At 43.8% G+C, this 72,089-nt stretch overlaps 1 protein-coding gene across 1 annotated transcript; it reads left to right on the top strand.

Annotated features, from left to right (window-relative positions):
- Positions 1-23,871: 23,871 nt before the first annotated feature.
- On the top strand, positions 23,872-54,180 carry ltc4s (leukotriene C4 synthase). The gene is made up of 5 exons (XM_060836945.1): positions 23,872-24,049; positions 40,570-40,669; positions 45,502-45,572; positions 47,455-47,536; positions 53,116-54,180. Exons 1-5 carry the CDS (start codon positions 23,992-23,994, stop codon positions 53,252-53,254), a joined length of 450 nt encoding a protein of 149 aa, XP_060692928.1. The 5' UTR covers positions 23,872-23,991; the 3' UTR covers positions 53,255-54,180.
- Positions 54,181-72,089: the final 17,909 nt, after the last annotated feature.

Below are 72,089 nucleotides of genomic sequence, written 5' to 3' on the forward strand. Positions count from 1 at the left end.
TCGACTGAGACAAGGTGGGGGGAGGGGAAATGAGGAAACTGGAGAACTCAGATTTCTCCAGTTTCCTCATTTCCCCTCCCCCCACCTTGTCTCAGTCGATTCCCTTGAACTCAGCACCGCCCTCCTAACCTGCAATCCTCTTCCTGACCTCTCCGCCCCCACCCCACTCCGGCCTATCACCCTCACCTTGACCTCCTTCCACCTATCACATCTCCATCGCCCCTCCCCACAAGTCCCTCCTCCCTACCTTTTATCTCAGCCTGCCTGGCACCCTCTCCTCATTCCTGATGAAGGGCTCTGGCCCGAAACGTCGAATTTCCTGTTCCTTGGATGCTGCCTGACCTGCTGTGCTTTAACCAGCAACACATTTTCAGTTCTGATCTCCAGTATCTGCAGACCTCACTTTTTAGTCAATAATTGGTAGACAATCCTCGCAGCCTTTCGCAGGGCTACACTGTCATCCTCTCATTTACAATGCATCTAAGTTTTGTATCATCATCAAACTTTGAAATTCTCTTCAAACCAACAGCTAAATCGTTAATATACATCAGGAAGAGCAAGAATCCCACTACCAATCCCTGGTGAACTTTGTCCAGTGTGAAATATAGGAAACGGATGGTAATTATCCATAGCTATCACTCAGCCAATTTTGTATCCATGTTATTGCTGCCCCTTATATTCCACGTGCTACAACTTTTCTCATCTATTCAGTAACACTGTACCAAGCACCTCTGGAAGGACATGTACACTACATCGATAGCATTAGCCTCATTGACCCTTTGTGTTGCCTCTTTAGAAATTCTCTAGCAAGTTAGCTAAGCAAGCTTTCACCTTTGGATTCTAATTCTCTCTGATCGATTCCCCCCTTTTCCCCATCTGGCTGCTAAGTGTGTCCTGATTGTTTCTAGAAGCTTCCCCACCACTGAATTTAAATCGACTGGTCAATAACTGCTGGGCTATCCTTACAAACGTTTTGAACAAGGATATGATGTTTACAATTCCTCCAGTCTTCTGAGTCTAAGGAAATCTGAGGATTATGATCAGTGCCTCTGCAATTTCTACTGTTACTTCCTTCAATACCCTTGGAAGTATCTCACCTGGTCCCAGGACGTTGTCAATTTTAACTACCAATAGTCTATCCAACACTTTTTAAATTAGTAAATTCTGAACCCATCTGATGGCAGGTTTTCTTCCTGTCACTCTAATCTTATTAGCACCTCAAACTATCTAAATTAATTTGCTTATGTAAATAAGGTTCATTTACTTATTATAATCTCAATATAGACAAAAGAATGTACAGTACATTGTGCCAGAAACAGTGTGCCATATTTCAAGATTCTGCAGATTTCATTTTACCATTGTCGATCTTTTGGATACAATTGGGTAAATTCCTTCTGATTTTCAGCATCCTTTTCCAATTTCATTGCCAACATAAAATCTCCAACTGAGAAAGCAAGACTTGGATTTCTATGACATTTTTTATGACTACTGGGCATCTCAAAGCATTTTACAGCTAATGGTATGCTTTCTGAAATGTTGATACTGTTGTAAAGTAGGAAAAATGGCAATTGAGTTTCACACAGCAAGATCATACAAACAGATCCATAACACGGTCAAGAACGCATGAGGGATACTTGTTAGCTGACTTGAGGCCAAGAGTATAAGACCAGGGAGATTATGCCAGAACTGAATAAAACATGTGTTAAGCCACAGTTAAGAGTATTGCAAGTCATTGCATCACAGGAAGGATGTGATCACATTGGAGCATCTGCAGATGAAATTTGCAAGGAAGTTGCCAGGAATGGAGAATTTTAGCTGTGAGGAAACTTTGAATAGTGTGATTAAAGTTGTGTGTGTGTATATGTTAGAGTTGTGAATTCAAAATATTGGCTTTTATGAATGGCTTTCTTTCAAAGTGAACAAGATCAGAATTCTTATAGAACTCTCTCATTGTGTCAGAGAGCAGGTGACTGAAGATCCCTGTGGTGTCAATGGAAATGTGTTTATGCTGTGGTGTTTACAACAGGTGGGGTGAACAGATGAGACCATTAGCCTTGCTTACAATCAGAGGAATCCAGGACGAGCAAGATTTTTGTTTTAGTTCGGTTCAGTGGAAAGCTGTACAGGGGTGAGTACAGAAGCAAGTTTGGATTTCTCTCCTATAAGAAGGATCCAGAGCATTTCAGGAAATAAGTTATCAGTTAGAACAGATTAGTTTGTGAAACCTCTGAGCTGGGAGAATTTGGTGAGAAATTTTCAACTTATTAGAGCTGAATGTGTTTAGGCTTTCAGATTTAAGGAAGAGTTCATGTTGACAAACTTGGAAAGGATTCATTGAATTGTCGTCTTACTACAGTCCTACAGAAACTCTTGAGTTAGTTAAGTCAAACCCCAAAAGAATATGATGTGGGGTATAATTTCTCTGGACATAGTGGGTAGTGTCAGAAAACAAGGTGAATCATGGTTTTGATATATATTTTAGATCTTGCTAACCGTCATTTTATTTCAATACCTTTTTATTTTAATTGCTTTTGTTTAACTAATGTTGTTGAAGGAAATCTGCAGTCTCTGTGGTGATTTTCAGTGCTGGGGCCACTGTTGTTTGTGATATACATATAAGTGGTCTGGAAGAGGGCACTGTTGGTATAATTAGCAAGTTTGCAGATGACAAAGATGGTGGAGTAGCAGAAAGCATAGTGGACTAAAAGAATACGGGAGAATATAGATAGGCTGGAGAGTTGGATGGAGAAGTGGCAAATGGAGTTCAATCCAGGCAAATGTGAGATGCTGCATTTTGGGAAGTCTAATTATAGAGGGAATTAAACAGTGAACGGAAGAGCTTTGGAAGAAGTTGATGAGCAGAGAGATCTGGGAATTCAGGTCCATTGTACCCTGAAGGTTGCTGCACAGGTGGATAGAGTAGTCAGAAAGGCAAATGGTATGCTTGCCGTCATTGGATGGAGTATTGAGTACAAAAGCTGGCAGATCATGTTAAAATTGTATAAGACTTTGGTTCAGCCGCATTTAGAATAATGTGTACAGTTCTGGTTGCCACATTACCAAAAGGATGTGGACGCTTAGGTGAGGGTGCAGAGAAGGTTTGCAAGGATGTTGCCTGGTATGGAAGGTGCGAGCTATGAAGAGAGTTGAGTAGGTTAGGATTGTTTTCATTAGTAAAAAGGAGATGGGGGAGGGGACCTGATTGAGGTTTACAAAATCATGAAGGGTATAGACAGGGTAGATAGAGATAAGCTTTTTCCCAGGGTGAAGGATTCAATAACGAGAGGTCACGCTCTCAAGGTGAGAGGTGAAATGTTTAAGGTGAATACACGCAGGAAGAACTTTACACAGAAGGTGGTGGGCATTTGGAACGCGTTGCTAGGAGAGTTGGTACAGGCAGGCACGATAGATTCATTTAAGATGCGTTTGGACAGATGCATGTGTAGGTGGAGAGCAGAGGGATACAGATGCTTAGGAATTGGGTGACAGGTTTAGAAAGTACATTTGGATCGGCTCAGGCTTGGAGGGCCGAAGGACCTGTTTCTGGGCTGTAAATTTTCTTTGATCTCTGTATTGCTGAGCTGGCTGATTATTAAACTTCAGGATTCGACTCAAACCATTAATTCCTTGGGCCAGAAATTAAGGTTTTTTCTCACAAAATACTCTGTCTAGAGTAGGGACTTACAGCCACTTATAGTTTTAATTTCTTACATCTTTTGAATGAGGCTCTGGTCAATAAATGTGAGGAGTGAAACTCTTGATTGTGAACAGTATGCAAGTTCGCCAGTATTTGATGTGTCCAATGTTGAAGAATTGCTGGTTCTGTACTTTTAATGTTAAGTGCAAAGTCCTGGGCCATGAACTTTTGTCAGCTATAAGTAGTGTTTCGTGAATCCAGGCTTGCTATCTGATATTTGCTTCTGAGATTGCCATCAAAGTACATATCTGCATAACAAAATGTTTGCAAACCACTCATGCAGTCGTCCTTTCAGAGTAAATGTCAGTGATGATTCTCTAGTAAAAAGCAAGAAATAGAGGAAACCAAACAAGAAGCTGCAAGTGTAAGAAGTTCAGGATTCCAAGAAAATAAACTCAAAAGAAAAGTTAAAACAGCTGAAGAGTTATTAGAATGGGTCATGAAGGAGGAAGATATATTGGACTAACCAATGAAGGTTAAAGCATTGATGGAATACAAACAATCCAATGTGTAAAACCAGAAGTTGGAATCTCTTAAGGAAGATAACAGTGAATGTCAAGAAGATTTGAACAGTTCAAAACAGTGGGGAGAACAAGATCAATCAGTGGCTAATCTGGAACAAAACTTGATTATAGTGTCAGGAAAAGCAAATTCTGGAACTGCAACTGCAGTCCATGAAAGAAAAACTTGACAACATAAACAGGAATAACAGACAATATCCCTGACCGCTGGAGCAAGCATTAGCACTTGCAGAGGCTGAAATCAGGAGGTCTGGACCCATCAACAAATTTCCTTTACCTTTTCGAGATGAATGGGCTCACTTGCTCTTGTAAATAGTTAAAATTTATTTTGGGAAGGAAGGCAGTGTTGTATGTGCACCATGCCTTTTAGAGAATTCACCTTTTAAGGCCCCCACATGCCACACGTATACAATGGTGTGGCTTTTCCTGACAGCTATTCAGCAATGGGATTTACAAGCTGAACGCAGAGATCGGTTTGCTGTAATGAGTTGCAAAACTAGTCATGTGTTTACTTGTTTTTAATAAACTAACCCATAGAACTATTCATTCCCTGACGTGCAATTGATCATTAGAACTTATGTTAACTTGTCATGTTTAACTCTCAACTAGCCCATACATCATTGATGAAATCGCTGGATTCACTTTTATGCTGTACTCTTAATGAAACTTGCCCTTTCAAAAATTCTAAGGAACAGGAAATTCAAACGTCGAATTTCCTGTTCCTTGGATGCTGCCTGACCTGCTGTGCTTTAACCAGCAACACATTTTCAGTTCTGATCTCCAGCATCTGCAGACCTCACTTTTTACTTTCAAAAATTCTGTTTGTTCTGAGGTTGAAATAATTGTTCAAAATCTTTGAATTTGTCTAATGTTTCATGCACCCCTTGCTGAGAAATAATATATACCATTGCTATACCACAATTGTATACATTTTGTGCACAGAATTGCATTTACTTGTTCAGCTGCTGTCTTCATGTCCAGTTTGGAAGCTATCCACCACCTCAAGAATTGTTGTTTCTGGGTTGTTCAATTTGACCCATTTCTGAAAGTAAATCTTTGTGGCAATTCTATTTCTGATGCCAGAGCTTCCTAATATGATCAAGTCTTTTCTCTTTGAAGATCTTTATTCTGTTGTCACAGCATCTCTCTCATGCTTCACTGCTACAGTGGAGGGTTATCCAATGCTTTGCAGATTAAATGGTGGTTTGTTCGTCTCTTACAGTTGTAACAGAGCTGCAGTCTTCCATGCTGCAACACACCATCTCCTATCCATGAAGCTAACTTACAGGATAGGAGACTGCTCTACTTGGGTTGAATCCAGTCCATAACTTAGACCACACAGTCTGTCGAACTGCAATATGCAGACAATGCATGTGTGATCACATGCTTAGAAACTAAGCTCCAAACTATCATGTGTTCGCAGAGGCCTATGAGATAGTGAACCTTAGGCTAAATGCTTGAAAGTCAAGGGACCTGTACTGTCGTGCTCCTGCTGCACAGGACCGCCCCTGATTATCAGCCCTGTGTTTTTTTTCTCTCTGGTCTCCACACCGCTGCTCTCTACACCGTTACTCTCTCTATGTTGCATGTGTGAGTTCCTTCAAATTTGATGTAGATGAGAATAGCCACATTTTGGGTCTACCTAGTAGAGTGTAGTTAAGCAGACAATATCAAGTTTATTGCATTACTGCAACTATTTACAGATTATATGAACATGACCTACATTTCTACAGAGACTTCTATCAGCATACTACTTCCTGTCTTGTCACGTACCATCTACTCCTTTTCCCTGACCGTGTCCAGATGACATCATCTTAATGGGAGATGCTGACTGCACAAGGTCAAGCATTAGACCCATATGTAGCCAGAACCACTCGAACTGCCCCCTTCACTGCTGGTTTCTGTGTTTCAATTCTGATCCACATCCCTGTAGACCATATTTGCAGCTGCAATATATCAACTTATGTTTTGAAACAGTGCATTCCTACAGTGCCTTTGAGCAAGTTGCTTCTATTGCTTTTATAATGAACAGTTCCTGCATCATTTTCTCATTCTCACCTTCCTTCACTACATCAGTGAATGGTACTTCAAATACCCTCATTAGGTCAGGGTCCCTGTAAGTTTGTTTCTCTCACTGTTTAACTTTCATTGGCACTAATTTTTCATTGTCTCTTCAATCAACAGTCTGCACACCTCGCTGTCCTCTCATTCCACTAGCATTCTCTCCATAGTCTCACAAGTAACAGTGATGGAACTTACAACTTGGACAGCATAAATCTTGACTGCAACATGCTCCTGGCTCAATTTCCTTATCTGCCTTTAATGTCTTGTTTTCAGTTTAGATTTTACTTTTGGTGCTTCCAAATTGCGAATTGGAATAGGTCTGTTTTCTGACTCTTATCATTTTTTTTCTGCTACTTGAATCAGGCATATTTTCTGCCTGCTTTTTTTTTTGTTTCTTCACACATGCATTCTCATGTGCCTGCTTAATTTATTCCTGTTTCTTGATCAAAACCATAAGGATCCCCCCCCCCCCCCCCCCCCACCCCATCACTTTATTTGTCAGAAATTTCAAATGTATCCAAATGGGCAAGAAACCAACACCCGTTTTGACTGATTCCACTCTTTTCCCCTAGATTGCACCTCCCAGGAAATAGCTATCTTGTGCGTGTATATGTGTGTGTGTTCTCCTGTTTTGTAAATCAACATCAAGGGACCAACCAATTGTAAGGGATTGATTAACCAGGGGAGCAAAATAGAAATGTTGCTGTACAAGTAATCCAGAGATCCAGAGGCAGGGGTTCAAATCCCACCACAAAGGATGTGGACTAAAACTCAGTCTCAGTAATGGTGATCATGGCAACTGCTATTCATTTTCAGGAAATATTCAGTTGGTCCCAAATGCCCTTTAGGGAAGGATATCTGCAGATTTTACCCAGTTTGGCCTACACAGACTCCACATTCTTAGCTGAACTGTAGTGTCTGTAATGAGGTCAGCTGCCTGGACTCACAATATGTGTTCCCTGATTGGGGCTGTTAACCTAGTCTAATCAGGGATCCATGTCTGACATATAAAAGGGGTGAGATACTGACACTCTAGTACTGTCTTATACAGAGTTAGGTAAAAAGTGAGGTCTGCAGATGCTGGAGATCAGAGCTGAAAATGTGTTGCTGGTTAAAGCACAGCAGGTTAGGCAGCATCCAAGGAACAGGAAATTCGACGTTTCGGGCAAAAGCCCTTCATCAGGAATGAGGAAAATGTGTCCAGCAGGCTAAGAAAAAAGGTAGGGAGGAGGGACTTGGAGGGGCGATGGAGATGTGACAGGTGGAAGGAGGTCAAGGTGAGGGTGATAGGCCGGAGTGGGGTGGGGGCGGGGAGGTCAGGAAGAAAATTGCAGGTCAGGAGGGCGATCCAGGATGATCCAGGTAATGATCACAGTCGCTCACAACCGACTGCACAAATACAAACAAGAAATTGCGCACCAAAAGTCGTTAATTTCAAAAACCACTAATCCTGAATGGACCCGGACCATAGAACAGGCTGTCACTATAGGACAGGACGGGACTACACACCGCAAAAAAACGGCACTAAAAGAAAAAATGGCCAAACTAACACACAAAAAAGAGGACACTACAACACACACCTGGGTTAAAAACCTCTCCCACAGACAGCTCACAGACATGGAAAGAACTATACTGGCCAAGGGACTCAACTACAACCACAGGGACGCCAAGACAGCAGACTTCCTAGCAGCACTAGAATGCACACTCAGGAACAATGGACTGACAGAAGAGACACAACAAACAGTGAGACAAACGGTCTTACCTATGATGATAAGAAAAAGACAAACACATAACCTCAACACCAAGGAGAGGGAAGCACTGAAAGCACTAAGAAATGATAAGAACATAATCATACTACCAGCAGATAAAGGCAGAATGACGGTCATCCTAGATAAATCAGATTACATCAAGAAAGCACAACACCAACACCTTACAAATGAAGGATTCTGACCCCACACCACAACTCACCAATAGAATAAATAACACACTAAGGAATCTACAAAGAAACGGACAGATAACCAAAGCTGACCTACAAAGAATGAAACCGGAAAACAACAACACCCCCAGATTCTATGGACTACCCAAAGTACACAAACCAGACATCCCACTCAGACCCATAGCATCACTACCAGGGACACCAGCATACAAACTGGCCAAAGAACTACAACAGAAACTGAAACACCTGGTCAGCGGATCCAAACACTCCATACAATCAACACAGGAATTCTTGGACGCCATCAGGAATACACACATAGACAAAGAAGAAACCATGATCTCATTCGACGTGACGGCACTGTTCACTTCGATTGACAAAACCCTAGCCAGAGAAACAATAGCCAACCTACTGGACATACAGAACAGCAAACAGGAGGCAGAACCTATCAACAAAGACGGCATACTTAAACTACTGGACTTGTGCCTCACTACACACTTTACATTCAACGATCAGATATACGAACAAATCAACGGAACACCCATGGGATCACCAATTTCGGGACTCATAGCAGAGGCAGTTATGCAAAGGTTAGAACAAACAGCCCTACCACAAATTCAACCCAAACTCTGGGTCAGATATGTCGATGACACGTTTGTAATCATCAGAAACACGGAAATAGAAAAAACACCGGATCATCAACGCCACACTCACAGGAATCCGATTCACGAGAGAAGAAGAAAAGGACAGCCAACTCCCATTCCTAGACGTGATAGTACAGAGAACACCGAACGGAGAATTCACCACAAGGGTACACAGGAAAACAACACACCAAGTCCTAAACTATGAAAGTAACCACCCCAACACACACAAACGAAGCTGCATCAGGACACTATTCAAAAGAGCCACAACACACTGCAGTACACCAGAACTGCGAAAAGAGGAAGAGGAACACCTATACAAGGTATCCGCCAAAAACGGATACCCGCGCAACTTTATCAACAGATGCCTAAGAGATAGACCACGGAACGAGGACGTGCCACAACCAAAAGGACTAGCCACACTACCATACATCAGGAGCGTTTCAGAACTGACAGCCAGACTACTGCGACCCTTAGGACTCATAACGGCATACAAACCAACAGCCACGCTCAGACAACAACTTACTAGAACAAAGGAGCCGATACCCAACATGAGCAAAATTAATGTAGTTTACAAAATACCATGCAAGGACTGCACAAAACACTATATAGGACAAACAGGAAGACAGCTAACAATCCGCATACGTGAACATCAACTAGCCACGAAACGACGCGACCAGCTATCCCTAGTAGCCACACACTCAGACAACAAGCAACATGAATTCGACTGGGAAAACACTACTATCATAGGGCAAGCCAGACAGAGAACAGCCAGGGAATTCCTAGAGGCATGGCATTCATCCACAAACTCCATCAACTAAACACATTGACCTGGACCCAATATACCAACCACTACAGCGGACAGCTGAAACTGACACCCGGAAGCGGCAAGGACAGACCACTATAAATACCGGAAGAAACATCAAAGGAGCGCTTCGCAGGAGGCTCCAGAGCACTGATGATGTCTCCTAGCCAGGGGACGAAACGTTTGCAACAAAAACTTCCAGCTCGGCGAACAGAACCACAACAACAAGCACCCGAGCTACAAACCTCGCACAAACCTTGAATCTGTTTGTATCTGATCCACAAGATTTCACTGTACTCTATGATCCCCCTCTTAATCATCCCCCTTTGTCCTACTTGCCTGAAATTTAAACTGCTCCCAAACCTCAAGCTATTTTTGCCAGTTTGCACATCCTTTCTCTGAACAATGTCCATCTTACAGAGGAGGAGGTACTGGATGTCTTAAAATGCATAAAAGGTGGATAATTCCCAGGACCTGACCAGGTGTACCCTAGAACTTTGTGGGAAGCTAGGGAAGAGATTGTTGGACCCCTTGCTGAGATATTTGCATCATCAATAACCAGAGATGAGGTGCCAGAAAACTGGAAGTTGGCTAATGTGGTGCCACTATTTAAGGTCGTAAGGACAAGCCAGGGAACTATAGACCAGTGAGCCTGACGTCGGTGATGGGCAAGGTGTTTGAGGGAATCCTGAGGGACAGGATTTACATGTATTTGGGAAGGCAAGGACAGATTAACGATAGTTAATATGGCTTTGTGCATAGGAAATTGAGTCTCATTAACTTGATTGAGTTTTTTGAAGAAGTAACAAAGAGGATGAGGGCAGAACAGTGGACAGGATCTATATGGACTTCAGTAAGGAATTCAACAGGTTCTTCATGGTAGACTGGTTGGCAAGGTTGGACCACATGGAATACAGGGCAAACTAGCCACTTGGATGCATAACTGGCTCAAAAGTAGAATATAGAGAATAGTGGTGGAGAGTTGCTTTTCAGACCGGAGGCCTGTGACTAGCAGTGTACTACAAAGAACGGTGCTGGGTCCACTGCTTTTTGTCATTTGTATAAATGGTTTAGATGTGAACTTAGGAGGTATAGTTAGTAAGCTTGCAGATGACATCAAAATTGGAGGTGTAATGGACAGCGAGGAAGATTACCTCAGAGTACTACAGGATCCTGATCAGGTGGGCAAATGGGCTGAGGAGTGGTAGATAGAGTTTAATTGGTCAGGCCACTATTGGAATACTGTGTGCAATTCTCATCTCGCTGGTATAGGAAGAATGTTGTGAAACTTCAAAGGGTTAAGAAAAGATTTACAAGGATTTTGCCAGAATTTGATCGATAAGAAGAGGCTGAACAGTCTGAGGCTAATTTTCCTGGAGCATTGGAGGCTGAGGGGGTGACCTTAGAAATTTATAACATCATGAGGGGCATGGATAAGGTAAATAGACAGGATCTTTTCCTTTGGTGGGGGAGTCCAAAATTAGAGGGCAGAGGTTTAAGGTGAGAGGGGAAAGATTTCAGTTTCCGTACTGTATGTCTATGACTCTGACTCTAATATCAGCCCAAACTTCACTTGTCAGCCGTTATCAATCCACCTTTCCTGTTATATATTTGTGCCAGTCAGGAGTAAACAATCATTGCAGTTCCTCCATGTGTTCTTTAAATATTTATAATCGCCCAACCTCAGTCATTCCTTTTAAATACATTCCCCAATTATTCATAGCCAACTCAGTCCTCATACCACTGTAGTTTCATTTTATTCAGATTCAAGATCCCAGTCTCAAAATTAACTGCATCACTCTCCATATTAGGGAAGAATTATTTCATATTATGATCACGTTTCCCCAGAGGGCTTTGCACAGCAAGATTGTCAAGGATTTATGGAAGACCTACCAAGTTCGTAGCAGTATTACATAGTTGGAGAATTAAGTGGTTGTGGGAAAAGGTGCGGATGCTGGAGATCAGAGTCAAGAGTGTGATGCTGTAAAAGCAGTGGATGTGCCTAAGTTGTTCCTTCCCCAGCTAATGAGTGTTTCCAATTAGTTCCTCTTTCTCTATTGTTCTCTGATACTATCAGAATTTCCACAGAGTTCCAAATCCCAACTTCTCCACTGACATTGTTTGGTTTGGCCCAATGTCCCAGCTTCCAGTTCTATGTGCTGACTTAATTGTTTCCAAACTGGTCAGTACATCACTCATTTATATGAGCAGTTCTGAAATAGTATCTAGAGCAAAATAGACCCATGACAGAGCAAAGCTAAATGTGAAATGCCTTCCAGCAGTACACTGCTGTGGTAGGAGTTGTTCCTCTAAATTTATGTTTAAAGTATATCTCAATATGAAAGAAGACTAGAGTTTTTATACTGCTTTTTTTTTTCACAAATTCAAGGATGCCCTAAACCACTTCACAGACAATAAAGTTAATTCTGTATATAGTCACTGTTCAATTGTTAGCTACCTTTTCTGCAAGATGTTGTAAAATTGGCTGTTATATTATGGCTGAAAATGTGTTGCTGGTTAAAGCACAGCAGGTTAGGCAGCATCCAAGGAACAGGAAATTCGACATTTCGAGCCAGAGCCCTTCATCAGGAATGAGGAGAGTGTGCCAGGCAGGCTGAGATAAAAGGTAGGGAGGAGGGACTTGGGGGAGGGGCGATGGAGATGTGATAGGTGGAAGGAGGTCAAGGTGAGGGTGATAGGCCGGAGTGGGGTGGGGGCGGAGAGGTCAGGAAGAAGATTGCAGGTTAGGAGGGCGGTGCTGAGTTGAGGGAACCGACTGAGACAAGGTGGGGGAAGGGGAAATGAGGAAACTGGAGAAATCTGAGTTCATTCCTTGTGGTTGGAGGGTTCCCAGGCGGAAGATGAGGCGCTCCTCCTCCAGTCGTCGTGTTGTTATGTTCTGCCGATGGAGGAGTCCAAGGACCTGCATGTCCTCGGTGGAGTGGGAAGGAGAGTTAAAGTGTTGAGCCACGGGGTGGTTGGGTTGGTTGGTCCGGGCGTCCCAGAGGTGTTCTCTGAAACGTTCCGCAAGTAAGCGGCCCGTCTCCCCAATATAGAGGAGGCCACATCGGGTGCAGCGGATGCAATAGATGTGTGTGGAGGTGCAGGTGAACTTGTGGCGGATATGGAAGGATCCCTTGGGGCCTTGGAGGGAAGTGAGGGAGGAGGTGTGGGCGCAAGTTTTACATTTCCTGCGGTTGCAGGGGAAGGTGCTGGGAGTGGAGGTTGGGTTGGTGGGGGGTGTGGACCTGACGAGGGAGTCACGAAGGGAGTGGTCTTTGCGGAACGCTGGTAGGGGAGGGGAGGGAAATATATCCCTGGTGGTGGGGTCTGTTTGGAGGTGGCGGAAATGACGGCGGATGATACGTTGTATACGGAGGTTGGTGGGGTGGTAGGTGAGAACCAGTGGGGTTCTGTCTTGGTGGCGGTTGGAGGAGCGGGGCTCAAGGGCGGAGGAGCGGGAAGTGGAGGAGATGCGGTGGAGGGCATCGTCGATCACGTCGGGGGGGAATCTGCGGTCCTTGAAGAAGGAGGCCATCTGGGCTGTGCGGTATTGGAACTGGTCCTCCTGGGAGCAGATGCGGCGGAGACGAAGGAATTGGGAATATGGGATGGAGTTTTTACAGTGGGCAGGGTGGGAGGAGGTGTAGTCCAGGTAGCTGTGGGAGACAGTCGGTTTATAGTAGATGTCTGTGTTAGAAATGGAAAGGTCTAGGAAGGGGAGGGAGGAGTCTGAGACAGTCCAGGTGAATTTGAGGTCGGGATGGAAGGTGTTGGTAAAGTTGATGAACTGTTCAACCTCCTCGTGGGAGCATGAGGCAGCGCCGATACAGTCATCGATGTAGTGGAGGAAAAGGTGGGGGGTGGTGCCAGTGTAGTTGCGGAAGATGGACTGTTCCACATATCCTACGAAGAGACAGGCATAGCTGGGGCCCATGCGGGTGCCCATGGCAACTCCTTTAGTTTGGAGGAAGTGGGAGGATTGAAAAGAGAAGTTATTCAGGGTGAGGACCAGTTCAGTCAGTCGAAGGAGGGTGTCAGTGGAAGGGTACTGGTTGGTGCGGCGGGAAAGGAAGAAGCGGAGGGCTTTGAGTCCTTCGTGATGGGGGCTGGAGGTGTGCAGGGACTGGATGTCCATCGTGAAGATAAGGCGTTGGGGACCGGGGAAGCGAAAATCCTGGAGGAGGTGGAGGGCGTGGGTGGTGTCCCGAACGTAGGTGGGGAGTTCTTGGACTAAAGGGGACAGAACCGTGTCGAGGTACGCGGAGATGAGTTCGGTGGGGCAGGAGCAGGCTGAGACAATGGGTCGGCCGGGGCAGTCAGGTTTGTGGATTTTGGGCAGGAGGTAGAAATGGCCGATGCGGGGTTGTGGGACTATGAGGTTGGAGGCGGTGGATGGGAGATCCCCTGAGGTGATGAGGTTATGGATGGTCTGGGAGATGATGGTTTGGTGGTGGGAGGTGGGGTCATGGTCAAGGGGGCGATAAGAGGAGGCGTCCGCGAGCTGGCGTTTGGCCTCAGCGGTATAAAGGTCGGTGCGCCAAACTACTACCGCGCCTCCCTTGTCTGCCGGTTCGATGGTGAGGTTGGGATTGGAGCGGAGGGAGTGGAGGGCTGCACGTTCTGAGGGTGAGAGGTTGAGTCAGTTAATGTCGCGGCGGCAGTTGGCTATAAATAGATCGAGGGCGGTAGACATATTTAATGTTTAAGGTTTGTGCAGTACCTTAAGAGTTGAGGAGATGGCGCCATAGTCAGAATGTCACTGGACTAGCAATCCAGAGATCCAGGCTAATGTTTTTGTGACTTGGGATCAAATCCCACATGGCAGCTGATGGAACTTATATTCCAATCATAAGTTTGGAATTAAAAGCTAGTCGCAGTCACGGTGACCATCAAATTATTAGCAATTGTCTGAAAAAATCTCATCTGGTTCACTAATGTCCGGGAGAAGGGAATCTGCCATCTGCACCTGGTCTGGGCAACATGTAACTGCAGACTGTCAGCCATGTAGTTGAATCTTAACTGCTTGCTGAAGTGGTGAAGGAATCAGGTTGAAGGAACCCATGGATGGCCAAATGCTGATCTTGCCAGTGACACTAAAATTGCACAAAAAAAGACAACCAAAAATAATCAGACATGATATAAATGCCTCACTTTGTTATTCATGAAACCAAAACCAAAATTGCTGGAGATGCTTTCAGTATTTGTGGAAAGAAAACAGAGGCAGTTTTTCAGGTCCAGTGATCTTTCATCAGAAATGAACATTTTTGGGAACATGATTCATTTGAAGTCATTCCATGCAAAACTCCCTCATTACTATACTGGAGTATCAGCTAAGACTTTTGCGCTGCTGTACTGGAATGAGAAGAACTGCAACATTCAGAAACAACAGTGCTGCCAACTGAATCACAGTTCATCATAGCTGTCATTGCTTTTCCTAAAGCTTGAAAGATAAAGAAGTTGAAAGCCAACATCTTTGTTGAGTTGATTATTCAAATTAGATATCAGTAATACCTGTCCCATATTCTGGAATTGAAAATAGCTGATGTCAATCATGGTGACCATGAAGCTACTAATCAACATGAACCTAGCTGGTTTATTGGTCATGACTATTGAGTACTGGAGTTGAGAGGTCATGTTGCGGCTGTACAGGACATTGGTTCGGCCACTGTTGAAATATTGCGTGCAATTCTGGTCTCCTTCCTGTTGGAAAGATGTTGTGAAACTTGAAAGGGTTCAGAAAAGATTTACAAAGATGTTGCCAAGATTGGAGGATTTGAGCTACAGGGAGATGTTGAATAGGCTAGGGCTGTTTTTCCCTGGAGCATCAGAGGCTGAGGGGTGATCTTAGAGGTTTATAAAATCATGAGGGGCATGGATAGGGTAAATAGGCAAAGTCTTTTCCCTGGAGTGGGGGAGTCCAGAACTAGAGGGCATAGGTTTAGTGTGAGAGCGGAAAGATATAAAATGGAACTAAGGTGCAACTTTTTCACACAGAGGGTGGTATGTGTGTGGAATGAGCTGCCAGAGGAAGTGATGGAGGCTGGTGCAATTGCGACATTTAAAAGGCATTTGGATGGGTATATGAGTAGGAAGGGTTTGGAGGGATATGGGCCAGATGCTAGCAGGTGGGACAAGATTGGGTTGGGATATCTGGTCAGCATGGACGGGTTGGACCGAAGGGTCTGTTTCAGTGTTGTACATCTCTATGACTCTATGAAATCTGCCATTCCTCCCAGGCCACAGAAATGTGGATGACTCATCGTTGCCCTCTGCAAGTAATTCAGTCAAAGGGCAATTAAGGATGGGAAACAAATACTGGACTTACCAGCAATATCCATATCCTATGAAAAAAAGGTATCTTTGTTTAATTCATACTCCAGAATTCTTCTTAATGGCTAGCTTTTAAAGACATGAATATGGTATATTAATCTCCCAAATTACTATTGGTGTGCTGTTTTAGATTAGATTAAATCAAATATGTTTCTGTGCTCTGTATGTAGATTGAACTTTATGATATAGAAGCTTTAGTAGGAAAGGAAATCTATAACAGGATGTTTCACAAGTAAAACATGGTTAACCAAACTGTATGCCTCAGTAAAGCAATTTTGCTGATGTTGTTTGACTTGAGAGATAACAGTTTGCAAAAGCTTGAAATACAAGAAGGTCTTTCGGTCCAACAGATTTATATCTTCCGTTGTCCATCCACTTTTACCCTCTTTGATATGCTGCTCAATTGTTTTCATTTCCAACCATAATCTGTAAGAGAAGCATTGGCTATGTGTATGTTGGGTCTCCATAGTCTCTAAGTTTGAATGTTGTGGGTTCAAGTCTTGCTTTGCTGCAGAAACTTCAATGCAAGGCAAAATCAAAGGTGACTTCATGTGCAATATTGAGGGAGTGCTACATTGTCATAGAATCCCTACAGTGTGGAAACAGGCCATTTGGCCCAACAAGTGATGACTAGAGAAATTGAGGGTTTGGTTAAGAAAAAGAAGGAAGCATATGTCAGGTATAGACAGGAGAGATCAAGTGAATCCTTTAAGTATAAAGACAGTAAGACTATATTTAAGAGGGAAATCAGGAGGACACGAAGGAGATAGGAGATAGCTTTGCCAAATAGGATTAAGGAGAATCCAAAGGGCTTTTACAATACATTAAGGACAAAAGGGTAACTAGGGAGTGAATAGGGTCCCTCAAAGATTAGCAAGGCAGCCTTTGTGTGGAGTCGCAGGAGATGGGTGAGATACTAAATGAGTATTTTGCATCAGTCTTTACTGTGGAGAAGGACATGGAAGATATTGAATGTGGGGGAAATAGATGGTGATGTCTTGAAAAATGTCCATACTACAGAGGAGGAAGTGCTGGATGTCTTGAAATGCACAAAGTGGATAAATTCCTAGGACCTGATCAGGTGTACCCTAAACTTCTGTGGGAAGCTAGGGAAGTGATTGCTGGGTCCCTTGCTGAGATGTTTGTATCATCAATAGTCACAGCTCAGGTACCAGAAGACTGGATGTTGGCTAACATGTACCATTGTTTAAGAAAGGTGGTAAGGACAGCACCGGTAATCCTGATGGTGGTGGGCAAGTTATTGGGGGGAGTCCTGAGGGACAGGATGCACATGTATTTGGAAAGGCAAGGACTGATTAGGGATAGTCAACATGGCTTTGTGTGTGGGAAATCATGTCTCACAAATTTGATTGAGTTTTTTGAAAAAGTCTCAAAGAGGATTGATGAGGGCAGAGCGGTAGATGAGATCCATATGGACTTCAATAAGGCATTCGACAAGGTTCCCCATGGGAGACTGGTTAGCAAGGTTAGATCTCATGGAATACAGGGAGAACTAGCCATTTGGATACAGAACTGGCTCAAAGGTAGAAGACAGAGGGTGGTGGAGGAGGATTGTTTTTCAGACTGGAAGCCTGAGACCAGTGGAGTGCCACAATGATAGGTGCTGAGTCCACTACTTTTCATCATTTATATAAATGATTTGGATATAAACATAGACGGTATAGTTAGTAAGTTTGCAGATGACACCAAAATTGAAAGTGTAAGGGACACCGAAGAAGGTTACCTCAGATTACAACAGGATCTTGATCAGATGGGCCAATGGGCTGAGGAGCGGCAGATGGAATTAAATTTAGATAGCTGCAAGGTGTTGCATTTTGGGAAAGCAAATCTTAGCAGGACTTATACACTTGATGGTAAGGTCCTTGGGAGTGTTGCTGAACAAAGAGACCTTGGAATGCAGGTTCATAACTCCTTGAAAGTGGAGTCGCAGGTAGATAGGATAGTGAAGGCAGTGTTTGGTGTGCTTTCATTTATTGGTTAGAGTATTGAGTACAGGAGTTGGGAGGTCATGTTGCGGCTGTACAGGACATTGGTTAGGCCACTGTTGAAATATTGCATGCAATTCTGGTCTCCTTCCTGTCGGAAAGATGTTGTGAAACTTAAAAGAGTTCAGAAAAGATTTACAAAGATGTTGCCAAGGTTGGAGGATTTGAGCTAAAGGGAGATGTTGAATAGGCTAGGGCTGTTTTCCCTGGAGCACCAGAGGCTGAGGGGTGACCTTTTAAAGGTTTATAAAATCATGAGGGGCATGGATAGGATAAATAGACAAAGTCTTTTCCCTGGAGTGGGGGAAGTCCAGAAATAGAGGGCATAGGTTTAGGATGAGAGTGGAAAGATATAAAAGAGACCTAAGGGGCAACTTTTTCACGTAGAGGGTGGTACGTGTGTGGAATGAGCTGCCAGAGTAAGTGGTGGAGGCTGGTACAATTGCGACATTTAAAAGGCATTTGGATGGGTATATGAATAGGAAGGGTTTGGAGGGATATGGGCCAGATGCTGGCAGGTGGGACAAGATTGGCTTGGGATATCTGGTCGGCATGGATGGGTCTGTTTCTGTACAGTACATCTCTATGACTCTAAGTCCACACTAACTCTCCAAAGAGTATCTCACCCGGACCTGTTTCCCTATTACTCTACAGTTCCCCTGAATGATGCATCTAACCCATACATCCTTGAACAGATGGGCAATTTAGTGTGGCCAATTCACCTAACCTGTGGGAGGAAACCGGGCACTTGGAGAGGACCCACACAGACACAGGGAGAATGTGCAGACTCCACAGACAGTCACCTGAGGTTGGAATCAAACCTGGATCCCTGGCGTTGTGGGCAACAATGCTAACCACTGAACCAAGATTAGAGTGGTGCTGGAAAAGCACAGCAGGTCAGGCAGATCCGAGCAGTAGGGAAATCGATGTTTCGGGCCGGAGCCCTCATCAGGAATGAGGGCCTGCTACTCGGATGCTGCCTGACCTGCTGTGCTTTTCCAGCACCACTCTAATCTTGACTGTAATCTCCAGCATCTGCGTCAACAACTTTCGGCTAACCACTGAGCCACCATGCTGCCTCCTGATGGAGCCTTGTCTGAAGGAAGAGGCTGCCATTTCCATGGAATAGGCTCTATGGCACTATTTCAAAAGTGAGCAGGGACTTCCTGCTCAATATTCATCACTAGCTACTTTGGGACTTGTGTCTTTTGATTATGTACAAATGTGAGGTATTTTTTGGAATATGGTTCTGGGGACTTGTCATTGAATTTGGTGACTTGTTCGGTTCTTTGGACAGCTGCATGACAACTGTAAATGCCACTATCCTACCCAGGATAGTGGGTAGGATTCAGGTTTGAAATCACCCCAGCTGGTAGGGGTAACAAACACCATTCAAAGTTAAAAATCACACAACAGGTTTATTTGGAAGCATTAGCTTTCAGAGCATTGCTCCTTCATCAGGTGGTTGTGGAGCATAAGGTTGGAAGACACGCAATTTATAGGAAAAGTTTTTACAGTTTAATGTATCTGAAATTATACATTGAAAAAGACCTTGATTGTTAAAATTAGATTAGATTAGATTACTTACAGCGTGGAAACAGGCCCTTCGGCCCAACAAGTCCACACCGACCCGCCGAAGCGCAACCCACCCATTCCCCTACATTTACCCCTTACCTAACACTACAGGCAATTTAGCATGGCCAATTCACCTAACCCGCACATCTTTGGACTGTGGGAGGAAACTGGAGCACCCGGAGGAAACCCACGCAGACACGGGGAGAACGTGCAAACTCCACACAGTCAGTCGCCTGAGGCGGGAACTGAACCCTGGTCTCTGGCACTGTGAGGCAGCAGTGCTAACCACTGTGCCGCCCACAAAGTCTTTCATGTTTTAGAATGACCATGTTGGTCTCATATGTAAATCTCAAAACTTTTTTATAAAGTTACATTCTCAAGTGAACTTTAACATGTCAGCCAATTAATGTATTGGAAGTGAGATTTTCCCTGTGTGAGGCTGGCTGTGCCAAAATGGTCAGACTGATTCTAATCTAAAAAACGGATTTACAGAATCTTACATGGATTTATACAGTTTTTGAGCAAAGTAAAATATAATTCTGCAAGTACAAATTCACCCCACAAACTTGTGTGCATGTGGGTCTGTGTTATGTGTGGGGTGGGGGGTATATGAGTGTGTGAGAGAGAGAGAGTGTGTGAATGTGTGTGAGTGTAAAGGGGTATAGGTCTGTGAGAGGGTGTGTGGGAGTATATGCGTGAGCGTGAGAGAGAGGGTCTGTGTGAGTGTTTGTGTCTGTCGGAGACCGTGTCCGTCCGTCTGGGTGTGTGTGTGTGTATATAGCACAATGGGGTCACCTGTAGAGTGACATGAACCCGAGGTCCCAGTTAAGGCCATCCCCATGGATACCGAACTTGGCTATCAGTCTCTGCTCAGCCACTTTTCGTTGTCTGCCCTGAAGTCTGCCTTGGAGGACGGTCACCCGAAGGTCTGAGGTTGAATGTCCCGGACCGTTGAAGTGTTCTCCAACTGGGAAGGAACACTCCTGTCTGTTGATTGTTGTGCGGTGTCTATTCATCTGTTGCTATCGCCTCTGCTTGGTCTCGCCAATGTACCATGCCTCAGAGCATCTTTACCTGCAGCGCATGAGATAGACAACGCTGGATGAGTCGCATGAGTACCGGCTGTGTGTACGTGGTAGGAGGTGTCCCCACGCATAATGGTATCCGTGTCGATATTCTTACACGTCTGCAGCGTCTACCATGACACGGTTGTATGGTATTGTCCTGAAAGCTGGGCAGTTTTCTGTGAACAGTGATCTAGTTGAGGTTTGGTGGTTGTTTAAAGGCAGTGGAGGAGTGGGAAGGTTTTGGCGAGGTGCTCATCCTCATTGATAATGTATTGCAGGCTGCGAAGAACATGGCGTAGTTTTTCGGCTCCTGGGAAGTACTGGGCAACCAACAGGGTACCTTTCACAGCCACATTACGTTCCTCAGTGACTAACTCCGGCTCAGACTCACTTCACATGGATTCCCAACTGAAGTTTCATTTTCGTGATTTCAATCCTCCCAGGATCACAGGTGTTTCCATGATGTTCAATATTCCTTAGACAGCTGTTCTTGTTGCATCCTGAGATCCACATTCAATGCCATGTTTTACCACATGCACATTCTCGATCTCTCTCTCTCTCTCTCTCTCTCTCCAATAAAACTGCATCATGCTACCTCAGAGCTGCCCTGCTATCAAGTTCCACTTCATTCTCTGGATCGTTCAATGTTCTGATGATAATTTATTTTTCTTTTCAGGCTTGCAGGAATGCAAACTGCAACAACTCAGATACCCTAGGTTCTAAAGAATGGTCAAAATGTTAACTCTGCTTTCCCTTTATAGATGCTGAGTTTCTCCAGCAATTTCTGTTTTTATATTATATTGCATGTCGTTGCTTGTGCAAAATCGGGAGTATAATGGTGATGCAATCCTGGCTTGTCTCTTTAAGCCTACTTCTTACATCTTCCATGTGCATGAAGGTGGATCACAGTAACCTCGAATGAAACTGCTAGCAGATACTCCGAAGGTCTGATGGCATCTGTGGAGAAAGCTACAAAGTTGAAATTTTAAGTCAATAGCCTTCCAACAGAATTGGAAGATGCACACTTGGATATAAGAACTGGTAGTAGGAGTAGATTACACAGCCCCTGGAGCCTGCAACACTATCAAATAAGATGATATCTGATTTGATAGTAACCTCATAGGTCCCAGGGAAGTGTGTCAATATTTACAGGGATCTCAGACTGTTTGTCAATATTTACAGGGAGTTTCCAGGGAATGTCAGTATTTTCAGAAGAACTCAGAGTACATCAGTACTTATAGGGTTCCTGGGGAGTATGATAGTGTTGAGAAAAGGTCCCTGGAGTGTGTGTCAGCATTTATAGGGAGGTCCCTGGGGTGTGTGTCAGCATTTGCAGGGAGATCCCTTGGGTGTGTGTCAATATTTACAGGGAGGTCACTGGGGAGTGTGTTGGCATTTAGATTAGATTAGATTACCTACAGCGTGGAAATAGGCCCTTTGGCCCAACAAGTAACACCGACCCTCTAAAGAGAAACCTACCCCCCCTATTTTTTCCCCTGACTAATCCACCTTACACTACGGGTAATTTAGCATAGCCAATTCACCTAACCTCCACATCTTTGGACTGTGGGACGAAACTGGAGCACCTGGAGGAAACCTATGCAGACACGGGGAGAATGTGCAGACTCCACACAGACAGTTGCCTGAGGCTGGAAATGAAGCCAGGTCTCTGCTGCTGTGAAGCAGCACTGCTAACCACAGAGCCACCATGCTGCCCCACGGTCCCTGGGGTTTGTGTCAGTATTTACAGGGAGGTCGCTGGGGTGTGTGTCAGTATTTACAGGGAGGTCCCTGGGGTGTGTGTCAGTATTTACAGGAGGTTCCTGCGGAATATGTCAGTATTTACAGGGAGGTCGCTGGTGTGTGTGTCAGTGTTTGCAGGGAGGTCACGGGTGTGTGTGTGTCAGTATTTACAGGGGGGTCCCTGGTATGTGTGTCAGTATTTGCAGGGGCGTCCCTGGTGTGTGTGTGTCAGTATTTACAGGGGCGTCCCTGGTGTGTGTGTCAGTATTTACAGGGAGGTCCCTGGGGTGTGTGTCAGTATTTACGGGGGGGGGGGGGGGGGTCGCTGGTGTGTGTGTCAGTATTTACAGGGAGGTCGCTGGTGTGTGTGTCAGTGTTTGCAGGGAGGTCACGGGTGTGTGTGTGTCAGTATTTACAGGGGGCGTCCCTGGTATGTGTGTCAGTATTTACAGGGAGGTCGCTGGTGTGTGTGTCAGTATTTACAGGGGGGGGTCGCTGGGGTGTGTGTCAGTATTTACAGGGGGGGGTCGCTGGTGTGTGTGTCAGTATTTACAGGGAGGTCGCTGGGGTGTGTGTCAGTATTTGTGGGGGGGGGTCCCTGGTGTGTGTGTCAGTACTTACAGGAGATTCCTGCGGAATATGTCAGTATTTAGAGGGGTCCTCGGGAGTGTGAGCATATTTACAGGTGATCCCAGGAATTTAGACCATAATAAGACCATCAAGAATAGGAACAGGAGAAGGCTATTCAGCCCCTTGAAGCTGCTCCAACATTCAATAGGATCATGGCTGATCTGACACTCCTTACATCCTCTTTTTTTGCACTTTTCCCATAACCCTTGATTCCCTTACTGATCAACAATCTCTCAGTCGCAGACTCTGTCCCCGAAGCTTTCTGTGCCAAAGATACTCAACTCTCTGGAAGAACAAATTCCTCATTATCTCAGCCTTAAAATATCACCCCTTCGTTCTGAGATTATGTCACCTGATCCTAGACTCTCTCATGGGTGGAAACATTTCTTAGAATCCTGTCAGTATTTACTGATGGGTCCCTTCCTACTGTCAATACTTACAGGGGATCTTTAAGAGTGTGTCAGAATGCATAGGGGGGTCCCTGAGAATTAGTTGGTATTTACATTCCCCGGGGCTGTGTGTCAGTGTTTACAGTGTTTCACTGGGATGCGTGTCAGTATTTGCAGTATTTCATGGGGTTTGTGTTAGCATTTAGCGTTCCACTGGAATGTTTGTTAGTACTTACAGGGAACTCTCCCCGGATAATAAACGTATCGATTAAGGCTGGTGCTCGATTTCCAGAATTTCCCCTTCATTGAAAAATGTTTTTCCTGCTTTGCATATGCCCGATACTGTTGGACCAGTCTGGTCAGGGCGACTAAGCTATGTCACATTTGAAACGCCTCCAACATCAATGTGTTCCCGGGGAGGGAGATATTAGACTGACAATTCATCACAAGCTCCTCCCCGTCACTTTATATGTGTGTGTTTTTGTGTGTGATAGAGTGAGTGAGTAGGGACGTGGTGAGACATTACTGAGCTCGGACTGAGTCAGCCCCCCTCTCCCCCACCTTGTCCTGAGAGGACAAACTGCAGAATGTTGGAGGACGTTGCGCTAATGGCTGCGATCACCATATTGGGTGTCCTACAGCAAGGTAGGGTTGCAACCTATCGGTCGCGCTGCTAATTTCTGCCTGTAAATTTGATATGCTTTCCATGTGCAACAGACAGAACGTGTTTCTGTTTCCCTCGCCCTGTTTCAGCTGTTCCCATCGCGCTGAACTAATAGTGTATTTATAGATTGTTGCTGTTTTAGTTGGTGTTTGGTGGGGGGCAATAGGGAAGATGATGAATGAACTGCCCACTCTCCCTTCCTCTTGCACATGGGCTCACTCCCTTACTGGGGGAGGGGTTAGCTCTTTGCCCCGCTCACCTGTTGCTGTCCCTCTTTATTCCTAGTAAAAAATGAGGTCTGCAGATGCTGGAGATCACAGTTGAAAATGTGTTGCTGGTTAAAGCACAGCAGGTCAGGCAGCATCCAAGGAATAGTCAACTTCAATAAGTGGGAGCGAGGTTGGCGCAAGATGGGCCAGATGAGTTCGGAATGCCCTCAGTGGGTAATACTCTTGAGTCGGTTTAAATCTCACTGCAGCCATTCCACACAAACTGGAGGGAGCGAGTAGCCCGTTGCAGTTCCTAGCTGCCGTGTATCCTCCTGTATATCACTCCATGGTCACGATTGTAGTATTTTATGTTAATGATCCTATGTCACATGAATGAATTTTAAAAGTGCATTTATGTCACGCCCTCACCGTACAGGAATGTTCCAAGGTGCTAAAAACGCTGCATATTAGAATAGTGCATGGTTCAGTCAAATAGACTTTAACAGGAGTCTTAAAAAAGCAAAAGGTCAGAAATCACACTGGACAATAGTTCAACTGGTTTATTTCGAAGTAAGACTTAGATTAGATTAGATTAGATTGCTTACAGTGTGGAAACAGGCCCTTCGGCCCAACAAGTCCACACCGACCCACCGAAGCGCAACCCAACCAGATCCATTCCCCTACATTTACCCCTTCACCTAACACTATGGGCAATTTAGCATGGCCAATTCACCTAACCTGCACATTTTTGGATGGTGGGAGGAAACCGGAACACCCGGAGGAAACCCACGCAGACGTGGGGAGAATGTGCAAACTCCACACAGAGTCGGCTGAGGTGGGAATTGAACCTGGGTCTCTGGCGCTGTGAGGCAGCAGTAATAATCACTGTGCCATCCAAATGTCCCACCTGCTAACTGAAAAAGGAACAGGAACAAGTACATGTACTTCCAAATACACATGTTGGACTATAACCTGGTGTGTGATTTGTAACCTTCTCCATCCCAGTCCAACACTGGCATCTCCTCATCAAGGCTTATTTGAAATCACAAGGTTCTCAAAGGTGGCTATGCAAAGGGAGTCTGGAGAGGAATGCATTGGTTTGTGTCGAGGTTCATATGGAGCAGCTCAGTGACAGAACTCTGTACTGTCTTCACCCTCAATAATTTCTCCTTTGAATCCTCCCATCCCCTCCAGACGAAAGGGGTAGCCATGGGCACCCGTATGGGCCCCATTTATGCCTGGCTCTTTGTCGGGTATGTGGAACAGACAGTCTTCCATAGTTACACCAGCACCATTCTCCATCTTTTCCTCCGCTACATTGATGACTGCATCGGCGCCACCTCGTGCTCCAACTTGGAGGTTGAATAGTTCATCAACTTCACCAACACATTCCACCTTGACCTTAAGTTCACCCTGACCATCTCAGACACCTCCCTCCCCTTCCTAGACCTCTCCATCTCCATCAACGCTGACCAACTGAACACTGGCATCTCCGACAAACCCACCAACTCCCACAACTACCTGGACTACACCACCTCCCACCCTGCTTCCTTTAAAAATGCTATCCCTTATTCCCAATTCCTCCACCTCTGCGGCACCTGCTCCCAGGAGGACCACTTCCACAACAGAACACACCAGATGGCCTCCTTCTTTAAAGACTGCAATTTCCCCTCGCACGTGGTTGATGATGCCTTCCAGCGTATCTCACCCACCTCCCACACCTCCATCCTCAAACCTCACCCCTCCAATCGCAACAAGGACAGAACCTCCAGTCCTCACCTTACACCCCTCCAACTTCCATATACGTCGCATCATTCTCCACCACTTCCGACACTTACAAATGGACCCTGCCAGCAGAGATAATATCCCTTCCCACTCCTATCCACTTTCCATAAAGACCATTCCCTCTGTGACTCCCTCATTAGGTCCATGCGCCCCCACCAACCCACCCTCCCCTCTCAGCATCTTCCCCTGCCACTGTAGGAATTGCAAAACCTGCACCCACACCTCCCCCCTCACTTCCATCCAAGGCCCCAAAGGAGCCTTCCACATCCATCAAAGTTTTACCTGCAATTTCACACGTCTTTAACTGTATCCGTTGCTCCCGATGTGGTACCCTCTATGTTGGGAAGGCAGGACGCCTACTCGCAGAGCACTTCAGAGAACATCTCCAGGACACCTGCACCAACCAACCCCACTGCCCTGTGGCCAAACACTTCAATTCCCCTTCCCACTCCACCAAGGACATGCAGGTCCTGGGCCATCTCCATCGCTACTTCCAAACCACCCGACACCTGGAGGAAGAACACCTCATCTTCCGCCTCGGGGCCCTTCAACCTCATGACATCGATGTAGATTTCACAAGTTTCCTCATTTCCTCTCCCCTCCCCCATTATCCCAGTTCCAATCTACCAACTCAACATCGCCCTCATGATCTGTCCATCTTCCTTCCCACCTATCCACTCCACCCTCCTCTCCAACCTATCGCCATTACCCCCACCTCCATCTACCTATCGCACTCTCAGCTCCTCCCCCTCCCCCCCAGCCCCACTCCCCTCCCATTTATTTCACCACTCTCTCAGCCCTCAGTCTCATTCTTGATGAAGGGGCTTTGCCCAAAACATTGATTCCCCTGCTCCTTGGATGCTGCCTGATCTGCTGTGCTTTTGCAGCACCACACTCTCGACTCTGTGCTATATGGTCTGTTACGCAGGATGCACAGAGACACAAATATGAACTGTGCGTGAAGGGCCATCAACTCTGTGAAAAGTGCTCTTTGGTGTGTCTGAAACTTGCTGGTCTTCAGCTTGAAGGAGTGTTGCAGATTGGCACATTCCAAAGTCCAGGACTGTGCTGAAGGACGTGCTAAAGCTTGGGGCAGCTGCTGCCAAGGCACAGTGGGGAAAGACCACTGTGTAAGATCCTTCTGCCAAACAATAACAGGGTCCATTCAGTAATTGGGCTCTGCTGACATCTCAGCTAAATGCCAAGAAGTTGATTGTAAATATAGAGGATGGTGAACAGCAAGGCTTAATCTGTTCTTTGTAAGTAAAGACAGTATCGATCTGAACAGCTTCATTAACTGTACATGTACATAAAGATTTCTTTCAAATTAACCTGTTGGACTATAACCTGGTGTCTTGTGACTTTGACCTTATCCACTCCAATCCAACACTGACACCTCCACATCATTAAAAAAGGAAAGTGAGACAGATGGAAAAGTTTAGTGGGGAAATTCCAAAGCCTGGAGTCTGAATAACTGTCTGTTATCAGACATCCTGTCTGGGGTTCTTCAGCCAAATTTAAATGAGAGTCTGTTCAATTATCAGACCCTCTTTGTGCCTCAAATTCATGTAAATATAATCTGGTAAAAGTAAGACATGCCTTTGATTTGTCTGTTGGATAGAGTCAAACTCCATTGTTTGTTTGCCTATTTTCTTCATGTGCTATTGTGACTATTTATATTTGTTTGTGTGTGTGTATTTATTCATTTTAAAAAATCTTTATTTTACAGTTTTTTTTAAATAAAGAAGAGAAGGCGTGGACATCAGTGGTGTGATTAGGAATGCAGATATCTGGGAGGCTCTGTATACTCCAGCACGTGGTCATTATAAAATTCCTCACTGCAGTTTCAAAGATCAGTAGAATTCTCACCCGGTATCCAGTTACCACAGTAGCTGTGTCATTTCTGACATTTCAAAAGTAATTCATTAACTGTGAAGGCTTAGGGACATTTGAATTGTGCTGAGAGTGACTATATTTCATTCAACAGCGCAGTCAGTATTTTATCTTGCATCAGTGTGCCAAGTAATGATGCCTGAGGTTATGGTACAGGAGGAGGAAGAGGTGTGCTCTCTCAATGTTATCTTGTATTAGCAGATTGCTGCTTATTTATCCTGTTTTCCAAGTTGGGGCTAATTACAGGCAAATAAATCAAACAAGAATTACGACTGACACCTTGTGTCAGCAAGTGTTTTAAAATGTAAAGTTGTTTTTTTAATTTGATTTATTCTTGTCACATGGACCTCGGTGCAATGAAAAGTTTTATTTTACATGCAGTACAGGCCGGTCATACCTTAAAGTGTATTAGGATAATAAAACAGAGCAAAGAATACAATGTTACGGCTGCAGAGAAAGTGCACAGAGAGCGAGCATTAAAATTTGAGAGATCTATTCAGAAGTCCACTAACAGTGGGGAAGAAGCTGTTCTTGAGGCTATTTGTATGTGTATTTTGAACTGTAAAGTTGTTATTTGAACTTACCATGGACATTTGTACATACCTCTTATTGTGACTGCTGTGATTCTCTCACCTTTCTACTCTAAATGAACCTTCTAAATGAGCATAATGTCTTTATTGTAGCAAAATGCCCCAAGATGCTCCAAAGTAATCTTATGAAACAGAAACTTTATGCTAAAATATTTGGTCAGTAATTGTTTTAAAGAATGTCTTAAAAGGGGAGAGAGTTTTGTTGGAGGCTATGGGAGGGTTGAAGGGCGGTGGAATTCCACAGCTTAGGTCATGAACGACATGGTTGCCAGTGATGGAGAGGTTAAAATTGGGGGTACATAAGAGGGCAGAATTGGAGGAGGGCAGAGGAATGGAGTTTTGTAGGACTGGAGGAGGTTATATAAATAGGGAGGGGTAAGGTTGTAGATAGATTTGAAAACAAGGGTGAGAATTTTATAATTGAGATGACTGTGAATCAAGTGCTAATGTGAGTCAATGAATACAGAAGTGAGTGGGACCTAACGTGTAATAATAGTCAGTGCTGCTCAGTGGTCAGTACTGCTGCCTCACAGTGCCAGGGACTTGGGTTCAATTCCAACCTCAGCTGTCTGTCTGTGTGGAGTTTGCACATTCTCTCCATGTCTGTGGGGTTTCCTCCGGATGCTCCAGTTTCCTCCCAAAGATGTGCAAGTTGGGTGGATTGGCCATGCTAATATTCCCATAGTGTCCAGGGATGTGCTGGCTGGGTGGATTAGCCATGAGAAATGCAGGTTTACAGGTATGGGGTAGAGGTATGGATTGGGTGGGATGATTTTTGGGGGGTGCAGTGTGAACCTGATAGGCTGAATGGACTGCTTCCACACTTGTAGGGCTTCTGTGATGGTAGTGCTCCCTCATACTCTGAACAGGGAGTGCTTGTCTGCATTATGTGCTTAAATCTTTTGAGCAAAACCTGAATACCTAAACTTCTGACTCCAAGGTTTAAGTATCCACTAAGCTTTGGCTGATTCTGAATGTATGTGGGTATGATTAAGATGTTTGCGGATGGTGTGTGCACTTGATAATGAGAAAGAGAGAAAATTGTAAACAGTAGGTATATATCAATGAACTGGTCAGGTAGGTAGAACACTGATAAATGAAACTCAATCTTAAAGAATTCAAGGTGATGCATTTCGATACAGCAAATAAGACAGGACAATACACAATAAATGGCAGCATTCTGAGAAATGTAGTGGACGAGAGCACTTTTGAAGTGCATGTCCTGCGAGTAATGTGACACGTAGATAAGATGGCTAAGAAGGCTTTGACGGATGCTATGTTTTATTAGCTGACACATTGAAACCTGAAGGATTCTTAGAGGCTTACTCTCTGGGTAGAAAGTTTTCCCCTGAATTCCCAAGTTGATTTCATTCCTTTTAGTTCAAAGTCTCACCAAAGAGAGTTCAAATGTTTTCATAATCTTAGATTATCCTAGATCTTTGCTTTTATGGAGAAAATAGTTCTAGCCTGTTCTATCTTTCCTGATTGGCGTACTTCAATTCTCAGACACAATCTCAGGTACGAGATGTTTAATTGCAGCCCTGTTATGTAGATGTGGTTATGTAGTTTCTCCCATGCTGAGCTGCAGTGATATTTATCCTTTGACCATCATCACCAACCAAAACAGATTATGTTGGAAAATGTTCCATTGGCTGTAAAGCTCTTTATGACATCCTGAGTTGTGACACAAGATATCTCGATGCAATGTCTCTCTTTCTTTGTCTTAAAATAAGATATAGGAGCAGAATTCGTCCAGTTGGACCATCAAGTCTGCTCTGCCATTCAATCATGGCTGATCAGTTTCTCAACCCCATCCTGCCTTCTCACCATAAGCTTTGATCCCCTTACTAATCAGGATCCAATCTCTGCCTTAAATAGTCTCAATGACTTGGCCTCCAGAACATTTTGCAGTGATGAGTTTTACAGATTCACCACCCTCTGGCTGAAGAAATTCTTCCTTATCTCAGTTCTAAAGGGTTGTCCCTTCACTCTGAGGCTATGCCCTTGGGTCCTAGTCTCTCCTACTAGTGGAAAAATCTTCTTCACACCCACCCTATCCAGGTCTCTCAATATTCTGTAAGTTCCTCATCTTCCTCATCCTTCCAAACTCATTTGGGTACACATTTAGAGTAGACAAAAGTGAGGACTGCAGATGCTGGAAATCAGAGTCTAGATTAGAATAGTGCTGGAAAAGCACAGCAGGTCAGGCAGCATCCGAGGAGCATATTCAGAGTCCTCAACTGCTTCTCAAATGACACGCTTCCAATACCAGCATATCATTTCTTAGATAAGGGGCCCAAAACTATTCACAGTATTCCAAATGCAGTCTGACCAGAGCCTTACACAGCCTCAGCAGTACATCTCTGTTTTTGTATTCTAGTCCTCTTCAAATGAATGGTAATGTCGCATTTTTGCTTCTAACTGCCAAATAAACCTTAAGAAAATCCTGAACCAGGACTGTCAAGTCTTTATATGTTTAGAAAATAGTTGATGCCTCTATTCTTCCTTAACCTCACACCTTTCCACATTGCATTCCATCTGCCACTTCTTTGCTGACTATCCTAGCCTGGCCTCCTGCAGCCTCCCTGCTTTCTCAATACTACCTCCCCCCCGCCACCCCTACAACTATTTTTGTGTCATCTGCAGACTTAGAGTAATTCCCTCAGTTCCTTTGTTCAGATCATTAACACGTAACATGAATAGTTGTGATTTCAAAACTGACTGCTGTGGAACTCCACTAGTCAATGGCTGCCATCCTGAAAAAGACCCCTTTAACCCCACTATCTGCCTTCTAGTCAGCCAATCCTCAATCCGTTGTTACTAGCACCATGGGCTTTTATTTAGCAGCCTTCTGTGCAGCACCTTGTCAAAGGCCTTCTTGAAATTCAAATAGATCACAAACACTGATTCTCTTTTGTCTAACTTGCCCATTGCCTCCTCAGCCTCCAGCACCTGAAGCAGTTTAGCCAGTGAATTATAATGTTACTATTTGTCAAATATGTGAATAAAGAACATCACAGAATTGTTATGACCCAGAAGGAGCCAATCAGCTCATTGTGACTGTGCCAAATATATTGAGATGACACTCGTCATTTTTTTCTCTTTGCATTTCAATATATAAGCTGTTGAAACCTTTCAACAGTGTTAGTATGGGATTCTCCTGCATCTGTGGGTTGTCAGACACGAATAAGAATTTTTATCAAAAGTATGAGGAGTTCAAAAACCAGCTGTAAATATATCTATGTACTGTGCAGTGTCTCCTATGCAATTTCTAAATGCACTGGCTTTTCACAAGAATTGGCTTCATTCCTGAAATCTGCAAGGCCAATCTGGCTGCCTCCCAAATATTTGTCATAATTAGAACGCCTGTAAATCTTTGAGTCCTCTCCTCTTGTTTCCCACCAAAAAAGGTAGTATATTGGGGTAGACAGAGAATTGGCTATTCCTGATGAAAAGCTTTTGCCCGAAATGTCGATTCTCCTGCTCCTCGGATGCTGCCTGACCTGCTGTGCTTTTCCAGCACCACTCTAATCCAGACTGCATTTGCAGTCCTCGTTTTTACTTAATGTGAGGAAACTGCAAGTGGGGATATGGGTTTTTGTTTTTCAGGTTGGCAACTTGTTTCAGGATTAGTGCTGGGACCAAAACTATTCACAATATATATATTAATGACTTGGAAGAAGGAAGCAAATGTAGAGTCACCGAATTTGCAGATAGCACATGTAGAAATATGTAGAAAGGCAAGTTGTGAGGGGGATACTACCAGCTTACAGGGAGATATTGATAGGTTAAGTAAGAGCACAAAAATTGCCGAATGGTGTGTCATGTGGGAAAACGTGAAGTCCATTTTGGAAGGGAGAACAAAAGAACAGAGTGCTACTTATCAGAGAATAGCTGCAGAAAGCTGCAACACAAAGAGACTTTGGCATACTTGTGCATGACACACAGAAAGTAAGCATTCAGAAACTCCAGAAGGCTAATGGAATGTTGTCACTTATTTCAAGGGGTTTGAGAAGGGAAGTCTTACTGCAACTGTGTGAGGTGCTGGTGAGACCATGTCTGGAGTACTGAGAGTAGTTTTGGTCCCCTTATTTAAGAAAAGATGACATTTCATTGGAGGCAGTTCAGTGAATGTTTGTTAGGATAATCCCCAGTATTGAGGGATTCTCTTATGAGCAAAGGCTAATCATATCATAGGTAGAAGAATGAGAGATGATCTCATTGAAGCATATAGGATTCTTAGGAAGCTTGACAGGGTAAATGCTGAGTGGATGTTTTCCATCCTGGGAGAATCTAGGACCAGAGGGCATAGTCTCAGATTAAAGGAACACCAATTTAAGAGGAGGAATATCTTCTCTGATGTTGCAAGTCTTTGGAACTCCTTGCCACAGACAGCAGTGGGGGCACAGTCCTTGTATGTATTTAAGGTTTCTTGATCAGTCAGAGAATCAGGGGTAATGGGGAAAGGGCAGGAAAATGGACATGAGGAATATCGGATCATGATTCTTTTGAATGGTAGAGCAGGTTTCAGGCCGACTCCTGGATCTATTTCTACTGTAATCTAATGTGATTCTTTTCTCCACTAATGTGTGATTTAATGCCTTACCTCAATAATATCCCGCATTATTACACCATTACCCAAATATGTCAAAACCGAAAAAACCTGCAATTGTTCTAAATCAGAAACAAAAACAGAAATTGCTGGAAAAGCTCAGCAGGTCTGGCAGCATCTGTGGAGAGAAATTAGTGACTCTTCCTCAGAACTGATGGGATAAATGGGAATATGGAATTTGAAACAGAGATATACCAGCCATGATCTTATGGAATGGCAGAGGAAGGGTGGAATGGCCTAATTTTGCTCCCAGTTTATATGTTTGCAGGACTGGATTCACACATAGACAGACAGCATGTTTTCTTCCTTACAGAACCATCAGTGAACCAGTTGCAAAGTGCCAACTGTGACTCAGTGGGGGATACACTGAATGTGGTGAGAGGGTCTCACATGCTGGCTGGAGAGCCAGTGAGAGACCTGTGATACAATGATCGGGAAGGTCACCATGAACTACAAACTAATCTGAAGTTGCTAGACCAGCAACAGGGTATTCCCATAGGGGTGGGATTACTAACTAGCAATAGCTGCTGGCCAATGTACTGTCAGGCTTGACAGCACCACTGAGGTAGCTGCCTAGAAGGGCCCCATCTCCAGAGGAGCCAGCCCACAGTTAAATAAGAGAAGGGAGTTGTAACAGAGTGTGACTCTGATTGAGTCGCCTCCTTCCTGACGTCCAGTTCTTGAACAGCCTTTGTCAGGGCCCCTTCCCACGAGGTTTATTGTTCCATTAACACAACATCAACATGATATTATTAATGATAATAATGAATGCTAATGATTAAGAGGTACATTTTGTCTAGTTTAATGAGACTGCTGTGAGGTCATTATCAGGAAACAAGCCACTTTTGAGGACTGAATTGTTTAGAGTCTCCAACCAGAATTGTTTAGAGTTACTGTTAACAACTTGGAACTGCTAAGTGCTGACACAGGCCTGTTCTGTGGAACTGGGAACTTCAGTCTTAGGGATTGTGAACACATGCCAATTTGCACGTGGCAAGACCTCAAAAAATTGAGCAACGAAGTGAATAATTAAGTTTCATTTTATGATATTTATTGACATGTTGGTCAGATCCATCCCCACCCTCACCCCCATCCCTACTCCCACCCCCACCAAGCTTCCCTTCTGGAATATGCTATGAGTCCTTTCACAGCCTCTTGAACAGGCAGATGAGATCTCAGTTTTATATTTAATTTAAAACATGGACCTGGAACAGTGCAACATTCCCTTATTGAAATCTCAGCCTAGATTTTGTGTTCAAGTGTCTGGAGTGGCAACCTCCTACAAAAATGTTTTAAATGTAAATGTTACATATTATTCACTGCTGAATTCCCAGGCTCTGACCCAGTCCTATTTATATGACTTGTTCAAGTTTAGTTTCTGGTCAGTGGTAACCCCAGGCTGTTGATAGTCGGGGACCATTGGGCCTCCATACCATCTTCCCCATTGTTCCTCAACCACCTCTGTCAAAATCATAAGAAACATCTTCTAAACCCTTTCGGTTCTGAACAAGAGTCATACCAGACCTGAAATGTTAACTCTGATTCTGTCACCAGAGATGACACCAGATTTGCTGAATTTCTCCAGGATTCTCTGTGCTTCTCTCAGATCTCCAGCATCCACAGTATTTTACAGTTTTGTTAGTGTTGTTAAGGAAGATTCAGTGATGGTAATTTTTACTGAATGTCAAGGAGAGACGGTTGGATTCTGTCATTGGAAATGGTAATTGCCTGGCTGTTGGAAAATGTTGTCAGTCCACACCAGAATATTGTCTGGGTCTTGCTGCATGGACTGTTTCTCTGACTGGGTAACATGTGTCCAATGGACCAGATGTTTTGAAATCACAAGGAACATCTCCATTTTGATCTGATAATGGAGGGGTGGGTCATTAACGAGGTTGAAGATGGTTGGGCCTAGGACATGGCACAGAGGAACTCAAATGTTTTTTTTACTGACCTCCAACAGTCTAAACCATCTTCCGATGTGCCAGGTATGATTCCAATCATGAGAGAGCTTTCCCCTGATTCCCACTGATTCCAGTTTTAGTAGAGGTCTTGATGCTACACTCTGTCAGGAGATACCTGGACAATTTTCCATACTGCTGGGAAAATGTCAGTGTCCTAAAATAACCTGCCTAGGGATGTAACTAGCTCTGAAGCATAATTCTTCAGCACTACATGCCAGAATATTGCCACTTCATAGACATAATCATCTACACTGACATGACAGTTACTGCCCTGACTAGTGAAGCTGTGTTGAGGGAAGAGGCATTAGTCAGGGACACTGTTTCCCGGTACACTCTGAAAGGTACTGTAGTTTACTGGTGAACATGGCAGGGTAATTCCTGCGATATTGAGCAACATTCCACTCAAAACCATCACACAAACTGATTGATCCACTTCCTCCTCTTAGCGCATGAATTACTAGTGTTTGTCATATGTAGCAACATTGGCTGCATATTTCAAGAGTAATTAAGTTAATAAGAATCATTGAGACATCTCAAGAATGTGATCAGAAACTATTTGAATGGAAGTTTATTATGTCACAATGGGGTTACAAGTATAATTACCAAATAAAGTTTTCAGTTTCACTCATATTTTACTGATTTTTGACTCTCTGGACATTCCTGTGCTGTTAGTTGTGTCTCAGTGGGAACACACTCTTGTGACTGTGTCTGAAAAATCATGGGTTTAAGATATAATCCACAGCCTTGACTACAGAACCCAAGCTGACAATTCAACTCAAGGCATTTTCACAACCCAATGGTAACAATCATGATTTTCTTTTCACATGCAGGTTAAGAGTCTCTTTGGGCGAGGATTTAAACAAATTACAGATGTTTTGTAATTTTCCATAATCTTCATCTTAAAAAGACCAGGTGGCATACCAGATAGTGAAATTACAAAGAGTGTTCATTGTTGATCACTGTGATGAACTGACAGAGGAAGTACAGTTACAGCATTTAAAAGATATTTGGACAGAACTCCTGACTAATATTCTGAGGATATGGATTGAATTCCATCATTTGAGTCATAGAGTTGGACAGTCATATAGCAAAGAAACAGACCCTTTGGTCCAACCAGACCATGCCAACCATAATCCCAAAGTAAACTAGTCCTACCTGTGCTTGGCCCATATCTCTCCAAATTTTTCCTATGCATGTACTTATCCAAATATCTTTTAAACATTGTAATTGTACCTGCATCCACTACTTGCTCAGGAAGTTTGTTGCACACGTGAACCACCCTCTGTGTAAACAATGTACCACTCATGTCTTTCTTAAAATCTCTCTCCTCTGACCTTAAAAATGTCTTGAGATTCCCCATCCTAGAGAAAAGACAGCAACCATGAGCTCTGTCTATACCTCTCATGATTTTATAAACCTCTCTAATTCCTATGCTCTGATGAAAAAGTCCTAGCCCGTTCTGCTTTTCTTTATAACTTAATCCTTCCACAGCCAGCATGGCAGATAGTAAAATTTGAATTCAATAAAAATAAACATCTGGACTAATAGCAACCATGTAAACACTATTGATTATTGTGATAACCTTTCTCGTTCACTGATGTCCATCAGAGAAGGAAATCTGTTATCCTTACCTTGTCCGGCCTACATGTAACTCCATCAATGTGATTCACTTTTAACTGCCCTCTGGGCAAATAGGAATGGTCAAGAAATGCAAGCCCAGCCAGCGACACTCACATTCCATCAATATTTTTTAAAAATCTTAATTTGCTTTGGAACATCCTGAGGTTGCAAAAGGCACCTATTTAAATACAACTCTCCTTTTAACTAAAAGTCAAAAACTTATGGGAGACCAACAAAATCAAAGGGAACAAGAATTATGGTTTAAGAAGTAACGATTGTCTCATACATATTTGATTATTTCAAAAGTATTGAAGATTATAGAAGATTGGAGGGAGATTGTTAGGATGAAAATACTGGAGTCTTCAGTTCAGTTCTGGGTACATGAAATCAAGTGGAGATTGGCAATGTAGTGTAGGACTTGTGCAATTGGCAGAATCTGAAAAGGAAGTTCAACTTTCCTGGAAGTGAGGCCAGGAGAAGGGAAATGAGAATTTGTGTCCTCATAATAGCAGCAGTGTGCAATGTTATCATCTGAGATCAAACGGAACTTGGGAGTAACTGGCTGAAAAACTGGGTGTATATGAGGTACAAGTAATCATACTTTGTGGGGGGGTTTATGTAGTGTAAGTTGCTATAAAACTCTGACTGGAAAAGTATATGCCTAGGTTCTGTTTAATCAATGTTTAATCTCTTGTATCTATCATGCAATTTCACTAATTGAAATAATTGAATTGCTCATCTGAAATCGAAATAGGTAAGGATAATTATTAATGAATACTGCTAAGTGGGGCTGACAGTATGGAGCGAAGGCAAGATGAGGGCCAAGGGTCCAACTGTTGGTCAAGGGACGTAGGGCTAACACAACATCTGTCAATCACTCCTATTTCATTTGCAGGTGCCTCCTTCATCTGTTCCTGTTCTGGATTCAGAATCATCCCAGTTCCTGGTTCATCCTTTTGTCAGTTCGCCATTCTCCAATTCCCAACCTGGTTACCTACCCTACTTAATCTCCATAACTATCAAAAATCTCCAGTTTAACTCCCTCCCTACCCCATGCCTCCATCTTACCCTCACTTTGGGAGTGAATTTAAGTAGCTGTTTCTGGCTCATTGATTACAGCACATCATTTAGCTACTATAGCTCTGTTCCTTTATAAACGTAGTACATCACGAGGTGAATTAAATCCAATTAATGAAAGCATTATGTGGAATCCCAACAAAATACTTCCAGCTCTTCTATCTCTGTTCCTGAGCAACCTCCTACTTTTTCATCCCCTTCTCCTCCTCAGTTCTTTTTCAAAAGCTTGACCCTGCTCTCAATCACTTTCAGGCATTAGACCCTTTATGTAAAACAATCATGGTCCCATGCTCTTTTGTCAGCTTTCCCGCCTCCCTAATGGCTGTCTCATCTTCAGCTCAATGTATTCCATCCTTACCAATTTACTCAATGAGTTGGTGAGTAACTGGAATGTGGGAATTTGTGACCAATGGAATTCATTTAATGATATGTGTCACAGACAGCAGGGAATCCATTTGATTTCCCGTCTCCAGCATCACCTGGATTTATTGCCCATTTCTTTCCTCAAATGGTTTAGTAACTTTCTCTGTCTTTTGTGGAATGTGACAAAGTCAGTGTTTATTTCCCATCTCCAATTGCCCTTGAACTGAAAGGTAGGCTGTAGTTCGGTGGTTAGCATTGCTGTGTCACAGCGCCAGGGACCCAGGTTCAATTCTAGACTCAGGTGACTGTCTGTGCAGAGTTTGCACATTCTCCCCGTGTCTGCGTGGATTTCCTCCAGGTGCTCAGGTTTCCTCCCACAGTCCAAAGATGTGCAGGTTAGGCTAAATTGCTCATAGTGACCAGGGATGTGTAGGTTGGGAGGGTGGGGGTGCAGGGTTACAGGAGTAGAGTTGGTGTGGACTTGTTGAGCTGAATGGCCTGTTTCCACACTGTAGGGATTCTGTGGATTTCAGAGATCAGACAAGATTTGATCATATTGTTGAGGATTTAGAATCACATGTCAGACAGTATCTCAATGGCCGACCCTTAAGGTAAATCCTTCTTAAAGGATATTAGTAAACCAAGTAGGATTTACAACAGTTGAAGTTGGTTTTCATGGTCACAATTCATGAGCTTTATGTTCTAGATTTATCTACAGATTTCAGATTTAACCAGCTACCATAGTGGGACTTGAATTCCATGTTCCCAGACTAGGCGAATGATATTACACTATGTCACTATCTCTGTGGCAGTGCTAATAATTGTACTGGTCCCTAGGTTTTTATCATTGAGTCAACATCCTAGAACTCCCTCCCTAACAGCACTGTGCGTGTAACAACTCCCATCATGGATTATAGCGGTTCAAGAGGCAGCTCAATACCCCTTCTCTAGGGCAATTAGGGTTAGGCAGTAAATGCTGATCTAGCCAGTGATACTTGTATCTCATGTATGAATAAAAAGAAAAATAGGGAGTGTAGAAACAGATGGGCAAAAACACTACACTATCAGTATTTTGGGAAATGGATGGACTTAAAACAGCGAAGGTGGAAGTGCTCACTTGGAACTTTTGGGGTGTCCCTGAATCTCTGGGAGTGGCGGGGTGGAATTTTTCACCTGGAAGAGTCAGGATGAAGGTATTTCAAATCCCAGAAGTTTGTGTCTACTGTAAGTACAGTGCAATGTCCATTGTTACTCAGCATTAACAGTTCTAATGAAGCACATTTCTCAAAGAAAATTGTTGGGGAGACTGGGGAGCCTCTACTTGCTCTTCCTGAGGTTTATGGATTGCTAGCAATTAAATCCCACACCTCAGTTCATGATGTCTCCTGGTCTGTCTTTGTTGCAATGACTGTTACTCATAATGAACTTGTACAGAGAGTTGTAGGAAGATTGGTATCTGTCATGCTGGGAATCACTGGAGAGGGCTGAGATGGATCATCCAGATAGCACTTCTGATCGATGATTGCTGTAAATGCTTCAGCCTTATCTTTTGCACTAATGTGGTGTGCTTTCATCATCATGGATGGCAATACTTGTGGATGTGGCAGAACTGCAAAGCTTAGAACTGATCCATTGGTTGTGGGATCACTTAGCTCTGTCTATCGCCTGTTGCTTATGTTATTTGGCACGCAAGTCATCCTGTTTGGTAGTTTCACCAAGTTGACACCTTATTTTTAGTTATACCTGGTGCTGCTACTGGCATGCCCTCCTGCACTCTCCCTTGAATCAGGATTGATCCCCAGGCTTGATGGTAATGGTTGAGTTGGAGAATATGAAGTTACAGATTGTGCTGGAGTTCAAATCTCCTGCAATTGATGGCCCACAGCACCTCCTGAATGCCCAGTCCTGACTTGCTAGATCTGTTCAAAGTCTGTTCCATTTAGCACGGTGGTAGTGCCACACAACACTGAGATGTTAAACTGGGGCTCTGCCTACTTTTCAGATCTCACGACCACTACTCAAAGAAGAAATGCACCATATTCTGTATTTATCCTCAGCTAACATCTCCATTTAAATTATGTGGCTCTTTTCATTGCTGTTAGTGGGAGCCTGTTATGAAGATATTGATGGTTTCCTATATGGCAACATTGAACTACAGATCTGCAATTCTTGTTAGTGTAAGTGAATCCTAGGGTCGGGTGGTATGGGAATGAAGTTCAGTCACTAAATCAACTCCACCAGTAGGCAATCTGCCTAATGTTGAAGGAAGGAGTTTAACTTGATCCATATCTTGAGAATAATGGATCACAATATCTTGTCATAAGTAATTTTGTTTTTCTTTGTGATGTGATTATGTATTGATTATCAGTTTTCCCCTGCATTTCCCAGCATACTTCTCACTTCAAGTGATCTATGCAAGGAGAAGATTTCACGTTTCCCCACCGGCTGTCAGTGGTAATGAGGACTTTGAGCGGGTATACAGAGCACAGTAAGGGAATTGTATTTTATTCATCCTTCAGACTTGTTACAAACATCTGAAACAGGAACAGGAATAAACAATTTGGCCACTCCCTCACTCCACTGTGCATGAAGATTATATCTGGTTTTGAATTCCTGACTCCCATCCACTCCCAACAACCTTTGATTGTCTGCCTAATGAGAATCTACCCACTTCTGCCCTAAAAATATTTATTGACCCCTCCTCCATTTCCTCCTGAGGTAGTTTTCCAAAGTCACACGATCCTCTAGAGGAAAGAAAACATATCTCTGCCCCAAGAGGGTGCCAGTTCAGAATCATATCCACTTCAATCAAGTCACTCCTCACTTTTCTAAATTCCAGTGGAAAAGAGCTCATCCGGTCCAACTTGTTTTCATAAGACAAGCCATTCATTCTCTAAAATATCACCAATGTATTTACTTCCATCCTTAGATAAGGAGGCTAAAACTGCTCACAGTATTCAAGTTGTGGTCTTGCCAATGTCCTGTAATAAATTGTAGAAAACCTGGTGTTAGTACAAAATGTAACAAAGCTGCAAAACAAAGTACAAATTCAGTCTGAAGATTTAGGTAGGAATCACCATCAAAGCTTTTCTTGTTTGATCACAAAGTAATTGCTGCTCTCTGTGATCTTCCATTCTGCCTGCCTACGGTAACACACCTTTAGGGGAATAGTTTCAACTTAGCTCATCCAGCTTAAAGCACCTAGGTGGATTTGATCACCTACTGTCCATTGTGCCTGATTTTCAGCACTGCCCATTTTATAACTCAGTTCATGGAGCACTGTGTCCAACCCTTCGAGATGGGAGTTTAATACAATTCGCCAAGACCATGCTGAGACTAAAAAGGTTGCATTATGAGAATAGTGGTGTAGCTGAAAATATGTTGCTGGTTAAAGCACAGCAGGTCAGGCAGCATCTAAGGAACAGGAAATTCGACATTTCGGGTCAGAGCCCTTCATCAGGAATGAAGAGAGGGTGCCAGGCAGGCTAAGATAAAAGGTAGGGAGGAGGGACTTGTGGGAGGGGCGATGGAGATGTGATAGGTGGAAGGAGGTCAAGGTGAGGGTGATAGGCCGGAGTGGGGTGGGGGCGGAGAGGTCAGGAAGAAGATTGCAGGTTAGGAGGGCGGTGCTGAGTTCAAGGGAATCAACTGAGACAAGGTGGGGGGAGGGGAAATAAGGAAACTGGAGAAATCTGAGTTCATCCCTTGTGGTTGGAGGGTTCCCAGGCGGAAGATGAGGCGCTCTCCCTCCAACCGTCGTGTTGTTATGTTCTGGCGATGGAGGAGTCCAAGGACCTGTATGTCCTCAGTGGAGTGGGAGGGAAAGTTAAAGTGTTGAGCCCCAGGGTGGTTGGGTTGGTTGGTCCGGGCGTCCCAGAGGTGTTCCCTGAAGCATTCTGCAAGTAGGCGGCCCGTCTCACCAATATAGAGGAGGCCACATCAGGTGCAATAGATGATGTGTGTGGAGGTGCAGGTGAATTTGTGGCGGATGTGGAAGGATCCCTTGGGGCCTTGGAGAGAAGTAAGGGAGGAGGTGTGGGCGCAAGTTTTGCATTTCCTGTGGTTGTAGGGGAAGGTGCCGGGAGTGGAGGTTGGGTTGGTGGGGGGTGTGGACCTAACGAGGGAGTCACGAAGGGAGTGGTCTTTGTGGAACGCTGATAGGGGAGGGGAGGGAAATATATCCCTGGTGGTGGGGTCCGTTTGGAGTTGGCGGAAATGACGGCGGATGATACGCTGTATACGGAGGTTGGTGGGGTGGTAGGTGAGAACCAGTGGGGTTCTGTTTTGGTGGCGGTTGGAGGGGTGGGGCTCAAGGGCAGAGGAGCGGGAAGTGGAGGAGATGCGGTGGAGGGCATCGTCGATCACGTCTGGGGGGAATCTGCGATCCCTGAAGAAGGAGGCCATCTGGGCTGTACGGTATTGGAACTGGTCCTCTTGGGAGCAGATGCGGCGGAGACAAAGGAATTAGGAATATGGGATGGAGTTTTTACAGGGGGCAGGGTGGGAGGAGGTGTAGTCCAGGTAGCTGTGGGAGTCAGTCGGTTTATAGTAGATGTCTTTGTTGAGTCGGTCGCCCGAGATAGAAATGGAAAGGTCTAGGAAGGGGACGGAGGAGTCTGAGACAGTCCAGGTGAATTTGAGGTCGGGATGGAAGGTGTTGGTAAAGTTGATGAACTGTTCAACCTCCTCGTGGGAGCACGAGGCAGCGCCGATACAGTCATCGATGTAGCAGAGGAAAAGGTGGGGGGTGGTGCCAGTGTAGTTACGGAAGATGGACTTTTCCACATATCCTACAAAGAGACAGGCATAGCTGGGGCCCATGCGGGTGCCCATGGCAACTCCTTTAGTTTGGAGGAAGTGGGAGGATTGGAAAGAGAAGTTATTCAGGGTGAGGACCAGTTCAGTCAGTCGAAGGAGGGTGTCAGTGGAAGGGTACTGGTTGGTGCGGCGGGAAAGGAAGAAGCGGAGGGCTTTGAGTCCTTCATGATGGGGGATGGAGGTGTACAGGGACTGGATGTCCATCGTGAAGATAAGGCGTTGGGGACAGGGGAAGCGAAAATCATGGAGGAGGTGGAGGGCGTGGGTGGTGTCCCGAACGTAGGTGGGGAGTTCTTGGACTAAAGAGGACAGAACTGTGTCAAGGTACGCGGAGATGAGTTCGGTGGGGCAGGAGCAGGCTGAGACAATGGGTCGGCTGGGGCAGTCAGGTTTGTGGATTTTGGGCAGGAGGTAGAAACGGGTGGTGCGGGGTTGTGGGACTATGAGGTTGGAGGCGGTGGATGGGAGATCCCCTGAGGTGATGAGGTTATGGATGGTCTGGAAGATGATGGTTTGGTGGTGGGAGGGATGTATAAAATTGTGGTGTACCCTGGGCTGCACAGAAAATTATGGGGTGATATAATTGTAATGTTTAAGACAAGGATTTGATAAGGAAACTATTTCATCTGACTGTGTGGGTTGTCCAGGCATAAGCACTTCAAGCAAAATTTTAAATTCCGCGATGATTTTCAAAAGCACTTTTGTTAGCTCTTTGATGGGATGTGGGTATTGCTGGCAAGGGTGGTATGCATTGCACGTTCCTAATTGCCCTTGGGACAGTGTTTAGGGGTTGCCTATTTGAACTGCTGCAGTCCCTGGGATAACTAATTCACACAAAGTGTAGTGGAAATCAAGAATTCTTTCTGGAAAGAGCTATTTAAGATGATCACGGAGGGGTGCTGAGGGGGGATGTCAATTGTAAATTTCAAAATGGGGATTGCTAGATATATGTTGGATAAGAATATAATGCATTATGGCATGGGGGTGGTTGGAATTGAGATACCGCTTTGCCATGATCTGATTGAAAGATAGAACAGGATCAAGGGGCTTATTGGCTTAGAGTCATGGAGATTTACAGCACAGAAACAGACCCTTTGGTCCAACCCGTCCATGCCGACCAGATATCCCAAACCAATCTAGTCCCACCTGCCAGCACCTGGCCTATATCCCTCCAAACCCTTCCTATTCATATACCCATCCAGATGCCTTTTAAATATTGCAATTGTACCAGCCTCCACCACTTCCTCTGGCAGCCCATTCCATGCACGAACCACCCTCTGCATGAAAACGTTGCCCCTTAGGTCTCTTTTATATCTTTCCCCTCTCACCCTAAACCTATGCCCTCTAGTTCTGGACTCTCCTACCCCAGGGAAAAGACTTTGTCTATTTATCCTATCCATGCCCCTCATGATTTTATAAACATTTATGAGATCACCCCTCGGCCTCTGACAATCTAAGGAAAACAACCCCAGCCTATTCAACCTCTCCCTATAGCTCAAATGCTTCAACCCTGGCAACATTCTTGTAAATCTTTTCTGAACCCTTTCAAGTTTCACAACATCTTTCCGATAGGAAGGAGACCAGAATTGCATGCAATATTCCAAAAGTGGCCTAACCAATGTCCTGTACAGCCGCAACATGACCTCCCAACTCCTGTACTCAATACTCTGATTTCTTTCCCATTCCTATGTAATGTTATAATTAAATTTGACTGACCTGCTGTACAGCTCCTGTGTTGTTTGAATTATTTAAATTTTCCTTGCTGTCAACCAGTCCATCTGTCAGACAATCTGTCAGCCAGCCAATTCTGTCTCTCTATTTGTATCAGTGAGTATATCTGTCTGTCTGTCTGTCCTCCTTTCACAGCCAAATAATTCCATCGAAATTTCTTATGACTGCTTACACACTCAAGAGATCAGTGTTTGAAATTAAGTACAAAGCCAGAGAATTGCTAAACGTCTCTCAGCAATCTTTTCTTTGGCAACCTGAATTACTTCACAGACACAGAACTATTATGGTGCAGGAGGATGTATTCGGCCGAACATATCTGTCCATGTTCTTTAAATAAGCATTATGACCTAGTGCCAATCCCCTGCCTTTTCTCCTGAAATTGTTTTTATTTAAATAATAATCTCATGCCCTCTTGAATGCCCCAATTGCCTCAACCACACTTCCAGTGTGTTCCAGACCCGAACTATTCACTGTGTGAAAACATTTTTGTTCTTCTGCATTTGCTTCTTTTGTGTGTGTTCATATAACTGTACCTTCTCATCACAATCTTTTTATGAGGAAGAACTGTTTCTCTCTATCTACTTTATCCAACACCTCTATGGTTTTGAAATTTTCAAGCAAATCTTCTTTGAGTCTGCTTCTCAAGGAACACCATCCCAACCTCTCCCATCTGTTTACTTCACAGAAGTTACTCTCCCTGGAATGATTCTCAGAAACCTTTGTGCATTCTTTCCAATGTGTTTATATCCTACTTCTTGTTTTCTCTTACAGTCTTAATTCCTCGGAATATTTTCCAATGTTCCTGAGTACCCTGTGGATTGCTGGCATCTTCTTCAGTCAGGGTAAGATAAACTAACCTTGTACCTATCTGGTTTAATATTTTTCACTCTCTTCTGCTTTCCTGATAAAATTTATTGTCTTCCACCTCTGGTAAATCAGAATCAATATTTTTCATAATATATAACTATTCAGTAATTCAAATTAAACAAGTTAATGAAAGTTGCAGAGTGGGAACAGAGTGCTAAAGAATAATTCTGAGCAGATAATTTGAAAGGATTACACCAAATATCAACATTTGCATTTATTTTGCAACAGACGATCAGACTGTTCAGCCCCTTGAGACTGTTACATCATTCACAGTTGATCTGTAGCTCATTTTCCCTTTTCTCAGTGCTCACTAAATTGTTGGCACTTTTCCTGCTCCACAGTTGTGACTACACTTGGAAAGCCCTCCATCAGCTGGAAGGTGTATTGGGATGTCCTGAGATCCTGAGGGGCACTATACAAATGCAAGTTTATCTTTTTTATCCTTGACCCATTTAACACACAACAATCTACTGATGCCAATCTTGAAAGCTTCAGATGCCACCCCAGGACCCATAGGTTTTTTGGCAGATAGTTCTAGATTTTCGGTTCTTTGATAAAGCTTTCAATTAGTCTGAGCACGCCCTATTCTTTTCCCAAAGCCCTGCAAAGGTTTCTTTGAATATATATCAAATTCTTGAATGTATGCTCTAGAATGATCTTAGCTCATTATTTCAGACAGTGCATTCTAGATTATAGCAACTCGCTGGACAGAAGCATTTCCCCACATTGTCCCAAAAGTTCTTTTCCTTGTTATCTTAAGTCCGTGTCCCAGTATTTTTTAAAAAGTTAACTGGTTGAGTTAACGTTACAAGTTAGTTGGTTAACTGGCAATTCCAGGGTTTTGACCCAGCAACGCTAAAGGAACAGCAATTTCTTTCTAAGTCAGGATGGTGAGTAAGTTGGAGTTGAAACTTGTAGGTAATGATGTTCCCATGTATCTGCTGCCCTTGTCCTCCTAGTTGGTCATGATGTGGAGGTGCAGGTGTTGGACTGGGGTGGATAAAGTTAAAAATCACGCAACACCATGTTATAGTCCAACAGGTTTATTTCAGAGTACAAGCTTTCAGAGCGCTGCTCCTTTGTCTGACGAAAGCTTGTACTTTCAAATAAACCTGTTGGACTATAACCTGGTGTCATGTAATTTTTAACTTCTAGATGGTAGTTGCTATAGGTTTGGAAACTGGTGTTCCTTCCAAAAGTGGTGATTTATTCTGTTAAAACCCTGTATCATCCTGAATACCTCACATAGTTCGGTTTGTGATACAAGGTGGGTGCCTCTGTCGTTTCTGCCTCAGTTGAAGCAAGATGCTCAGAGACACAGTATGGTTTTACCTCCTTCATCTCTACTCTGGGCCCTGGAGGGAGGGAGAACGGTTACCTATGTGCACAGAGACATGCGTTCTTGGTCTTCTCTCGAACAGCAGTTTCTTAATGAATTTTATAGTCACTTACAGGGAGGAGCATCCCGAGAAGGCAACTACATATTGATTGGATGACCGTTACAATCAGCGAGTGTCAATAGTAAAGATTAAGCCATCAATGTTATACAATGAATAACTGACTTTACATAATGAATGCTTTTCATCTTGTTAATGGACTTTACATACGGAATGCTTTTTCTTCTGTTAAATGGTTTTACATAACGAATGCATTTTCACCTTGTTAAACCACTATCCTTACCTCCAACATCTTATTGTTTACTGCAAGTTCTTATCTGAACCTTTGTTTCACAAAACTCAAAACTTAACTCTTTCCCTACCTGCTCGTGCCCTATACACTTTCTCACCTGCATTAAATATGACAAGTTATATTTGGGGTACATGTGATAACTATCCATTTTGGTTTCTTTCTACACAGCTCTGGCATTTTGTATTGGAGTTCTGTATTTGTATGGCAGGCACAAGTACTTCAAAGGATACTCTGAATCAGCCCTAAACAGGTGAGACTGAGCTGTCTTTACTCAGACACCAACTTACATTACATTCACGTTTGTCATGGTAATGCTCCATAAAATCAACTGGAAACCAAAGTGTCACTCTATTTTGCAAGAACTTCATGAATTCTGGACACTACACTTCATGAAAGACATTAATGCCTTAGAAAGAGTATGGAAGAAGCTTACCAGGATGTTAGCAGCTATGAATTGGCTGAGGCTGTTTTCCCTGGAGCATCGGAGGCAGAGGGGTGACCTTACAGAAGTGTATAAAATCATGAGGGGCATGGATAAGTAAATAGACAAGGTCTTTTCCCTGGGGTGGGGGAGTCCAGAACTAGAGGGCATAGGTTTAGGGTGAGAGGGGAAAGGTTTAAAAAGGACCTAAGGGGCAATTTTTACATACAACATTTGGTGGTGCGTGTATGGAATGAGTTGCCAGAAGAAGTGGTGTTGGCTGGTACAATTACAACATTTAAAAGGCATCTAAATGGGTATATGAATAAGAAGGGCTTCGAGGGATATAGGCCAAGTGTTGGCAAATGGGACTAGATTAACTTATGATATGTGGTTGGCATGGACAAGTTGAACCGATAGGTCTGTTTCCATGCTGTGCATCTCAATAACTCTATGACTCTGTGTTAAATCTCAATGAGCAGAAGTTGAAACAGTTAGGATTCCTTGGAATATAAAGGAGAATTTCAGGTTGACGTGAGCACTTGATAGAGGATGATTTCTCCCTCTGCTGAGAGGGCTAATGACCAGATGTAATAGATTTAAAAATCACTGACAAAAAAGTCCCGAGCTGTGATAAGGAGTTGTCTTTTCCCTCGAGGATTTTCTGATCTGCAGCATTCTATCTGAAAAGTTGTTGGGAGCTAATTCCTTGGTCAATTTGAAAAAAGAGTTGAACAGATACTTGAGGATGAGAAACTTACAGGCATGAAGGCAAGACAGTGAAAGCTGGGGTTAAGCATGGACTGTTGTTCCAAAGAGTCAGACACAATGGGCCAAATAACCTACTCCTGTGATGAAAGTTTATATGATTTTCCATCAAAAAGCAACCTAATTACTTTGAGGAGAAAGTGAGGTCTGCAGATGCCGGAGACCAGAGCCGAAAATGTGTTCCACCAACCTAATTACTTTACCATGTTCCTGCTGACTCCGGTGCAGTGCTGGCAGACTTGAGTTGCGGTGCTGGCTTTTACTGGGAACATGATCGATCACTGCCCCTGTCCCAATGTTACACTGTTGTTGCCCATAATGAGCTCGAGTGGGAATTTCAACCTTCAGTGGAAGGAAATTCTGCCCTCAAGCGGCTGGTGGGGGGGAGGGGGGGGGTGGGGGGAGCTGCCTGATATTTTTGCATCACCGTTAGCCATGGGTGAGGTCTAGGAAGACTGGAGGGTCATAGAGTCATAGAGATGTACAGCACGGAAACAGACCCTTCGGTCCAACTTGTCCATGCCAAACAGATATCCAAACCTAATCTAGTCTCATTTGCCAGCCTTTGGCCCATATCCACTAAACCCCTTCCTATTCACATACCCATCTAGATGCCTTTTAAATGTTGCAATTCTATCAGACTCCACCATTCCCTCTGGCAGCTCATTGCATACACGTACCACCCTCTGTGTGAAAAAGTTACCCCATAGATCCCTTTTAAATCTTTCCCCTCTCAGCTTAAAAATATGTCATCCAGTTTTGGACTCCAAAGGAAAAGACCTTGTCTATTTACCCTATCCATGCCCCTCATGATTTTATAAACCTCTGTAAGGTCCTTTGTTCCCAACCATGTCCTGAATTCATCTGCCATTCATGTCTGGCCTCTTGCACTGAAATAAATTAGACCATAAGACATAGAAGTGGAAGTAAGGCCATTCGGCCCATCGAGTCCACTCCGCCATTCAATCATGGCTGATGGGCATTTCAACTCCACTTACCCGCATTCTCCCCATAGCCCTTAATTCCTTGTGACATCAAGAATTTATCAATCTCTGCCTTGAAGACATTTAGCGTCCCGGCCTCCACTGCACTCCGCAGCAATGAATTCCACAGGCCCACCACTCTCTGGCTGAAGAAATGTCTCCGCATTTCTGTTCTGAATTTACCCCCTCTAATTCTAAGGCTGTGTCCACGGGTCCTAGTGTCCTCGCCTAACGGAAACAATTTTCTAGGGTCCACCCTTTCCAAGCCATGTATTAAGTTGTAAGTTTCTATTAGATTTCCCCTGAATCTTCTAAACTCCAATGAATACAATCCCAGGATCCTCAGCCGTTCCTCATATGTTAGACCTACCATTCCAGGGATCATCCGTGTGAATCTCCGCTGGACACACTCCAGTATCAGTATGTCCATCCTGAGGTGTGGGAACCAAAACTGGACACAGTACTCCAAATGGGGCCTAACCAGAGCTTTATAAAGTCTCAGTAGCACAACGGTGCTTTTACATTCCAACCCTCTTGAGATAAATGACAACATTGCATTCGCTTTCTTAATCACGAACTCAACCTGCATGTTTACCTTTAAAGAATCCTCGACTAGCACTCCCTGATCCCTTTGTACTTTGGCTTTATGAATTTTCTCACCGTTTAGAAAGTAGTCCATGCTTGTATTCTTTTTTCCAAAGTGCAAGACCTCGCATTTGCTGACATTGAATTCCATCAGCCATTTCCTGGACCACTCTCCCAGACTATCTAGATCCTTCTGCAGCCACCCCACTTCCTCAGTACTACCTGCCTGTCCACCTAACTTCGTATCATCGGCAAACTTTGCTTGAATGCCCGAGTCCCTTCATCCAGATCATTAATATATAATGTGAACAGCTGCGGCCCCAACACTGAACCCTGCGGGGCACCGCTTGTCACTGGCTGCCATTCCAAAAAAGAACCTTTTATCCCAACTCTCTGCCTTCTGTCAGACAGCCAATCCCCAATCCATGCAGTAGCTCACCTCGAATACATTTTTATCAAATACTGGAAAATGGGGTTAGGTTTTTTTAGATTAGACTTACAGTGTGGAAACAGGCCCTTCGGCCCAACAAGTCCACACCGACCCGCCGAAGCGAAACCCACCCATACCCCTACATTACCCCTTACCTAACACTACGGGCAATTTAGCATGGCCAATTCACCTGATCCGCACATCTTTGGACTGTGGGAGGAAACCGGAGCACCCGGAGGAAACCCACGCAGACACGGGGAGAACGTGCAAACTCCACACAGTCAGTCGCCTGAGTCGGGAATTGAACCCGGGTCTTCAGGCGCTGTGAGGCAGCAGTGCTAACCACTGTGCCACCGTGCCGCCCATGAATTAAAATGGGATTAGGCCAAATAGCCATTTCTGTACCATAATCTTGCTATACCCCAATATTTTATTCCTTTTCATCCAACCTCATTTTATCATCGCCTCTGAAAAGACCCTCAGTACTGCAGAGCTAGATTATGTGTTCAGTTCTTCATTCACCACGTACAGGAACAATGTTGAGTCTATAGGTTATTTGCAGTGTTATAGATTTAGTAATCCAGAGTTGTAAATTAAAACTATATTGTGACAGAGAATTTAAAATTAAGTGGGGCGTTAAGGAATATCATTGAATCGTACAGTACTGAAAAAGTCCATTTGGCACATCAAATCTGTACCATCAAAAATTCACTAAATCTACACCAGTCCATTTTCCAGCTTTAGATCCATAACTTTGAATGTTGTCACACTACAAGTGCTCATCCAATACTTTTTAAAGGTCATAAGATTTCCTGCTTCAATACAGTCATGAGTGCATTCCAGATTCCCACTAACCCCTGGTTGAAAAGATTTTTCCCTCTAAATCTTCTGCCTTTCATCCTAAAAAAATGCCCCTTGTTATTGACCTTTTGACTAAGAGGAACAGCTACTTTCTTTTCATCCTGTCCATGTCCTTCATAATCTCACACATAATCAGGTCTTCACCTGTGCTTCAAAGGAAACAACCTGAACTTACCCAGCCCTCTTCACAGCTAAAGTGCACAATTCCAAGCAACATCTTGCACCCCCGCCAGCATAACCACATCTAATCTATGGTGTGATGACCAGAACTTCACACAGCACTCCAACAGTGACCTAACCAAAGTTCTGTGTAGCTCCAACATGACCTTCCTGCTCTTATAGTCTATGCCATGACTGGTAAAGACAAGTTCACCTTTACAACTGTCCCATTAACCTGCCCTGCTTTCAGGAATCTCTGGATAAGCACCCCAAGATCCTTCAATTCTTTTGAGCTTCCTGGTGTCCTACCATTCATGGAGTACTCCCTTGTCTTGCTCCTTCTTCCAAAGTGCATCACTTCACACATCCGGGTTAAATTCCATCTGCCATTGATCCTCCTGTAACCTAAGACATTCTCTCTGACTGTTAGCCACCTGGCCATCTTCATCAACATACTTAATTAAAAATCACTTATCTCATGATATATGTATCATTTGAATATAATCTGGAGTTAAAAATTTCTTATCAACCGAATGCAGGACAGGTTAGTTGGATAAACTTGCCTTTATTAGACTGTAAGTGCAGGGAGGTTTTGTTGGAACTGTACACAGTGTGTGGTTCTGCTGTACAAATCTTTTCCAGTTCACCAATATCCTTCAGAGACAGAACCTGCCAACCACACCCAGAATGATTAATATTAAATTCCTGACTCAGAGCTATGTGGCTTAATCTTAACTTCCCTTTGAAGTGAAAACAAAAATCAAAGAATTGTGAATGCTTGAAATCAGCACCCACTGGTCTGTTCTGAAGGCGGGTCACTGGACCTGTGGTGTTAACTCTGCTTGCTCTCCACAGATACTGCCAGACCCCTGCTGAGATTTTCCAGCAATTTCTGTTTTGGTTGCTCCGAGGTATTCTAATAATTAACTATGTTATATTTAAGAAAGTGCTAAACACTATCTTTATCTTCTCAACGGATGGGCAATAAATGCCTATTTATTTTGTCTTAATGGTAATGCGTAAGTGCCTTCAATAAATAATGGAAAAGTAGAGCTTCAATAACACACTCACCTCCAGCATTCACCAGCACCATCTGTGATTTGGTGGATTATATTCACTGCTTTTGAGACGGGCAAAGATCTGGTAGGGAAGAGAAGGGGAATTTCTTTATGCAAGATTATGTTATCTGCTGGAAAAGCATAGCAGGTCAGGCAGCATTCCTGATGAAGGGCTCCGGACTGAAACGTTGATTTTCCTGCTCCTTGGATGCTGCCTGACCTGCTGTGCTTTTCCAGCAACACACTCTCTCCTCTGATCTCCGGTATCTGCAGACCTCACTGTCTCCCTGTTTTACCTGCTAGAGTAGTGGTAGCACAGTCAATCATACCTTTCAAGAAAACATGGAACAAACTACTTGAAAAGATAAAAAGCTACAAGTTTGTGGGGAAAGACCTAGGGGAGTGAGACTAATTAACTAACTCCTTCAAAGAGCAAGTAAAGATATGATGGGCCAAAAAGCCTTGTTCAGTGATGAAAACAAAGTATTATTTTTATCCTATTTTTAGTCACTTCCTGTTTATTTTCTTTACCTGACTGATGAATCCATCCTTCCTTCCTCCCAGGTTACGTCCAATGTATTTCAGTGCGGCTATGCTCTGGGTTCTGATAGGCTTAGCCTCAATTGGAGTCCTCAATCAGTTGTCCTCTCAGTATCTTGGTTATAATCCCATGACTGCTGCAAGGAGCTACGTTGAACTGTGAAAGATTTTTGGTTGACAACTTCCATCTTAAGCATTGCTGGTCAGAAGATATGATAACCCAAATTTAATAACCAAACTAACAATATTTATTTATTTTTATATCTTATTTTGGTCTCAACTGTTGAGGCCGAGGCCACGCAGTTAAATCTCTCCAAGTTTTAATGACCAGTTATTTTGTGGCATTTTGTCAATGTTTTTGGTCATTGATCTCTAGGGAGCCTTGCCTTCAAAGGTTGTTTTGATGATTTAACTAATTGTGACTCTGATACATTTGCTGCTTTCCTCAAAAGTGCACCATCCCTATTAGCATCTGTACAATTGAAATAACAGGCTCTAATTGCAACCTGTTTGCAGCAAAGAAGCAAGTCACCTGTACCATGTTGGTGTTTTTGTTCCACACGTCTTCTCCTTTTCTGTTTCGTATCATCTGATTGATATCTCCTGTTTCTTCCTCCTTCTTGTCTATTTGTATTTTTCATTGCAACTATCTCATTCACGTTGTCTACTCCCTGTGGTAGCGAGATACACATTTTCACCACTCCCGAGGTAAATACATTTCTCCTGAATTCCATTTGGATTTATTAGTAACTGTCAGAACAAGTCTGAGTCAAGATTGGGAAACAGACAGACTCACACCTTTAAGGCATCCTCTGAGCTGAGATGTCACTTTTTTATATAAAACCTTAACTTAACTTGAGAATATGCCTTAAAAGAAGTGCTGGGATTTACAAATATACTGAAATCTGTAACCCATTCTAAAAGATGAAAGACTTAACAATCAAGGTTTGTTAAATATATCATTTTGCTTGCATGACACTGTAATCTTTTGCTGTGAATTCTGTGTCTTATGGTCCTACTGTACAATGACCTGAAGAAGGATCAGCACTCTGAAAGCTAGTGTTTCCAAATAAACCTGTTGGACTATAACCTGGTGTTGTGTGATTTTTAACTTTGTCTAACCCAGTCCAACACCAGCTCCTCCACATCATTATATACATTTGCTTGGTAGTACAGAGCTTGCATGTTGCCGAAAAGAGAGACATTTGCTGACACTTTTCATCTTCCCTCATCAAGATAAATGCAAGAATGCCATTTCAGATGATCACAACAATTTAGATTCCAAGAGAAAAAGGGGTTGATTGATTGGCAAGTCAATACTGGTTTGCTGAGGTGTTGCGTGTAGAGTAAGTGCAGACATGATGGGTCAAATGGCTTCTCTCTGCATCATAATAGTTCTGTAATTCTGTTATTCACTTTTTTTTCTATATTTTCTTAATTTTTAAAAATATATTGTTCTTAATGTTTCGGCAGCTATCTTGTATTTACAGAACTTGGCTTTGGTGCCTCTTACAAATTAACATATAAAATCCCACTTAATCTTGAAGACATCTACCAAGTCAGCCTTCTCTTTTCTATTCAAGAACTTGCATTTTTATAGCAACTGCAATGTAGTAGAATATTTAAAAGAAAAGTAAAACTTGACATTGAGTCACATATAGCGATAAGAGGATAGTTCATCAAAAGCTTGAGAAAGAGACTTTAATTTGAATGATATCTTAGGAGCGTGAGGCAGAACAATGATATGTTCATGTTCCATAGCCTGGGACTTGGGCAATTGAATGTACAGCCAGCAGTTGTAGACCAACTACATTGTGGGAATAAGAGTTGGAGAAGTGCGGATATTTTGGGCAGTTGTGGATTGGAGGAAATGACAGAAATAGGGAGACATGCGGCTATGGAGTGATTCAAACCCAAGGATGAAAATTTTAAAGTTGAGGTGCTGCTAGATCAGTGTAGGTTAGTGAGCATTGAACTGACACAGGAATAGGACTTGGTGCGAGTCAGGAAGAGGGTCGTAGAGTTTTGGATGAATTCAGGTTTAGAGAGCAAGGAGAAAAGCCTGTTCAATCTTTCTTAATGGTAATGTCTTCTTATTCCTGGTGCTATCTGTATTAGTTTTGTTTTACATCTTTGCCAATACCTCTAACCATTTTATAGTGTGGAGATCAAATGGGTCTTCCCGTGGTTCTAACATAATTTTCAGTTCTATGCCTCTAGAAACGAGCTCAAGCATTGTATTTGCATTTTAATTACTTTTTTTTAACTTGCAATGCTTCTTTTACTGGTTTGTGCATCCACGCTGCTCTTAGATTATTCTGTCTGTATGTCCTTATTCATCCTACAAAAGTCTGGTGACGTACATTTAGTATTTTCCTCCACGTTTGCTCTGTATAATCACTTCCCCATCAATTTGCTGTTTATTTTGCAAATAAACTTCTGATTCCTAATTTCAAATAATTTGGGTTGTTTGTCAGTACACCAGTATTCCCAGTATTTGTCTCCAGGTCGCTGTGAGGAATCTTGCTTAATGATAACCTTGACTCACTCAAATGTGATAGTATTTATTATCTGTAATCAATAAATGCTGTGTGTATATGCATTAGCTATTTTAAAACATAGGTTACATTAAAATATAAATAAAGATGGAATATGTTGCACAAAGACTCCAGTTAGTTGCTTTGAACAAAACACATTCATTTTCACTTGACATGATGGGAACGTCAGCTGAAGAGTTTTGTTCTTCCACTAAACTAAGCAATTCATGGTTATATTGCAACCTATGAAAGAACTTGCATTACTATAGCACCTTTCATGTCCTCAGGACATCTTAAACTGCTTAATAGCCAATAGGATATTTTAGATGGAAACTGCTGTTTAAAATAGGGAACAGGATAGCCAAATTGCACATAGTCATGTGCAACTAACAATAAGTTGAAAATAATGAGGATATATATTGGTGAGATTATTTGGAACACAGGAATGATTTAGAAGACAGTTCAGAGTTGAAATTTGATTTTTTGCTTTGCGATCATGACTGTGGGACCTTTCATGTCCATGAGAGAGCAGACAGGACCTCAGTTTGATGATTCATCTGCAGGGTGGCACATCTGACAGTGTAACATTTCATCAAGTCTGCATTGGCAGTGACTACCTAGATTGTGTGCTCAAATCTCTGGCATGGTTCTTGAGCACAAAATGTTCTGATTCAGAGGCAAATATGTTGCTAACTCAGCCACAGCTGACAACTCAGTTCAACAGATTGTCATCCGCCCTGACTGAGTTTCAAGTTACGTAATAGTATTGGCATCCAGAGAGAGAAAGAAATTAAGTTTGAGTTTGATATATAAAAACAAGCTCTGCTGTAAACAGCTCACAAAATGTCACCACTCTCTGGTACTTTTTTGAATGTAAAATTAGTGAATAATGCAACTGGAGAAGATCCAATGCAGTTTCTTGTGGGAGTTAATTATTAGAAAACAAAGAGTAAAAAGTGAGGTCTGCAGATGCTGGAGATCAGAGCTGAAAATGTGTTGCTGGTTAAAGCACAGCAGGTTAGGCAGCATCCAAGGAACAGGAAATTCGACGTTTCGGGCCAGAGCCCTTCATCAGGAATGAGGAGAGGGTGCCAGGCAGGCTAAGATAAAAGGTAGGGAGGAGGGACTTGGGGGAGGGGCAATGGAAATGTGATAGGTGGAAGGAGGTCAAGGTGAGGGTGATAGGCCGGAGTGGGGTGGGGGCGGAGAGGTCAGGAAGAGGATTGCAGGTTAGGAGGGCGGTGCTGAGTTCAAGGGAATCGACTGAGACAAGGTGGGGGGAGGGGAAATGAGGAAACTGGAGAAATCCGAGTTCATCCCATGTGGCTGGAGGGTTCCCAGACGGAAGATGAGGCGCTCTTCCTCCAACCATCGTGTTGTTATGTTCTGGCGATGGAGGAGTCCAAGGACCTGCATGTCTTCGGTGGAGTGGGAGGGAGAGTTAAAGTGTTGAGCCACGGGGTGGTTGGGTTGGTTGGTTCGGGCGTCCCAGAGATGTTCCCTGAAGCGTTCTGCAAGCAGGCGGCCTGTCTCCCCAATATAGAGGAGGCCACATCGGGTGCAGCGGATGCAATAGATGATGTGTGTGGAGATGCAGGTGAATTTGTGGCAGATATGGAAGGATCCCTCGGGGCCTTGAAGAGAAGTAAGGGAGGAGGTGTGGGCGCAAGTTTTGCATTTCCTGCGGTTGCAGGGGAAGGTGCCGGGAGTGGAGGTTGGGTTGGTGGGGGGTGTGGACCTGACGAGGGAGTCACGAAGGGAGTGGTCTTTGCGGAACGCTGATAGGGGAGGGGAGGGAAATATATCCCTGGTGGTGGGGTCCGTTTGGAGTTGGCGGAAATGACGGCGGATGATGCGCTGTATACGGGGGTTGGTGGGGTGGTAGGTGAGAACCAGTGGGGTTCTGTCTTGGTGGCGGTTGGAGGGGTGGGGCTCAAGGGCGGAGAGCGGGAAGTGGAGGAGATGCGGTGGAGGGCATCGTCAATCACGTCTGGGGGGAATCTGCGGTCCTTGAAGGAGGCCATTTGGGCTGTACGGTTTTGGAACTGGTCCTCCTGGGAGCAGATGCGGCGGAGACGAAGGAATTGGGAATATGGGATGGAGTTTTTACAGGGGGCAGGGTGGGAGGAGGTGTAGTCCAGGTAGCTGTGGGAGTCAGTCGGTTTATAGTAGATGTCTGTGTTGAGTCGGTCGCCCGAGATAGAAATGGAAAGGTCTAGGAAGGGGAGGGAGGAGTCTGAGACAGTCCAGGTGAATTTGAGGTCGGGATGGAAGGTGTTGGTAAAGTTGATGAACTGTTCAACTTCCTCGTGGGAGCACGAGGCAGCGCCGATACAGTCATCGATGTAGTGGAGGAAAAGGTGGGGGGTGGTGCCAGTGTAGTTACGGAAGATGGACTGTTCCTTTAGTTTGAAGGAAGTGGGAGTCCTTTAGTTTGGAGGAAGTGGGAGTTCCTTTAGTTTGGAGGAAGTGGGAGCTCCTTTATACCGCTGAGGCCACACGCCAGCTCGCGGACGCCTCCTCCTATTGCCCCCTTGACCATGACCCCACCTCCCACCACCAAACCATCATCTCCCAGACCATCCATAACCTCATCACCTCAGGGGATCTCCCATCCACCGCCTCCAACCTCATAGTCCCACAACCCCGCACCGCCCATTTCTACCTCCTGCCCAAAATCCACAAACCTGACTGCCCCAGCCGACCCTTTGTCTCAGCCTGCTCCTGCCCCACCGAACTCATCTCCACGTACCTCGACACGGTCCTGTCCCCTTTAGTCCAAGAACTCCCCACCTACGTTCGGGACACCACCCACGCCCTCCATCTCCTCCATGACTTTCGCTTCCCCGATCCCCAACGCCTTATCTTCACGATGGACATCCAGACCCTGTACACCTCCATCCCCCATCACGAAGGACTCAAAGCCCTCCGCTTCTTCCTTCCAGTGACACCCTCCTTCGACTGACTGAACTGGTCCTCACCCTGAATAACTTCTCTTTCCAATCCTCCCACTTCCTCCAAACTAAAGGAGTTGCCATGGACACCCGCATGGGCCCCAGCTATGCCTGTCTCTTTGTAGGATATGTGGAACAGTCCATCTTCCGTAACTACACTGGCACCACCCCCCACCTTTTCCTCTGCTACATCGATGACTGTATCGGCGCTGCCTCGTGCTCCCACGAGGAGGTTGAACAGTTCATCAACTTTACCAACACCTTCCATCCGGACTTCAAATTCACCTGGACTGTCTCAGACTCCTCCCTCCCCTTCCTAGACCTTTCCATTTCCATCTCGGGCGACCGACTCAACACAGACATCTACTATAAACCAACTGACTCCCACAGCTACCTGGACTACACCTCCTCCCACCCTGCCCCCTGTAAAAACGCCATCCAATATTCCCAATTCCTTCGCATCCGCCGCATCTGCTCCCAGGAGGACCAGTTCCAATACCGTACAGCCCAGATGGCCTCCTTCTTCAAGGACCGCAGATTCCCCCCAGACGTGATCGACGATGCCCTCCACCGCATCTCCTCCACTTCCTGCTCCTCCGCCTTGAGCCCCGCCCCTCCAACCGCCACCAAGGCAGAACCCCACTGGTTCTCACCTACCACCCCACCAACCTCCGTATACAGCGCATCATCCGCCGTCATTTCCGCCAACTCCAAACGGACCCCACCACCAGGGATATATTTCCCTCCCCTCCCCTATCAGCGTTCCGCAAAGACCACTCCCTTCGTGACTCCCTCGTCAGGTCCACACCCCCCACCAACCCAACCTCCACTCCCGGCACCTTCCCCTGCAACCGCAGGAAATGCAAAACTTGCGCCCACACCTCCTCCCTTACTTCTCTCCAAGGCCCCAAGGGATCCTTCCATATCCGCCACAAATTCACCTGCATCTCCACACACATCATCTATTGCATCCGCTGCACCCGATGTGGCCTCCTCTATATTGGGGAGACAGGCCGCCTGCTTGCAGAACACTTCAGGGAACACCTCTGAGACGCCCGAACCAACCAACCCAACCACCCTGTGGCTCAACACTTTAACTCTCCCTCCCACTCCACCGAAGACATGCAGGTCCTTGGACTCCTCCATCGCCAGAACATAACAGCACGACGGTTGGAGAAAGAGCACCTCATCTTCCGTCTGGGAACCCTCCAGCCACATGGGATGAACTCGGATTTCTCCAGTTTCCTCATTTCCCCTCCCCCCACCTTGTCTCAGTCGATTCCCTTGAACTCTGCACCGCCCTCCTAACCTGCAATCCTTTTCCTGACCTCTCCGCCCCCACCCCACTCCGGCCTATCACCCTCACCTTGACCTCCTTCCACCTATCACATCTCCATTGCCCCTCCCCCAAGTCCCTCCTCCCTACCTTTTATCTCAGCCTGCCTGGCACCCTCTCCTCATTCCTGATGAAGGGCTCTGGCCCGAAACGTCGAATTTCCTGTTCCTTGGATGCTGCCTGACCTGCTGTGCTTTAACCAGCAACACATTTTCAGCCCCGTATTAGAAAACAAATCCAACAATGTCAGAGCAAAGGACAGTATAAAGAACATTTTTCTCTATTTTCCATTGTAATCTGAAGTGAGCAAATAACTCGTAAAAACACAGATTACTGGAAATTCTACATAATTTGAATGCGAGTAACTTGATATTCATGGTAAATACTGTGTGCACAGCTATGGGTTACAACAGTGGTTGCAGACTAAATAGAACCGAGCGGTTGTGTACAAATGGAGCTTCGCTTGGCAACAAGTAGCCAATTGGTTTGTGGATTAGTGACCAGCTGCCAATGACAGAGAATGTATGTCTGCTAACAATTGTGATTAGTTCTCAGGCAGCTGAACACTTGGGGCTGTGTAAACAATGCATAGCTGTAAAGAAGCCTTCAGACTTTCTCCCAGTTCATAGAGCTGTCACTGTTCTCTGCATTGAAAGTCTGATATAAGCCTGCTTATCCTTCCTTCAAAAGCAGTGGTAAGCTGGGATTTAATTAATAAACCAGAGAAGTGAACCACTCTGTGCTTCTTACAATCCGATGGAAGCATCTGGAGAAGGATGACAGAGAATCAGCATTCTGACCTGCACAAGACTCATATGAATCAGTTCAGCAGCCCTTATGAACAGGACCCATTGAATAGTTCTTCCAATTTCTCCATTCGTCCTTAACCCATGTTTTTCTTCTCTATGTGTATAAGGAGAAGTTTATGAGGTGGTTAGAATAATTTGATCAGTATAGTTACACACTGACGGTTCATCCTGTTCACCTATGAGTTTAATAACTTGCAATAAATAGTAATGTTTTCAACATACAGAAATCTGGTCTATACTTTCTTTGTCTGAGAGACAGGTCAATTTAGAAACCTTTGTACACCTTTAAAATCTTGAACTTTTGTGAAGACTGTGGGAATGGCAGAGTTTGATTTCCAGGGTATTACCCCAGTGAATTATGGCAACAGAGAACAAGCAAGCTTAACCCCATGTTGGACATAGAATCGTACAGTACAGTGAGGCTCTTCAGCCCATCACATCTATACCACCAAAGCTATTTTACATTAGTCCCACTTTCCAGCACTTATCCCATAGCCTTGAATGTTATGACACTTCAAGCGCTTATCCAGCTACTTTTTAGAGGCTGTGAGGTTACCTGCCTCAACTACCCTGCCAAGGCAGTGCATCCCAGACTCCCATCACCGTCTGGGTGAAGATATTATTCCTCAAATCCCCTCTAAAACCTTCTGCCTTTCAATGTGAAATTATCCCACTTCTCTTTGACCCTCCAACTAAGGGGAACAGCTTTCTATCCACTCAATCCATCCCCTTCATAATTCTACACACATTAATCAGATTCCCCCCTTCCCTCAACAACCTCCTCAGCACCACAGAAAGCAACCCTGAGCTTATCCAGCCACTCTTTATTGCTAAAATGCTCCTGCCCAGGTAACATCCTGGTGAATCTCCTCTGCACCCCATCCAGTGCAATCACACCTTCCGGTCATGTGGTGACCAGCAGCAAAACATATGCTACTACCATTAAGCCGATGATTGGCAAGTTATGGCACACAGGGGTCACAGAGTGATCATTATCAGCACTCCATGACATTTAATGGCAATATCACCTCATTACCCATGCCCAGAAAGCAACAATTATATCAGCCAGCTGTCCTTGCCAAAAATTCAGGCAGCTCTTAACAAAGTCATAAATGACCTCCTGTATAAGACCATAAGGAATGGGATCAGGAATAGGTTGTTCATCCCCTCGATCCTGCTCTACCATTCAAAAGGATCATGGCTAATCTGACACTCCTCATATCCACTTTCCTCTCCTTTCCCAATGATCCTTGGTTCCCGACTGATGAAGAATCTGTCTCTTTTAGCCTTAGTTTGGCATCTTTCTGCAGCTTTTCACCATCTAAATAATATTCTGTTATTTTGTCTCTCTACCAAAATGAACAATTCCTACATTATTCTCCATTTGCCAATTTTTTTAAAATTACTTAACCCATCAATATCATTCCATAAATTGTTTGTATCCTCCTTGTAACTTGCTTTCCACCTTTTTTTGTGTCATCTGCAAATGTGGTGACAGTACATTCACTTCCTCCCCCCCCCCCCCCCCCCCCCCCAAGTCATTAATATGTATTGTAAACAGTTGTGGTCCCAGCAATGATTCCTGTGGAGACTCACTGGTTACTGAAAATTAACCCCTTAACCCCACTCACTGTTTCTTACCCATTGGTCAATTCTGTACCACTGTAAAATATCACCTCCAACACCATAGACTTTTATCTAATGACTTTTGTGAGGTACTTAATCAAATGCCTTCTAGAAGTCCTAATAGGGGACATCTAATGGTTTCCCTCTATCCACTCTGTTTAACAGTTTTTGAAAAACTCCAATAAATTATTCAGATAGAATTTCCCCTTCATGAAACCATGCTGATTCAGCTGGATTAGATTATAATTTTGCAAATGTTCTTCAATTACTTCCCTAATAATTGATTCCATTACTTCTCCAACAATGTTAGAAGTTAGGCTAATTGGCCTAAAATTACCCACTTTTTGCCTCCCTACCTGTTTGACTAGGGGTTTCTCATTGGCATCAAGACTAAAGTGGTTTTGGAAAAGCACAGCAGGTCAGGCAGCATCCAAAGAGCAGGAAAATCGATGTTTCAGGCAAAAGCCCTTCATCAGGAATGAGTCTCCAGCATAGAACATAGAAAAATACAGCGCACTACAGGCCCTTTGACCCTCGATGTTGCGCCGATCCAAGCCCACCTAACCTACACTAGCCCACTATCCTCCATATACCTATCCAATGCCCGTTTAAATGCCCATAAAGAGGGAGAGTCCACCACTGCTACTGGCAGGGCATTCCATGAACTCACGACTCGCTGAGTAAAGAATCTACCCCTAACATCTGTCCTATACCTACCACCCCTTAATTTAAAGCTATGCCCCCTTGTAATGGCTGACTCCATACGTGGAAAAAGGTTCTCATGGTCAACCCTATCTAAACCCCTAATCATCTTGTAAAGCATCCGCAGTATCCACTTCTGTCTAGTTTCTCATTGGCAGTTTGCCAATCCTCTGGTACTTTGTCAGAATCCAAGGATTTTTGAGGGAAACTTAGAACCAATGCATCCTCTATCTCTGTAGCTACTCTTTATGGGATCTTCGGATGCAAGACATCAGATCCAGGGACTTATCTGCCGTTAGCCCTGTTAGTTTGCCTAATGCAATTGTCAGAAAGAATTAACTGTCTCGCTTCAACCTTTCTTGACCACTCTGTAGCTTTTGACAAGGTTGACCACACCATTCTCCTCCACTGACTGACTATCCTTGTCCAGCTGGATGGGAATTCTCTTGCTGGGTTTTATCCTTATTATTTTAACCATATCCATGAAATCTCTTCCTGCTCCCACATGTTTACCTCTGGTTCCCCTAAGGATCATTCCTCAGCCTCTGCCGAATTCCCAATCACGTGCTGTGTGCCTTGAGACATTGCCTGAAAACATGAACTGAGAATTTCTTGTAAACCACAGCTCTCTCTCATGAGAAGATGGGGTCTGTGTGCACCCCTACCATCCTATCATGAACAGATCCATTTGCAACAGCCAGATTTACGCAGATGAGTCAAGTACGTTTTTGCCTCTTGTTGCTTCCATCATTAACTCCATCATTAACTAGCTGCTACATCCTTTACTTGTTCAGTACTGTTGCAAACTGAGCCACTGTTGCTGTTGTTACCCTTCTCAAGTTATATTCTGTGTCCTTGGCACCCTCAGTACATCCTCCAAAGTGATATTCAACATTGAACACAATTGAGTCATTGGCTGAGGAGGATGGTAGCTGGCCATCAGCAGGTTTCCTTGCCCAAGTTTGACCTGAAGTCATAAGAAAATGTAAAGGTCAATGTTGATGGCTCCCAGGACTGTCTGCACAATGTATATATCACTGTGCAGCCACCTCTGGCAGGTCAGTCATGTTAATGAAATAGAACATACCCAGAAATGGTGCTGATGATATCTGGGACATTGTAAAATATACGAGTAAAAAATGAGGTCTGCAGATGCTGGAGATCACAGCTGAAAATGTGTTGCTGGTCAAAGCACAGCAGGCCAGTCAGGATCTCAGGAATAGAGAATTCGACGTTTCGAGCATAAGCCCTTCATCAGGAATGGGCTTATGCTCGAAACGTCGAATTCTCTATTCCTGAGATGCTGCCTGGCCTGCTGTGCTTTGACCAGCAACACATTTTCACCATTGTAAAATATAGTTTTGTGAGTATGAGCATGTTAACCTGTTGCTTCTGTGGTCCTGTGGTCCTCTCTCACTTTTGGCACAAGACCCTATGTTAGTGAGGAGTTAACAAGGCTGTGAATGCTATCGTTGTTTCTGATGCCTGGATCCAGCTGAGAAATTTACAGAGACCCTCTGTGGAGTGTGCGAGTATTTACAAGATGTATCCAGTGAGGGATTTACAGAGGGTCCTTTCCTGAGAGCAGGTTTTTTGCAAAATGTAAATTACTTCCAGATAAAGTTGTCGAAGTTAGTACGTTTTATTTGTTAGAAGACTGTTTTACAGCAAAACTGATTAAATGCAGAAACCAGATAAATACTTCCTTGGAAATGTATTCAGGCATCAGGAATTTTCAAATTGTTGATATGGTGCCGATAACAACATCAAGTTTCAGAAAAGTTCCAGTGGGACTGCTTGGTTTCTGTAATGCTGGAGCTCAGCAATTCAAGTCTTCAACATAATCTAAGGCACAGTTGAGGTTCAGGAGAGCTGTTAGGCAGCCCTTCTACACACAAAAGGTGGTAAAGGTTTGAAACTTCCTTCCAGAAATGGCTGTAGATGCTTGAATGTGTTTAATTTTAAATTTGACATACATACTTTTCTGTTAAGCAAAGGTATTAAAGGATATGAGCCAAAGGCAGCTCTATGGAGGTAGGCAAGACTTAGTCATGATCTCATTGAATGGTGGAATAGGCTCAAAGGGCTGAATGGCCTGCACCTGTTCCTATTTGTTCAAACGATTTGATTTTACAATGTAAAAATTAAAGTCACCATAATCTTCCCAGACTATGGGGCTGCTCTCCCATTGAAGCAAGATAACTGGTGGTGGTTTAACCTGAGGGTCACCATGTCTCAGGCAAGGGACAGGTTGAGGAAAAGTGTCCTTCATGGTCACTTCAGTTGGTCTGGGAATTGCAGCTACATTATTGGTATCCTTCCGCATCACACACCAGCCATCCAGCCAACTGAGCTAACCCTTTTTAAAACACTGTAGAAGCAGTGCAGAAACCCAGCATGTCCATACTGGTATTTTCTGCTTGTGCTGCTTGACATACTCATAATCTTGGTTTGTAATTTCATCAGTTTGACAACTTATTGTTCGGTATGTATGGAGTTGCACCTAGCATACCCTCCTGCAGGCTTCATTGAACGAGGGTTGATCCTCTAACTTGACAGTATGAGTAATAGATATAGTTGCCATGAGGTTGTAGATTGTGATGAACTATAATTCTGCTGCTGTTGATTGCCCACAGCATTTCACAGATGCCCAGTCTTGAGTTGCTAGATTTATTAATTGAATATATATTTAATTGATCCAGAGATTAAAGGCTCAAGAGGACAGATTGTATACAGTTGGTTTGCATTCTGTTGAATTTAGAAGATTGAGAGATAATCCAATTGGGATGTTCAAAGTAATAAAGGGGTTAATAAAAGAGACCTGCTGAGTTTCAGTTTTTTGTGCTCGTGCCATACCTTACTTCCTCTTTGCTAACAAAGTATTCCTGGTCTACACTGTAACTTCAGTCTTCTACTGGTTAGAAGTTTCATTTTCAGAAAATAGGGCTGACCCCAGAACTTTACATTCGGACTCAACCATTCTCTGCTATCAATATTGTACACTAGAAGATAACTCTTTTTAAACAGAGTCCAAGTCCATGCATAGTTAAACCTTGTCAGCATGAACAAGTTGGGCTGAAGGGTCTGTTCTGAAAATGTGTTGCTGGAAAAGTGCAGCAGGTCAGGCAGCATCCAAGGAGCAGGAGATTCGACGTTTTGGGCATAAGCCCTTCTTCAGGAAGAAGGGCTTATGCCCAAAACATCGAATCTCCTGCTCCTTGGATGCTGCCCGACCTGCTGCGCTTTTCCAGCAACACATTTTCAGCTCTGATCTCCAGCATCTGCAGACCTCACTTTCTCCTGAAGGGTCTGTTTCCATGTTTTATGACTATGACTTTATTTCAGTTAGCCACACTTCATAAAGCTTGCACTTCACTGGTTACTAACTCCCCATTTTTAGACAACCAATTTTCACCCATTTGTTTCTTCCTTATATCCAGAAATGCTTTTCACACAACTGAACATTGCTTTTCCTTCACCACATCATCCATTATATTTTTCTCTTATCTTCCACCACTAAATCACCCAAGTTTTCAAATTAACTTACCGATGAATGTGCAAAGCCAATTGGAGCTGAGCAATTATACCAAAAGTCTGTGAAAGATAGGGACAGAAGGACGGGATTAAATCAAAATGAATGTTCAGACGATTAACCCTGAACTGATATATTCATCACCTGTTTTCTCAATCCAGTATCTCTCAGACATTCCTTCAGACCATATTAGATAATAACACAGCACGGCCCCTTCCAAATGTGTTCTACCATTCAAACATATTATGGTTCTATATTCCTTAAGAACATAACCCAACAAATTTTCAGTCTTGAAAGCTGAGTCCACCCCCAGCTTCCCTGGGGGGTGATTGTTGCAGGTCTCTAATGTTTGTGCTTCCCAAATGCCTTAGCTCTAATTCAGGAAGCACAAACAATGGAACTTGCAAAAATCACCCCCAAGAAAGCTACAGGTCAACTGAGTTTTTTAAGACTGGAAGTTTGTAGGGTAATAGTGTTAAGGAGCATGGAACTGCATCAACCACAATATAATTGAAATGGTGGAACAGGCTTGGAAGGGGTTAAATGGCCTGACCCTGTTCCCTAAATTAGAAGAGTTATGTTGAAGGCAGAATTAATTTCAGCTACCTCGATGGGGAAGGAAACTAACTTTTCAGGGCATGGCCGGATGTGCAGTTCTTAGTGAAAGTACAGATTGCTGAGTTTGCTGACCACAATACTGCTGAACTCAGTTTTGAATGGAATCCAACAAAATAACAATCTGGGAATGTTTCTTCCATTAAATCACCCAGTTCACTTCTTCAGAGACTACATTTAACTCACACAACCATTCCTGGAGCATTTCTCCTCGATGTTTCACTTAAATCCATCGTTTTAAGGTCATTTTAAGATCATTTTAAAATGTTCAAACTCTCCAGAACAGGTCACAATTGTCGCCATGGAAATGGCTGCATCTACTTCTAGGAATATGTACCTCAGTCAAGAAAATACCCAGCTCTCCTTGAATAAAGAAACAAACAGCATTTGTGTAGACAGTTTCACAACCCCAATTTGGACAACACTTTACAACCAGTGAAGTACTTTGGTTGCTGTTATGTGGAAACATGACAGCCAATTTTCACACAGCAAGATCCCACAAGCAACAGTGACTGATGGGATGATAACCTAGTGATAATTTTAGCCAAGACAGTTGGGCAAATCCCCCAGCTTCCCTCCAGAAAGTGGTCACAGAACACTTTACATCTTTAAGAAAGGGCAGATGAGAACTCACTTTAATGTCTCATCTCAACAAGTTTGCTGACAACACCACCATGGTAGGACGGATATCGAACAATGAACAGTGAACAGGAAGGAGATGGTGGGTTTGGTGTCATGGTGCAATGAGAACAACCTCTCTCTCAAGGTCAGCAAAACAAAACAACTGATCACTGATTCAGGAAGAAGGAAGGAGGACATGACCCTGTCTACATCAACAGAGCTGAGTTGGAGAGGGGCGAGAGCGTCGAGTTCTGAGGAGTGACAATAACTGACGATCTGCCCTGGACTTCCTGTGTAACTGCGACAGTCAAGATGGCACATCAATACTTGTTCTCCCTCAGGCGGCTTAGGAAATTTGGCACATCCACAAGGCTCCTCACCAACTTTCACAGATGCATCATTGAAAGCATATTGTCTGGGTGCATAACAGCCTGGTATGGCAACTGCTCTGCCTTGGACTATAAGAAACTACAGAAGGTTTTGTGCACAGCCCAGACCATCAGAGAAGCCAACCTCCCATCCAAGGGCTCTATTTACATCTCTTGTCGTTGAAAGTCACAACATCATCAAAGACCCACCTAATCCCCGTAATGCTCTCTTGCAACCCCTTCCATCAGGCAGAAGATATAAAAGCTTAAACACACGCACCCACATGTTCAAGAGCAGCTTCTTCCCTGTCATTATTAGATTGCTGAATGGACCTCCCTAACATCAATTAATGTTGATCTTGCTTTGTGCCTCTCCTGTGTAGTGTATGCCTCCTCTATCTAAGCACCCTGTGATTTGTATATCCTTGTTTGTTGTGATCTGCCTGCATGGCTCACACAACAAAACTTTTCACTGTACTTAGGGACACTTGAATACAATAAACCAAATGAGGCCAAGAGAAATCAAAAAGAGAAAATCTCTAACAACAGTTCAAATCTTTATGTGCCCCTGAGAAGTTAGCGGTGAGCTGCCTCTTGAACTGCAGCAGTGTATATGATGTAGGAACACTTGCAGAGTGCTATGAGGAAGGAAATTCCAGGATTTTGACTCAGCAAGACTGAAGGAACAGTGGTGTTTTTCCAAGTCAGGATGATGAGTGGCATGGTGAGGAACTGGCAGGTGGTGGTACTCCATATATCTGCTGCCCTTCTTTCTAGATGGGCATGGTCTTGGTTTGGAAGGTGCTGTGCATCTTGTAGGTGGTGCACATAGCTTTCACTGTGCGATGGAAGCAGTGAATGTTTCTGGATGTATGTGAATCAAATGGACTGCATTATCCTGGATGGTGTCAAACTTCTTGAGTATTGTTGGTGCTGCGCGCATCCAGGCGAATGGGAAGTATCTAATCACTTTCCTGACCTGTGTCTTGTAGATGTGGCCAGGCTTTGGTGAGGCAGGATCTGTAGCCATAGTACTTAGTCCAGTTCAGTTTTTGCTCATTGGTAACCTTCAGGAAGTTAATAGTAGGGACTGAGCGATGATAATGACATTGAATGTCCCAGATAACAGACAGCTTAAGAGTGTTGGATGGCTGATATTTTGGATAAGTTGCAGGAGGATGTGACAGTGTCAAGATAGGAAATGGGGTGGGGATATCAATTGTATATTTTTCCAGGAGAGAGACATGGTTTTATTTGTCCAGCATTTCCTGGGTAACTATCCAATAAAGTAAATAGGATTGCTCCCAAGTCTGTAATGCTAGCTCAGAGATAGAATCATTTGAGCATGGTTTTTGGGAGTTTGGGAACTGTGTATTGGAAATTTTAAACTTTACAGGGAATTTCCACTAGGTCAGCAAGGTCCCAATGCACACTGCTGAAGCTCCAAAGTCTCTCCCTCTCTCATCTGGAGCCTGAAAGAACTACTAAAGAGTCAAATTATTTTCAGTGAGCATCTTTGGGACATACTGATGTTATGGAAAGTTTATTGTAAAACAATTTGTTTTCTTACTGGTGCCTTATTATGTCCTTAAGGCATCTTTAATGAATTTCCTAAACTAGGAGGTGGCATGCTGGTCAGTGGTTAGTACTGCTGCCTCACAGCACCAGGGACCCAGGTTTGATTCCAGCTTTGGGCGACTGTGTGGAGTTTGTACATTCTCCCCGTATCTGCGTGGGTTTCCTCCCACAATCCCAAGATGTGCAGGTCAGGTGAATTGACCATGCTATATTGCCAATTGTGATAGGTGCATTAATCAGGGGAAATGGGTCTGAGTGGGTTACTATTCAGAGGGTCAGTGTGGACTTGTTGGGCCAAATGGCCTGTTTCCACACTGTAGGGAATCTAATCTACTCACTCTTTTGAGACGTCACTATTGCTGCAATGTGTGAAACATGAAAGACAATTTGTGAAGAGCAAATAAGCGATAAATCACTGAATGACCTCATTTGTTTGTATCAGTGCAATTCACCTGAAAGCCCCAGTGCAGAAGATTGCATATGTTAAAAAAAATTACACAAGAGTTGGAGGAGGAGGAGGAGGATTCAACCATAACCATGGTGCCTACAACTGAGCACCAGTGAAGCAGACTCTGCGTCTTCCACCTCCATAACGTCAGAGTTAAGAGGGAGCTGAACATAACCTGGGATGGCCAGTGATTGAAGCATGATCCCTTTTCGGTTTATCCAGTGTCACCCTCAATCAAACTCTTACATACAGGCAGCACCACATCAAGACGCAGAATAAATTAAAACCCACAGCAACCTCCTCAATAAATTATAGGAGAAAAGCACAACACTGCAGATGCTGAAAATCCGAAACCATCACAGAGTACTCGGAGAAACTCAGCAGGTCTGGCAGCATCTGTGACAAGAGAAATCGAGTTAATGTGTTGAGTCTGGTATGAAGAGGTGTCCCAAGGAAGAGTCACATTGTCTCGAAACATTAACTCTGATACTCTCTCCACAGATGCTGCCAGACCTGCTGAGTTTCTCCAGCATTTTGTGTTTTCTGAATAAATTATCCACTACCTGATGGGTTTTATGTGAAACTCCTCTGCTCTTGCCCTCGTGTACTTGACGCAGAATAATGTGCCCCAGAACAGTACCAATCTGCCCATTTCAATTGATCAACATAACTGGCATTCATTGACCAATGCATCTACCCCTGCCTCCCAGTCTTGAGCAATATTGTGTCCCCACAACATCAGAAGGGTAATTGCAAAAGCAAGGTGGACCAGAGAAGGTCTACTCCACCCAATGCCTAGCTTTTTCCGATGACCCCCTTCAACATGCCAGCAGTCTGCATTCTCTCACTCCACTCTGCACACCACACTGAGCAGTGACAGCTGAGAACTTATACAATAGAAGGACTGGCAGGAGAAAGCAACCACCAGAAATCATTCTGTCATCAAAAACAAGGTTTGGTTTTTCAGAAGTGAAAACAGGAAACACACAACATAGTAGAAGTGGTGCTAATATTTAAAACTTTTACGAAATGTTTTGAGATATGAACAATGCTGTATAAATATATAACAAAAACAGAAATCACTGAAAACGCTCAGGGGGTCTGGCAGCATCTGTAGAGAGAAATCAGAGTTAACGTTTTGGGTCAAGTGACCTTCAGATTGGACCCAAAATGTTAACTCTGATTTCTCTCTATGGGATGCTGCCAGACCCGCAGAGCTTTGCCAGCAATTTCAATTTTTCTTTCTGATTTACAGCATTTGCAGTTCTTTTGGTTTCCATATAAATATGTTTTGTTGGTGTTATTGACAACGAAGAACTCCCTCACCAGATCAAATATTCCTCTCACCAGTGTATATATAAGTATTAAGAATTGGTGACTGAGTGACAATTGACAACTGATGAGTAACAAATGTTTAGAGAGCGATTCCATTACTGCCGTAGCATTTTCTCTTGTTTAAAGAGAAAGTGGTAGAAGGGTGAGTGCAGAAAAGCAAAAGATCTGAAATTATGATAAACCTTAATCAAGCCACCAGCCACGCCTGAGATGGAGTATTGCATCCAATTCAGGAAATCACACTGAAACCAAACTAAAATAAAATCTGGCCTTTAGTAGCACTTTATCCAACTGTACAGATGCCTGAAAGCACTTCACAACCAAACAATGTATTTTCTGAAATGAAAATAGAGAATGCTGGAAGTAGTCCTTGGTGAGTAAAACTTCATTCTAATAACTTTTCATGAACATCAGAAGATGATTTTTGAGCTGTCACCATTCTTATAATGCAGAAAACTTGGTGACTCATTTGTACAAAGCATGTTCCCACCCAGCAGTGTTTTGATAATGACCAGTTAACTTGTTTTTTTGTCTATG

Source organism: Hemiscyllium ocellatum, chromosome 16 (genome assembly GCF_020745735.1).
Source record: "Hemiscyllium ocellatum isolate sHemOce1 chromosome 16, sHemOce1.pat.X.cur, whole genome shotgun sequence".
Taxonomy (NCBI): domain Eukaryota; kingdom Metazoa; phylum Chordata; class Chondrichthyes; order Orectolobiformes; family Hemiscylliidae; genus Hemiscyllium; species Hemiscyllium ocellatum.

Bases quoted from the DNA above. Each gene is read 5' to 3' on its own strand.
- ltc4s (XM_060836945.1), top strand. From the start codon at position 23,992: ATGTTGGAGGACGTTGCGCTAATGGCTGCGATCACCATATTGGGTGTC. The intron at 24,050-40,569 runs GTAGGGTTGCAA...TGCATTTCCCAG, and splicing joins ATTGGGTGTCCTACAGCAAG to CATACTTCTCACTTCAAGTG. The intron at 47,537-53,115 runs GTGAGACTGAGC...CCTTCCTCCCAG, and splicing joins TCTGAATCAGCCCTAAACAG to GTTACGTCCAATGTATTTCA.